The sequence below is a fragment of the Gastrolobium bilobum genome, unplaced genomic scaffold (assembly GCF_033153095.1).
Source record: "Gastrolobium bilobum isolate Gb01-03AN ecotype WA unplaced genomic scaffold, APGP_CSIRO_Gbil_v1 utg19100, whole genome shotgun sequence".
NCBI lineage: Eukaryota > Viridiplantae > Streptophyta > Magnoliopsida > Fabales > Fabaceae > Gastrolobium > Gastrolobium bilobum.
In genome coordinates, this window is record NW_026895335.1 from 1,869 (window position 1) to 73,957 (window position 72,089).

Sequence of the window (72,089 nt, forward strand, 5' to 3'; positions counted from 1 at the left end):
TACAATCATAAAAAATCCTTGCAAAGAGGGGTATTAATATTTATCCCTAAACTTCTTAACTTTTAGCACTTGTTCTTAAATTTATAAGCAGCCACTTGGTTTCTCAGTGCTTCTGCTTATTGTCTGTTCTAATGTGTACATATATATATATATATATATATATATATTATTCTGAGCTACTTTTATATATAAATTGCAGGTATTACTGCAGAACAGGTTCTACTGCACAAGAGCGTAAGTTTTCCAAGGCTGTTATTTGATCTCTCTTTTTTCGAGTTGAAGTTACTACCAGTAATCATATTCTTCTATGGCCATTCTCATTCTCTATGTTCATAAACCACTCCCTAATTAAATCCGTCTAGCGAGTGTGGGGTAAGAGCAATTCTTGTATGTAGCCTTACCCATGCAAATAATTGCAAAGTAAGTCTGGGAAATTTATATAATGTGACTACAGGGGCAAGTTATTAGGTGTGTCATCAAGTATTAAGTAATCTCATACGAAGGCTTTGGAGTTGGCAGACGTTAATATGTTACTCTCAAAAGAATCATTCTTTTGCTATTACTTGATGTATCTATTATTCATTTGATAGTCAATATGCTAATGCATATATAATACAACTATACATCAGTAGGAAATACGCTTTTACCATGGGTGTGAAGGCTGATTAACTGTAGTGCAAGATAACAATTCCAGTGACCCTTTCTCCTTTCTTGATTTTTTTCTTCTCCAGGGTGTTTCAGGTTGGCAACTTGTGAGCCTAAATCAGCAAATCAGAATATTACTGCATATGGTGTCCTGGTTTTTGTGAGTAATCTATAAACATTACAATTTATGAATTATTGCTCATTGCATAAGTTACATAACTATTTCATACATAGAGGAATATGTAGCAAGTTAGAACATGGAGGTGCACAATGGTCCAGTGGAACTGACTCTTCAATTTTCAATGCAGGCTGGCTTGTGTTTCATGCTTATTATCATATATAACTGTTCTGATCAAGTTCTTGCAACTCGAGAAAGAAGACAAGCAAAATCAAGAGAAAGGGCTGCACAAAGTGTAAGAGAAACACAAGCACGTGAAAAATGGAAATCTGCAAAAGATATTGCTAAGAAGCATGCAGTAGGATTGCAATCACAATTATCGCGTACTTTTTCGCGCAAAAAAACTTCAAATAAGTCAGATTTCAAAGGTGTCTTACCACCTATGGCACCAGGAGGTGCTGGTACATCAAAAGGAAAGAAAAAGGATAAAAGCAACCTCACAAAAATAATAAATGACATTGAGGAAGACCCTGACAGTCAAGAAGGGTTTAATCTACAGATAGGAGATAAAAATGTCAAAAAGCAAGCACCAAGGGGTAAGGCATTGCATACTCAGAGCCAAATTTTCAAGTATGCATATGGTCAGATTGAGAAAGAAAAGGCTTTACAGGAACAAAATAAAAACTTGACCTTCTCTGGAGTGATTTCAATGGCCAGTGATATTGAGATAAGGAAGAGACCTACCATTGAGGTTGCTTTCAAAGATTTAACCCTCACTTTGAAAGGGAAAAACAAACATCTATTAAGAAGTGTGACTGGTAAAATATATCCTGGCAGAGTTTCAGCAGTTATGGGCCCTTCTGGGGCTGGTAAGACAACATTTCTTTCTGCTTTAACTGGAAAAGCAACTGGATGTAACACAACTGGGCAAGTTTTTGTAAATGGCCAGGAATCATCTATTCGGTCATACAAGAAGATAATTGGTTTTGTGCCACAAGATGATATTGTGCATGGCAATTTGACTGTGGAGGAGAATCTGTGGTTCAGTGCCAGATGCAGGTATGCTCCATATTGAGAGCACTTTATTCTCTTGCATGACTCTCATGTTAACAAGTACAGTTTAAAATATTTCTATAAAAACTGGTAATTATTTAGCTACTCTTTTTCATATGCCAAGTAGATTAGAGGTTTAAGAGTATTGAATGCATTTTCTTGCATCTCCTCTCACTTTTTACTATATTTATATGCCATTGTAGACTCTCTGCTGATCTACCGAAAGAAGAGAAGGTGTTAGTGGTTGAAAGAGTCATTGAGTCCTTGGGTCTGCAGGCAATAAGGGATTCTCTGGTTGGGACAGTGGAGAAGCGAGGAATCTCTGGAGGTCAAAGGAAAAGAGTAAACGTAGGACTGGAAATGGTTATGGAACCTTCCCTTCTAATTTTGGATGAACCCACATCTGGTTTGGACAGCTCATCTTCTCAGTTACTGCTTAAAGCACTTAGACGTGAGGCTCTTGAAGGAGTAAACATATGTATGGTCCTTCACCAACCGAGGTAATTGTAAAATATGAAAACAGCTCCTGAAACCTACCACACAGTAGAGTCACTTACCATTATGAGTGTTTGGGATGTTAGAGATATATTATAAATCCATTCACGTGTCTTCATCTAACGGCTTAAGCTTTTGGAAGAGTTAGTTCTTGACATGGTACCAGAGCTCTATGATTAACTCATCTAGAGTTTGATCCTTACCACCCACATTTTTCTAATAAAAAAGTTGAAATTCAGCACAAGATAAATTAGCATTGTCTACACTTTAAGTCCAAAGGACTCTTTACGGCAGGGGTTGTGATAGAGATATAACACGAATCTATTCATGTGTCTTCACCTAACATTTTAAGCTTTTCCGAGAGGTTGTTCAAGACATGAAATCAAGTAGATTAACTGTTATTTTTCTCTTTGGTAACCCAAAATAATGATCTTTTTAATTCTATTTTTGTGTGATCTTCAGTTACACCTTGTTCAAGATGTTTGATGATTTTATACTGCTTGCAAAAGGAGGTCTTACAGTGTATCATGGACCCGTGAACAAAGTGGAAGAGTACTTTTCAAGCTTGGGGATTGTTGTCCCTGACCGTGTCAACCCTCCAGATTACTACATTGACATTTTAGAAGGAATATTAAAACCAAGTGCAAGCTCAGGAGTAAACTACAAACAACTACCAGTTAGATGGATGCTTCATAATGGTTACCCGGTGCCTATGGATATGCTACAGAGTGTTGAGGGATTAGCCGCCACAAGTGGTGAAGGTTCAGCACATGGAGCAGCCATGCCTGAACAGAATGCTGATGCACCTTCCTTTGCTGGAGAACTTTGGCAGGATGTAAAGTACACCGTTGAGTTGAAGAGGGACAACCTTCAACACAACTTCCTAAATTCAAATGATTTGTCCAATCGGTTGACACCAGGAGCGTTCCAACAATACAAATACTTTCTTGGAAGGTAAGTTACAAGAGGGAGGATATTTCTGTTAATGAAATGTCAAAACTTGATTTTGATTTTGCTCTTTGTTCCATGCAGAGTTGGAAAGCAGCGACTACGAGAAGCTAGAACACAATTTGTAGATTTTCTGATTTTGCTGATAGCTGGCCTCTGCTTAGGAACACTTGCCAAAGTGAGTGATGAATCGTTTGGAGCAACCGGCTATACATACACTGTAATAAAAGCAAAATGAAAAAGTGTGAGCTATGTGATGGAGACTGCGAGCCATGGGCGTGGGGTCTAATTCTCTACGAAGACTTTGAAAAACATGGTTAGGAGGCTTCTGAAACCAAGGAAAATTGGAAATAACATCCATAGATCTCACTTTCTAGAAGAGTTGACGACAGAAAATCAATCTCCCCAGTGACAAGTTTATAAGCATTTATAATTAAGTGGAACTATATATGTTTTCTATTGTGGTGATTATCTTTCTTTTTTAAAGTGTCATTTAATAATAAAATTGAAATGGAAAAATATAGATCCCACTTTCTAGATGAGTTGACGACAGAAAATCAATCTCCCCAGTGACAAGTTTATAAGCATTTACAATTAAGTAGAACTATATATGTTTTCTATTGCGGTGATTATCTTCTTTTTTCAAAAGTGTCACTAATAATAAACTTGAAGAAAAAAAAAAGTATTTTTTTAGTCACTTGACCTTAGCTTATTTCAAGTTACCCTTTTTAGCTTATTTCAAGTTACCCTTTTTAATTATGTACTGTACTGGGGTAGTACATAATTATAATGTTAAAAAAAAAATTTCTCTCTCCACGTCATTAGACAAGTTCTGAAAAGTGACGAATAGAGAGAGAAAAAAACTTTAACGTTATAACTATATGTTAGTTATGTACATAATTAAAAGAGGTATTGAGATAAACTTATCTATGGATAAATGTTAATCGCATATATAGGGTCAAGATCATTTTATACCAAATTTAAGTTACACTCTCAATTTTGACCATTGATCTCATTTATATCTAAGGGCTCTAATTTTTTATTAAGAAAAATATTTCTCAAATCACTTGAAATATATTTATCTCCGGTTATCCCAAAATTACATCGTTTTGTTTATTTATTTTCTTATATTAATTGATTTACCTTTGAATGGTTATGACTTATGATTCCTTTTTTTTCTCTCTTCCTTTATCACTATTGATCCATCTTTGTACGATTATGATTTTAAAGGGAGATAAAATTATCTCAAGCTACTATATATATATATATATATGGTAAAATCATTTCTGCAACTGTTTTACATACAGCAACGACATGTGTATACTTATGATTTCTCTCATTTAATGCTTTCATCCTTTGTATAGTTATGATTCTCCGCATTTAATGCTTTCTATTTGATTGCTGCACGTACAACAACTGCAGAAATGTAAACCCTATATATATATATATATATATATATATATATATATATATGAGCTTATTATTTCTCAAACTGTTTGAGATAACTTTATGTCCGGCTGTTAAATCATAGCCGTACACAGATGGATCAATGATGATAAAGGAAGAGAGAAAAAAAAGAATCATAACTATTCAAAGGTGAATCAATTAATATAAAGAAATAAATAAATAAAATGATATGATTTTGAGCTGGCCGGAGATAAATATATCTCAAACAGTTTGAGAAATATATGAGGTAGGATCATTTGACACCAATGTCAAATTTGAAATTTGACACCTTATCTGAAAGTCATTAGATCAAAAAAGATCAACGACTCTAATTCATATGCATGTGACATCATTGATCTTTTTTGATCTAATAACTTTCAGATGAAGTGTCAAATTTCAAATTTGACCTTAATATCAAAGGATCATACCCCTCTATCTATATATATAGGGTTATGTTTATCTCATTTTACATGAGATAAACAATTTTCTTACACACAAAAAAAGATATTGGGTCTCACCACTCTTTTTTATCTCTCCTCTTATTTGTGAGTCTCACTTATAATTTTATTTCTATCACATGAAATAACTTTTTTCCTATAACATAAAAAAATATTTCTCATATATATATATAGGGATATGATTCATTTACAAACTTTTTTTGCAAATTACACTAAGTGCGACCGGTCGTACACTGCATAATTAAAATATGACCGGTCGTATTTAGTGTAGTTTGTAATAGTTTATAAACAAAAAAGTTTGTAAATATAACATGTCCCGTATATATACATACATATATATATATATATATATATATACATATATATATATATATATGGGGTAAACATTTCTACAGCAACTTTAGATAAGCTTATCTACAGCTATCATTTTTAACTATATTTTTCCAGGAGAATATAGTTATAACGTTGAAGTTGCTCTTTTCTCTCTCTCTCTCCACGTCAGCAAAAAAGTTTTGAAAAGTAAATGAAGAGAGAGAAAAAAGAGCAACTTCAACGTTATAACTATGTTCTCCCGAAAAGATATAGTTAAAAATGACAGCTATAAATAAGCTTATCTTGAAAGCAAGCACCGCCAGTGTGTACCGAGGAGATAGCTGGTGGTGGCAGATTATTATGCACCGATAGCCAATAAGGGGTGACGTATGTGAAACCTCCTCTCTTTTTCTTTTTTTTTGAAGGCACGAAACCTCCATCTTATATAGAATTCCGTACCTTAGAGTGGGCCTAGGCGGATCCGTGTAGCCAGAGCCTTGAGGTCATTATGACGCGCGATCCATAACAAAAATATATATTGTACTCAAATCATTAAATTTTATATAATGTTAAAACTAATATAATATAAAATAATAATTGTTATTTAACGGCTTAAATTTTTTTGGATTAGTTTTATCAATATAATAACTAATACAATCAAATTTATTAAATAGAATATTAACATACATTTATAAATATTGTAACAATATTTTTTGGATTGACATCGTTTTATCTCAATATAAAATATGCTTTTAATCTTATTTATTGATTTCATTTATTTCTAATAATTCTAATTTATTAAATATTTAAATTATTAAATATAGGAGAATTTATAATAAAAAATAAGTAAAATATTTCTTATTCCTACATTCAATGTTATTAAAACCGATCCGGTTATTGACCCGGTCAATGTACTGGGTCAGTGAGTCACTGGTTCAATCAGTTGGTCATTGGTTCAACCGCATAACTCAGTAATTATATACAATTTTATAATTTATATTAAAAAATTATAAATATACTTAAATATCTAAAAAAATAATAAAAATTTCAAATATTTTAATATAAAAAATAATAAATCACATAATATTATCCAATAAATGATCAAATAAAAATATAATGATCGTGATACGGAGCTTTAAATTGAGAAAATGACATCTCTAACTATAAATCAAATCAAAATTTTCTGCATAATGCACAATTGAGATAATATTAGTGTTGTAGGTACATAACTTATATAAGTCAATAAGCAAAAAAAATTCAAATATGTCCATTATGACTTTTTTTCTTTGAAAAAAAAATTTGGAATTCTTTTTTTTTTGACCGGGCCGGGTCACCGATTTTCATGAAAACCTGCCAAGTCGGACCGGGTCGCACCGATTCTGATGCATGGTTGGTCCGTTGCTTCAACCGGACCGGTTATCTAACCGATTTATCAATTTCCAGGTCGATTCGGCCGGGTCGGTCCGGTTTTAATAACTATGCCTACATTATATAAAAATAACATGGCTAATGTTTTATATTGAGTATATATTAAATTCAAACTCTTAAAAGCTATGTTATACCAACACCAACATTGAATATGGAACACATCACGACACCCCGACGTGTTAATTTTAAAAAATATTAAATTTTGACACGTAATGACACGTTTTGATTATAAATAATATTTTAAATAGGAAAAGGGTCCATTTATAAACTTTTTTTTATATATTTTTACAAATTACATTATCTTCTCCCGAGAGAACATAGTGTAACTAGTGTTCTCCGGAGAAGATAATATAGTTTGTAAGAGTTTGTAAACAAAAAAGTTTGTAAATATAACATATCCCTTTTAAATATATATAATATAGTTTACATTTAATACATATAGCATCCATAATAAGTAATATAATCAATCAAATATTTAAATTTCATAACATAAATATAAAGCAAAAATAATTTTTCATATCTTGTTAATTTTTTATGTGAAATTTCGTAATAGAAAATATTTGATTTATAAATTAATTTTTCATATTTTCATTCACAATTTTTTTTTGTCTTCATATTTTATTAAAAAGATAAAATAAAATAAAATTTAGATATACATAAATATATATTAATAATGTGTCGAACATGTGTTGGAGTATTGACTATGTCTCCTATAATATTAACTGTGGGTCGGAAGCATATTGAAACGTGTAAGTTGATTTCCGATACGCATACGAGACTTAATTTTTTTTTGTGCTTCATAGCTTAAAAATATGCGATAAATTTTCGTGCTTATATAACCGAAATGATAAGTGTGGTATCCTATAATTAAAACGAAGACCGTGGGCAATTATGGAAGTGGGAAGCTTCTTATATTACTAGATTTCTGTAACCCCGGAAAATATTTCCAGTATCAGAGGAGTACTGACTACTGAGCATTTGATGTATCCTTTCTTAAATAAATAAATAAAATTATATTATCCCTAATCCTCTACCTTTATAATTATTTTCTCTCGTATACTTTTCTTTTTTCTTTTTACAAGTACCTACTTCTGTAGGCTGTAGCATAAAAACTATGTTCCTTTGAATGATACACGTGTGTGACGATACTGTAAAATGGCAACACTTGGAAAGAGCAGTGCACGTTGGTCTTGACATGTACGCATTTTAAATTTTTAATACACCCCAAGCGGGGCGGTTTGATCAAACAAACTATGCTCATATTATAATCTAATATTACGGAAAACGTTCCTTTAAATTGAATTTGCTTTTAAAATAAATAAATATTTATTATTTAATTTTTTAAATTATTAAAATTATAAACAAGTATATTTTTACTTATTTAGATTAAGAAAATCTCACTTTGAAAAAATTCCAACCAATAATAATGTTTAGAGAAAAAAATCACTTCTTTTCTTTGTAGGAAGAATATTTTTGTTAAATATAAGTTTTAATTTTTTTAAAAAGTAAACGACAGAGAAAAAAAATCAATGACTAACAATTTTTGAAATATGAAAATTATTACTAAAAAAAAGAAAAAGACGTTTGCGCGCACACACATATATATAAATTTTTATGAATTGAATTAAATTATATTTATAATTATATTATTTGTATATTGTGTTTTTTTAGATTAAATTTGATATCATAAGGGGATTTAAATTTTTTTCCTGATTGAGGTGCATTGTTTCTTTTTTAGGGAAAAAAAACTTAATTTTATTCTTTGATAAGTTTGAAAGTGTCAAGTTCACCGACCGCACGGTTCCCAGTCCTCACGGCAAGTTTGATTTGAAACGTCAAACGAATAAAACTTTAAGAAAACCAGAAGTGTAATTAAATTAAGGGTTACCTTGATATAAGCTTATGTCATTTTGTCTCTTGTAATTATATGTTGAAAAATATATAATTATAATATAAAAATTATTTTTTTCTCACCACATCAGCTGATAAGTTTTTGAAAAATTCATGAAGAGAGAAGAAAAAAGCAAGTTTAATATTATAACTAGGGATAAAATGTTCTTACATCAGTGTAAGAAAAATAAGTCTTACATCAAATCTTGATAATTGTTTTGCTTATATCTAACTATTCAAATATCTAATAAATCAGAATCATTAGATATAAATAGATCAACGATCAAGATTAAGAGTTTAACTTACACTGATATAAAATGATTATGAATCATAAGCCTTATAAGTTATAACTATATAATCTCCGAAGTACATAATTATAAAGGAATGAAATGACATAAGCTTATATCTTTTAAAATGATAAATAGTTTTCCCTAAAATTAAATCTACTAATGTTACTTTACATTCTTATATATATATATATATATATATATATATATATATATATATATATATATGGAGTTTACATTTCTACAGCTGCTGTATGTGCAGCAATCAAATATTTTCCATATATATATATTTGAAAGTATTAAATGCGGGAAATCATAACCATACAAAGGATGAAAACATTGAATGTGAGGAATCATAACCATACACATGTCGTTGTTGTTCGTAAAGCGGTTGCAGAAATAATTTACCTATATATATATATATATATATATATATTAAGAAATCATTATCTCATTTTACATAATATAATTATCTCATGCTTCTCTCACATAAAAAAATCGTGCCATCACTTTATTTTTTTTCCTTTTTTTTAATGGAAAGTGGTAAGAAATACTTATCTCCAAAAACGTGAAAGAAATAGAACCCATATTTTTAATATTTATAGTTAGTGAGAAACCCAATTAATTCGTTTGAATATATTTTTACAATTTAAATTTAAAAAATCTCACTTTAAGAAAAAAACATTTCTTAAACAAAATCTAAATACATAGGATTCGATATATTAACAAAGGGAAATCTAGGATACAAAAAAAAGGGGACTACTAATTTTTCTACTCTCACTCTATTACGATTTGATTAAAGGAAAAGTTGAATGGAGAGAGAGAAATAAAAAAATTTGAATCCAATGAGTGAAATGATAGTAAAAAAATTGGTAGTAAGAATAGTTTTATATTTTTTTTCTTTTTCTTCAGAAGTTGTGGACTGACTTAGAGAAAGAAAGAAAAATTCATATAATAACTATGTACTTCAAACAATACATAATTATAATATGTGGCAGAAGAAGATTTTTTTTTGGAGAAAAAAAGGGACCCATTAATAAAATTATGGGTTTTATTAATCTCATGTTAAAGGAGATAGTTATCTCATGTCATAGAAACAAACTAGTGGCTCCACCACCTGAAAAATTAAAAGAAAAGAAAATAAAAAGGTGGCACAATTACAAATAGTGTGTAGGAGAGAAAATTTATGTCATGTGACATAAGAATAGTTTTTCCCTAAAATTATAGACATTAAATAATTTAAATATTAAAAATTTACAATCTCTAATGATCACTGAATCCCAATTTCAAAGTCTACTAAAGTTGCTTACTTTGCTTTCAATTTGGTTTATCTTCTTTTTGTTCACATTGCTAATAAACCTCCTTTATCATCAAAACAAATTACAAAACATAAATATTAAGCAAATCATATTCCTCATGTTACTTGCAGATGATTAAAAGAAATTCAAAAGTCGGAGGCCTGCAGCCTTGTTGCAGAAAAATTATGAATCTTATTAGAATTTTTTTTTTTTAATAATTTAAAATTAGAGAATGAGTTTCTCAAACTCGTCCCCTCCTGCAAATATAAAAATCTGTCCCATAATTTTTTTTTTAATTGATGGTCCCATAATTTTTTGTTTCAGGTGAAGAATTATAAGTTTATCATGTATAGTAAGAAACTTATAACCCTTTAAATTTATTTGTTTTTGAGTTTGAAGGTTCGTATTCACTGACGCACCGTTCCCGGTCCTCACGGCAAGTTTTGGACTCTATTGAAGTTTGAATTAGAACATCAACCTAATAAAAGTATAAAAAATAACAAGTGTAATTATTTCTGCACCTCCTTAAGTTTACGTGTCGGCATTTATCTTTGCAAATGCTTGCAGTAACATCTTTTAAATGTCACAACTTTTTTCAAAATATATGGAATATATAAAAAAATTTATTTTTCTTAGCAATAGATTATGATGGTATATGAGTACAGAGAGCTGTATGTTGCTCCAAGATCTTTAGATATTTAGGAAAATAAACAAATATATAGAAAAAATCAGTCAAAACTTATTTCAGGAAAAATAATAAAACAAAACTCAACGAGTGAAAATAATTAATAGCATTGTGAAGCAAACTTTGGGCAATTTAATTTGTCGCCAAGTGGAATGAAAGGAAAGTTAATAGCATTATGGAGGGGTAAAGTTTGTGTAATTGATTTTTTTTTTCCTCCTTTCCTTTTGCTTTCTCTGAAAAAAATATTTTTTATATTTTTATATATTTATCATATATTATTATTTTGGAAAAATATACTCTTATGTTGTAAGAGAGTGTTTTTCTCTCCTACACATACATTGATTTTCGTGTTACTTTTTTTTATCTTTTTTTTTCTATAAGTGGATGGGTCTCACACATGATTATCTCTATAACATGAGATATCTTCTCTCCTATTACATGAGATTAATAAAGCTCTATTATTTTTTATTTTTTCTTACATTATTGTTTATCTTTATATGATTCATCGATTGCGATCCCAACTAATTTGGCATAAAAATTATGTTAATATTGATTATATGAAATATAAAATTCTATAACTCCTATTTTATTAACATAAAACAGGTTTACAATTTTGTTAATAAAATTAAAGTTACAAAATTTTAACACAAACATTTATTTTGATTTAACTTTATATATCCTTTTGTTCCAAAAAGTATTGGTTAGCTAGAATTTTGTATAAAATAACTTATTTAAATCAACAAACCAGTTTTAAATCTAACTCAATTCTATAGAAAGTCTTGTGTTTATATTAATTATTCTTTTGCATCATTTTGACTTTCTATATATTCATATTCCGTGTTTACACGTTCTTTTATGAACGTCCCTTTTATGAGAATATACATTCATATCGCATAGCTAAATCAAAAGTGCATCTTCATATAATCAATATCGGCAATTGGTAGATGCAGAATTTATTCCTTGTTGAATTAGTACTACCCTTTTCATTTGGCAAGTCCAATTTCGCATATTTAAGAATGTTTCCATCGCTAAATAAATAAAAACTAAAATTGGATGGACATAGACGTGGAATTTTCCGTAATTATTAAAAAATAAAAGGAGAATATATATATGTTCTCTTTATCCTCCAATATAGAAAAAGAAGTGGCAAACAACGCAGCAGAAAAGTGAAGCCCCAACAACAAACAAATATATTTTTAAAATTAATAGAGGCTATAGTATACGCAAAATGCAAGAATGCTGACCATGAAACAAGAATTTGATGCCATAATATTGTATATGCTCGAACGCTGCATTAGCGGCTTTCATTTGGTTGCGTGTTTATTGTTTATGGTGGGATTCAAGAAAAGAAGCATATGGTACGTACATAATGGAATGGCCGCGTAATTCAAAGTGAAAGTGGGGCTATATACCTCTAAGTTTAATATATTTCAAATTTCTGTAAGTTATCCACGATACTAGACAAAATGATTCTCGTTCATACCGAAAGCCACCAAAACAAGTATTTAATTTTAGGTTCTAAGTTCTCGAATGTCCATAATTTTATAACGATTTAATATTTAGGAAAAAGTTCAAAAAAAAAATTCACTTACCTTTTTTTTTTGGTTTTTTTTCATCTAAATCCATAGTGTAAAGAACCTTGGAATACACCACCCCAAAAGTAGCTGGCTCAAAAGGTGGGAGTGCCCAAGATCTTATAAAGGCCACATTAGTTGCACATACAACCAATGTGAGACTATATATCTCAACACGCCCTCTCACACAAGAGTCCATTGGGCTTGAAGAGTGGACAATGCAACAGGCCCAACCTACCTGTGCTAAGAAACACCACAAGAGAAAGTGGGGGGCGGCGAGGCTCTGATACCATGTAAAGAACCTTGGGATACACCACCCCAAAAGCTGGGAGTGCCCAAGGCCTTATAAAGGCCACATTAGTTGCACATACAACCAATGTGGGACTATATATCTCAACAGTTAGTAATTAAACTAATTTGTCTATTTTATTTCTAATTAACAACTTTTTATGTAGGTAAAATAGGGATAAAATGAGCAAATTAATTCAATTACTAACAATATTAAGGGGGAATTTAGATGAAAAAAACTATAAAGAAGGTAAGTGAAAAGAAAAAAATAATAGGGGGTAAGTGATAAAAGAGCAAATCACGTGAGATTTTTTGAATTTTTTCCTATTATATAATTTCAAAAAATTGAGTGCTTTAACATAATTACTGACAAGCTATTTGTTTTGCTCTCAATTTTGCTTTGCATCATGACGTTATTTTTTCGAAGACCACTATTTTTGAATCAGATTCTCTTGATGCTGTTGGTCCTTAACAATGAATTTGTATCGAGTTGCTATCGATCGAGATGTGTATCCACGTAATTAAAGAATCAGTTTGTTTTCTTGACTCTAGGAACGTTTGAGAATTCTTTAGGAGCATATGCAAAATAACTATGAACATTAATTAGAGAGTGGAAACCAGAATTCTTTACGGAAAGGGATACGTTAATTTTCTTGCAAAGCTTGATGTGAATCAACTGCATGTTTTTTTTTTTTTTGTCTCCCCCTTCTGACTTATAGCAACATCTCGTAGCTGTTAAGAATCATGAGATGGGGTTCTTTCTGTTCGTTAATTCATTGCCTTTTTTCTCTTTTTCTCTTTTGTTTTTCATTGCAAAACAAAATTAATACAAAAAAGCCTAAAATAAAATAACTGGGTCCGTTAGGCCAAAGCAACGGTGTAGAAATATTTCTCTTTTTTTTTATCTTATCATTGCAATTAAGTACAAGAGGGGAAAGCATTGATGCAAATAAAAAAGGTAAAGCGCTATAAAATAATACGTTACTTTTTTAATTGTGATACTATTATCCAAAAAAAAAAAAATATTGTTATGATCATGGTTGCGATGTATGAGACTTGGAGTACCATATTAGAAACATAAGGTTCTAGGATTTATATGAATTTTGGACTCTTTTAACTTATGAGCTGATTTTTGGGGTGAGCCTCTCACAAGATTCGTACTCAATTGAAGGAAATGTTGATGCAACTCTCAAATCAACTAGATCATATAGTACCAACCATCAAACCACAACCTCACGCTAATTTCATTATTGATAAGTCTCCAATAGTTTCTGACCCAAACATTTTTCTATTTCTCTCTCCACCAAACAAGCAAACCCCTCTCCAACTCATCTCTCTTCCATTCAAAAACCTAAATTATTGTTTTCCAACTCTTTATCATGCAATCTTATTAACCATTTTTACTTGAACCCACGTTGGGATACTCTACAGTCAATTCGCCTATTGGTGTTCGAAGAAAATCAAAGACAAAAGAGATTGAGTTTCCACTATATTGAGACTAATGCTCTAGGCCATGAATGTAAGAAGTTATTCTTAATCTATGTCATGATGGATGGAAGTGATGAAGATGCGAACATGAATTTGGAAGTAGATGCAATTACTTGATCTAACTCTTAAGGATAAGTAATTTTTAAGAGATGTTACGGATGAATTATTATTTTCTTTTATTATAATTTTGCTTAATCCAATATAGGGTAGTTACCTAGATAGTGGGATAGGGGTAGTTATTTTGATTATTAGTGGTATGTGGTTAGAGGAATTATGGATAGTTGTTGATATTTTTCATTCTTGGTCTATTTAAACTATTATTCTATGGAATGAAATCATCATAGAAGAGGAAATATTTTGTATACTTGTTTGTTTGTTTGAGGCAGAGTTCTCTAAATTAAACTCAACACATATTTTCTTCCAAAATAGATGTGCGTAACAAATACACTAGGAGATTGCCAGTGACATGTACTAACATGATAGTCCATGTTAATTTTTCATTTATATAATTATAAATGGGGGAAATTACATTTTCAATTATTTTTTTTATTTTTAAATTAAACTTAAATCAATAGTTATAAAATAACATCAAGTTAGAATAATTAATTTAATTTTTATTCCATGATAAAGAAAGTAATTGTAAGTCAAAATATATTATATGATCTTTCTTTAATTATAAATATTTGTTATTATGTTATAATAAATAAAATAACATATTTCATAAATAAAAAGAATCAAAAAAGAAAAAATAAAAAAGAAAGGAAAGGAAACAGTTTTCAATGAAATAAGAAACAACCTCCATCCATTAAGTAGAATAGATAATATTATGAGTACATATCATTTTTTATAGGAAAAAAAAAAATTAAAGGGTAGTCAACCTCTGATGTTGCAGACAAGAATCAAATTTTTTGGGATCCATTAAAAAATTAAGAGTAAATACTTTTTTCGATCCTCAGCAAATTTTATGATGTCCACTTTAGTTCCTAGCAAATAAAAAAGCTATTCGCGGTCCTTAAAAAATTTAAAATAGACTCGTTTTAGTCCTTTTTAGGAGCTAGTGTAGGTCTTTTTTGAATTTGTGAGGAACCACGATTTCAATTAAATTGGTCCATTTTAAAATTTTTATGGACCACGAATAGCCTTTTCATTTGCTAAGAATTAATGCGGGCATCGTGAAATTTGATGAGGACCAAAAATGATATTTACTCACAAATAAAATAAATAAATATAATTCTCATTTTCGATGTTTCTACAGGAATGAAAATTGGTTTTCCGTCAACATGAGACGTTGATTATCCAAATTTAAAATCGTAAACCAAGTTAAAATCGGATTGTCTTGGGCGAATGTGACACCACCAAATTCAACGTGTAGATAGGTTTGTAGATGGTTGGCTTTCAACCGCTTTCCTGATTTATCTTCAGTTATAATGTATACTTTGTCAACTATATCTCATAATATTAATGCGGGATGACTTATATTCTCTGCAAAAATGAGAAAAGTACGATTCATATTAAGATATTATCGTAAAAAGGACGTTTAGTTTTAGTCCTTTTCCACTCGTTTTTGTTAACTGCTAAATTAACTTCTTTACATAATTATATTTCTTGTAGGAAAATTCTTTTCATATAATGGGAACAATTTCATAGAAATTCATGATATATTATGCGAAATTAAGATACGATTCTGGAATTTCAATTTGGATTCACTTTAATGAATAGGAGGATCCTTGTCATTTTAATTATATCAACTAGGTTTTTGAGTTGTAAATTTTGTACATTGCATATTTCAAAAATATAGATATATTTCAAACAAACAAAAAATTTACATTGCACTAAGAATTTTAATGCAACTGTTTAGGCAATAAGTAAACTTAAACTCAACCGTTAATTCTCTTTAATGTCAATGTGAGTGCACAAGAAAACGAGAAGAACAATCTCAAAATATCTATTCTGGAGGTAATATTGGGCCTAGTCCTATTAATAAGGAGAGAAGTTTCCTTGGACATCTTTATCCTTAATAGGGGTGGTTACTTTTAATAATATGGCATATTTTTTTGTATTTGTGTCATGCTCGTGCCTATGTTAATCTAAAAAAAATGGTATCATGTTCATGTGTTAGCTAGGGATATTCGTGTTAACATGTAATTCATGTCGACCTATTTAAATTAAATAATTATATATTTATTTTCATTTATTATTTTTTTATTTATTAATTTTAGGTCATTTAAGTAATTTTTATTTGAAAAGTAAAATTAACATGATATTTGTGTCGTATCAACCCTTATAGTAAACACGTGTTTGTGTTTGAAGGTTTTGACATAAACAACTACATATATCATATTCGTGTTGAAGGTATTACATAAAAGTCTATGCAAAATTGCAAATGCACCATTCCCTCTTGACCATCATAGCATAGGGAGAAGTTGCCTTCAACCATCGCCAAATGTGCATAATGAAAACTCATAGGTAAAATATATGTTAACAACATCAAAGGATTAGTCCTATAATCAAATAATCTAAAAGATCTAATATACATTTAAGAAATAAAATTATTTTGAACTTGATTCTACATAAAAACCAATTAAAATAAATTACGTATATCCCCCCTCCCCCCAATATATATATATAACTTATATCAGTTTAAGAATTATAATTCTTACATTAAATTTTAACTGTTGAAGATGATCACCTATGTTAAAATTAGTTTGTTTTAAGCAACTACAAAAAAAATTATTACACATTGTTTTTAAATATTTAGGGGGAGTTACTATTAGTGTAGTTCTAAAACTTAAGGTAAGTAAATTGAGAAATTTTAAAAGTTTATTTTAAAAAGTTGACTTGGACAAAAACTTTAGAAGAGAGAATGTAATTTTTAAAAACATCATCCCAATCAGATTTAACGCATGACTAAAACTTCCTTAAATAATTAATAAGATTATAATACCATCATCTGTTTTTTTTTTTTTACCAATACCAAATGACTATCTAATCGCTTACTGGTTTTAAGAATTGAAATATTACTATATTTAAAAAATAAAATACACCCCAAAGTTCACCTTAAAAACTTTTACCTAATTATTTGTATACAAAAAATCTTCGCTTCAGAGGTGAAATAATGTTAAACAAATGTTTGTTCAATCAACTTGTTTATGAAGTATAGTCATTTTGCCTACTAAAAAAAAAGTATAGTCATCTATCGCGTATGAATAATTAGAGCCATTCAAGAAGGCCCATTAAAGGTCCCTTGCAAGCCCATCATTATGCACGAAGCTTGTTGCTATGGAGGCAAGAATTCTACCAAAATTCCCAAGATGGAATTCCCGCAATTTATAGATAATTTTAGTCGTTAAAAATAAATAAATAATATGAAATATAGTGATAACTTCCCATTTTAAATCTTCTCCAGGAACAGCCCAGCCAACGATCAATTATCAAATACACATTGCAATGCACCGTAGGGACCAAAATTCTTTCAGCAATTTCTTAAAAGCACAGCTAACTATGTAGCCACAATTGCTAATTTTTGCATAACGATTATAATATGAATAATATTTTTCCCATACCACCATTGACTTTAAAATAACAAGGACTATTACCAATTAATACTCCTCCCTTAATCAGTGCATATCTCCAGTGTTTCTATAATAGGTATAGAAAAAAGTGAGACTCGTACACAAGTTTTAAGTACAGGAATACTAAATATTTTGCTTCTATTGGGACCACTATTTATTGCTCCATTTTGAGCATTAAACTTAAATGGAGGAAAAATATCCAAAGACTATTTAATTCAAATCATAAAACAGACAGGGATTAGGATCCAAGATTATCACCTCCCGTTAATCCAAACAAATCTAAAACTATGTTTTCAAGATTTAACAGACATTGGAACACTCGCTCTTTCAATTTTCTACACAAAAATGTTCTTTGCCGTAACCCTACAACAAAGAAACCTAAAAATCAAACAGTAAGGCCTTGTGGGGCAGCAGCCGCAGGTGACTTGGGCTTAGGTTTTTCCACCACAATGGCCTGCGTGGTCAAGACCATTCCAGCAACTGATGCAGCATTCTGCAAAGCACACCTTGTTACCTTGGCAGGGTCGATGACTCCAGCCTCCACTAAATTCTCATACTTGTCTGTCATAGCATTGTAACCGACCTCCCATTTACCATTCCTTATTTTCTCCACAACAACTTCACCCTCTACACCAGCATTTTGAGCAATCAATGATGCAGGTGCTACAAGTGCCTGCATATAAATAAAGACAGAAAAATCAGGATCCATAATACCTTGCACCAAATTATGTACATGCAGACAAATATGCTTTTTCTTATTTTGAGTACCAATGTACTTTAACTTCTAGTAACGGGGGCTTGAATCATACTAAAATAGATATTAGGGGTTCTAAAAATTTACCTAGGCATATATTGTTATGCTAAATTGAGATTACACCCTGAAATTGCTGATGTTATTTATGTAGGATGTACATGTATGATGTATAGTTTAATTTGGACTGTCATTATAACTGTGTAATCTGTGCTGTGAAAATAATATAAATACCATACTCATTACAATATGGGCACATTTATCAGCATTCTCACCCTTTGCACAATGTCGGCTCCTAGCCTCTCATCTGCATCTTCAAGCTTGTCCTTGATTGCTGGGACATGAGCGGAGAGATGAACAAATGCAGTACCTCCACCAGGAACAATACCTTCCTCAATGGCAGCAAAAGTTGCATTCTTGGCATCCTCAATCCTGAGCTTACGGTCCTCAAGTTCAGTCTCTGTAGCAGCACCAACCTTAATAACTGCAACTCCACCAGACAATTTAGCAATCCTCTCAGCTAGTTTCTCCGAATCATAAACTGAGTCTGTCTCTGACAACTCTTTCTTCAACTGGGCAATCCTGGCTTGCAATTCATCCTTTGATGCAGCATCAGCAATAATAGTGGTAGAATCCTTGGAGATGGTCAGTTTCCGAGCCAAACCAAGCTGCTCAACTGAGGTGTTTTCAACAAGGAGTCCCAGATCACTCGCTTGGAACTCAGCACCTAGTAGTTTTAAAGGTACAAAGTTGTCAAACAAAGCACATTATGAAGGAACAAAATAATCTATAGGATGATATTTCCGTTACAAATACACATCCCCCACTTAGAAAGAGATACTTGGCCGTAATTATGACAGATGTGCTATTTTGTGCCTGTTTGGGAGCTCTTATTTTTAACTTCTCTTCTCTATATAAGCAGAAGTTTAACCAAACATAATTTTACAAAAGCTCTTACCATAAAAAGAGCTTTTTTTTAATAATGAAGAAAAAAGCAAAAAGCCCCAAGGAGAAACTTTTTTTAATATATATGTCAACATTTTGAAGTTCTCACATTTATTTTCCAATTATACCCTTATTCTAAACTTTTATTTATAAATTTTATCATTTACCCTAATAATTTACCCTAATAACTTCAAAATCCTAAGAACAATTTTATACAATTATCAAACAGCTTTTAGCTTTACTTTTTAAGCTCCTTTTTTTTTTTTTTAACTTCAACTTAAAAGTCACTTTTAGCTTAAAAAAAAGATGTGCCAGACAGGTTCTTCATCATAACGATTGTATAGAATTCAAGAGTAACTTAACAAATGACTTCACTTTGCCTCAAATAAACTAGACTAAATTTTGAACCTACTTTTAACATGACTAAGATTACACAAATTATTTTCATTTAAACTTCACCACAAATATAACATGCAACCAGTATGCAACTAAGAGCATGAACAGATGAAAATCTCACAATACCTGTCAATATAGCAATGTCTTGAAGGAGGGCCTTTCGCCGCTCACCAAATCCAGGAGCTTTGATGGCAGCAACATTAAGGATACCACGCAGCTTATTCACAACAAGGGTAGCCAAAGCCTCACCAGTGATATCCTCAGCAATGATAAGCAAGGGGGCTCTCAATTGAGTGGTTTTCTCCAACAGAGGAATTATATCTTTTATAGCTGAAATCTTCTGATCAGTAACCAAGACTCTTGCATTCTCAAATTCAACAATCGACTTCTCCGGGTTCGTAACAAATTGAGGGGAGATGTACCCTCTGTCAATCTACAGGTTACAAGAAGAAATATCAACACAGCAAGGCTATATTATTATAATAAAAAACTGCATAACTCTTTTTTCTCTACATTATCACAATTCTGAAGAGAAAAATAAAAAAAGAAATTAGCAGACCCAACAGAGAAGTCATACCTCCATTCCTTCTTCAACTTCAACTGTTGTCTCAAACGAGGACGAAGACTCAATGGATAAAACACCATCAGGTCCAACCTTGTCAATTGCTTCAGCAATCATTTTTCCAATAAACTCATCATTTCCAGCAGAAATAGTAGCAACAGCTGTTACAGTACACCAAAAAAACTAACTAAAAATCACACCTCAGTAAAGAAAAACAAACGATCTTAGAGAAATGGCAGACAAACACCACCTTTGATATCCTCTCCACCCTTAACAGGCCTAGCCCTCTTCTCAAGCTCCTGTACCAAACCCTGAACAGCTTTATCAATCCCTCTTTTGATTGACACAGGATTAGCACCAGAAGTCACACTAAGAAGTCCAAGCTTAATTATTTCTCGAGCAAGAACAGAAGCAGTTGTTGTTCCATCACCAGCAGAGTCATTGGTTTTACTTGCAACCTTTTTCATTCAATACATCATCAGCATACAAAAAAAACAAAAACTCCACACAACACACACACACATATTCATCACCAACACTGAAATAACCACAAGTACCTCCCTAATAAGAGCTGCCCCAGCATTTTCCATTGCATCAGGAAGTTCAATAGCACGAGCAATCGTAACCCCATCATTAACTACTCTAGGATTTCCAAACTCATCCAACACAACATTCCTCCCTTCAAACATTATTCATGTCTTAGTATCATACATTATACAACATGGATTAAATCGAAATTGCAGAAACAAACAAATAATCGAAAAAAACCCAATTAAAAAAAAAAAAGCTTACCCCTTGGGCCCAGAGTGAGCCCAACAGCATCAGCGAGCTTATCAATGCCAGCTTGAATGGCGGCGCGTGAACTCTGGTCAAAGGCAATCTCTTTAGCAGCGGCTTTCACCGTGAACCGGTTGTTCCGGTAATTAACTCTCCCACTGTGTTGGTGGTTCACCTTTCTGTTCAGACTCTGAAGCCAAAAACACAGAAATGAAATAACCAAAACTATTGAATCTCACTATTTGCTGTGAAAAATTAACATTTGCATTTGTTGAATAATGGATACCTGGTGCTTTGAAGAACGAAGAATGGAAGCTGAAGAGAGAGCGTTTGCTGAAGCCATTTTAGCTTATTGGTGTGTGGATAAGGAGTGTTAACACTGAAACAGTAATAATGGTTAGGGTTTGGGTTTTTATTGAAGCCAATGGGTTTCTAGAATATTCTATCTCTTCCAGAACCGTTGAGGGGCTTCTTGTCTTCTTGTTGGTTCGAACCGATTTCGGGTTTTTGTCACTGACAACTAATTAATATGGAAATCGATCCTCTTGATGTAAGAACAAAAACATGATATGGTTATATGAAAAGATCACAATCATACAAAGTTAAATCAATGGTTATGATTTTGTAACTATTTATTTTAGTATTTTTTTTTTCTCTTCTTTTATTACCATTGATCTATCTTTGTATGGTTATGATTTTTCACTTTACCATATCATGTAATTTTTTACATGAGACGATCTGGATCCAATTAATATTGAGATAATATAGGGGATGTTTGAATCTATAAATGGTTTCTTAATTTTTAGAATGAAAAAATAAAAGAAACTTATTTGATAAAGTTTGTTTTGTATAAAAAAATTAAAAATTGTAATTTTTTATTTTTAAAATCAAATTTAGAGAATATTTCGTTTTATTTTCGTTTTATATTTTAATTTTTAACTTTCAAAATAAAAAATACAGAAAATATCTATTTCAATAATTATTCTGTAAAATAATTTTAAAAATAAAAAAATCAGAACACGATCAAACATACCACATAATCTCTTGCGGAGAAGTAATTTTTCTCTTATGCCACCTTCTCTTTTTTAACTCTGATAGATCTCATGATTTTTGTGTCTCTACGAGAGTAAAAAAGACTCTTATGTTAGATGAGAGGCATAAAATCCATTAATATTTCAAGACTTCTTTGTAATTGTATTAATACAAGTATTTTGTCGTTGAAATGTGTTTATCATTAAATTATATTTTTATATAATTTTATTGAGAAGAAGGATCAACTTATTATTTTTATTATTAACATTCTATTTCGTTTGAGTTTAATTTATTAATCGCGTGAATCATTAAATATATGTGAGATTCTAACTTTAACCGTTTTATCATATATTGTCTAAATCTTTTTCCTTTATTTTTATTGTTTTGATAAAAGAATTAAAATCCTCAGAATTTTTTTTCAAAATTAAATGCATTGGTGGGTTCCAGAATAATAAATTTAATCCGTGGGGAATCTACTAAAAAAGTACCCATTAGGAGTCGAGTTAATATGAGTATTTTACTCTAATTTTATTTTCTTTTGGTCAACATTCTTGTCAAACAATATTGTCACACAAACTATTATATATATATATATATATATATATATATATAATGGAAATAAAAAAATCTAAATACATGTCCCAAAAATAATAATAATCTAAATACAAATGGGGTAATTTGTCCGAGAAACCTCTTAGTACATGTATAGGAAAGTGTTTTTATTTTGGAAAATAATTATTTTTTTAAAGGTTCTTTTTAGAGATAATTTTTTTACCTCAATATGTTTAATTAATTTAATTGTATTAAAAATTCTTTATTAAAATTTTTTGACAAATAAATATTTTAAAAAATAAAAAAATAATCAACAGACACATGTTATGTATTTGAATTAGTTTATTTATATTTAGAATGATTTATCAATAAAATATTAGTGTTTTTTTAAGATGATTTCCCCTGCAACATAATAAAAAAAAACCAAACATTTCCCAAATTATATTTAAGAAGTATCAAATTTCTTAATCAATAATTAATAAAAATGAGATTAAATTACTTTTACATCTCCCAAAGTTTGTTGTAATTATATACAGTAGCCCCTTATTACTTTGCTTGTTACAACTAATGGTGTGTTAAAAAAAAATTAACATTTCATTTGCAAATTTTGCATCCCCTTATTACTTGGAACAACAAATTTACTTCCTTTTTTGACAAAATTTGCAAAGGATCAAGTTAAATCACAAACCACTAATAATATTATATATTGTTCTCAATCAACATATTAGAACACATGTCAAATCATATTTGATCATATCTCACTCCACGACTATGGAGCGAAGCCATCATCATTTTAACTTAAAACCATACGCATATTTTTATAGTATAAATACATAATCTACAACAACAACCAAACACCACCCAAGTTTATGTTGTCATGATATCAATTCTTATAAATACTTGAAAGCGGGTAGGTACATATACATGTATTATTTTATATTATATTACTTTTTAACACATCCTCTCACCTTAGGAACCCTATAAAATTGAAGCGTGGACAATTTACCCACCCACCATACCAATAATTGAACTCTAGACTCTTGAAACGTGGAAGCTCTAATGCCATATCATGAAACTAACTCTCACAGAGTTTAGCTTATTAAGTGAAGACATATATATTATGTTATATTATACTATTTCTTAAAATTATATTTGTTTGACATAATATTTTTACTGATTTTTTTTTTTTTTGGTATGCTATATTTTTACTGATTTTAATTACAATGAAGCCTTTTCTTCCTTAATTAAGCAATATTTCAAACATCTCTTCAAGCTACTGGTCATTTTGACCATTTTATTAAGTCTCCTTTCTAGCAAATATTATTATCTCTAATGTCTTCAGCATTCCTGAGTTATTTTTCCAACCATGTTTTGTGAACAATTTTGTAAGTTAAACATGAGGCAAAATTTAACATCCCCTATAACTGGCTAACATAGAGGATATCACATTGCTTCTTAAATCTTATTTTAAATTAACAACATATATAAAAGAAATACATGTAAATCTAATTATGCATTACAGAATAAATCAAGTTCACTATAGTACATCTGGAATAGACTAGATTACATCATCATCTAAACTGAAAGAAAATATTTTTATACAGATACACCAAATCACTCTAATTTACGTTTTTACTAAAGTGATACGTGTTAAAACGCAAGTGAAAACTCTCATCGGCAAAAATTAGTAAAAACTTAGTGTAAAAATGTAAAAACGATATAAACGTAAGTTTTTACGTTTTTACTTAAATCAAAAATTTGAATCGGGTCAATTTTTAACCCTTGACCTAGTTTTTATTTTATTTTAAAAAAAAAAAATAAAAAAAAAAATCTTTTTTCATTTCCCCCAACTCAAATGCACAGTATCTTTTTCTAGCTATCTAGAAAAAAACCCTCGTGGTAGGCTACTGTATTTTCATTTAGGAGTTGTTAAACTTTATTGTTTTGATGCTTTGAAACTTGGTTATAGGAGTTGCTAAACTCTTTTTGTGTTTTTGGACTTATGTCTTATATAGTTATGTGACTTATATCTTTTAAATATGAAGTTGTTGATTGAATTTTGAGTAATGACTTATGTGATTTTTTTTACATGCATATATATACAATTTTGTTTCTTGACCTTAAGTAGTAGAAACTTTACGTTTCATGTCATTTCTACGATTTATGTTTCTACCATTCCTTTCTGTTTCTACATAGAAACTCGATTTGACAACATTGTATACTGGCATGCTTGCTTTCTGGAAAAGTTAACATAAAAACAAACACATGTTAGATAAATCTCAGTAATATTGGTATTTTCAAACTATAACCAGTACAATCGCTTTAACAGAAAATATCATTCTCTCAAAGTATGTTCATAATATGAAAATAAGAACTGAAGTATTAACATAGAATATAACATCAGGAATAATAAACATAGAAGATAATATGCAACTTTTAACTAAACTAATATGGCCTAGACTTTTGTGGGTTTCTGCATACAAGTATAGAAAAGAACGTGTAGTCTTTAACTAAATGATTAAAATCCAAACCTTCGTGGGAGGCCAAACCTTTGTGGGTTATGTATATGAAAAGTTCTGTTTGTCAGAGTTCAAGCCATGTAAGGTGTCACTTACCTTCTTATTGTCTGATCCTAAACCTTTGTGGGTTAATTCACATTAGAATCATTCACGTTCTACTAGCATTCATTTACCAAAGAACCCATCATTCTACTGCAATTATGAATTAAAATTTAATTTAAGATAAAACTGAAGTTAAAAATATAAACAAATAAAAGAAAAACCTAAAGAAAAGATTTTGACAGAGTAACAACAAAATCAACTTTTAAAAGAATTACAGAAAAGAAAAATAATGAGAGAATGTGTTATCTCTCAATATTACCTTCTTTTATCTCCCATTTTCTTCTTTTTCCTTTCATTTCTTTTATTCTTTTCTTCTTCCCTCGCTTTCATGCACTTTCTCTTTCTCTTTTCTTTTCTTTCCTCAGTTTCTTCTCTTTTTTCTGTTTCCTTTTCTTTCTCCGGTATGTGTGTGTATATATATGTGTGTGTGTGTGTGTGTGTGGTAACCCAGAGGTTCTGAAGAATACTCTGTTCAATGGCTCACTTCGATGCATATGAATAACATAACATTACATCTGAAAATGGGATAAAGCAAGAGATTTAGTGAAATAGGGGAACATAGGGATACAAAATACGACGAAGCTAGAACGGTCAATGCCAAAACCACGCAACATCCAGCCTATTGGCTCGGCATATAAGCCTACGGGTTTCAAACCGAGGCTTGTTCCCAGAACATCAACCAAGGCACCCTCCATCCATATCCACCTGAGACTTTCTAGTGTGCTCCTATCCGGATCACACACCACGACCCCAGGTCAACTGGAACTCCCTCACGGAGACCTATCCAGTGGAAGTCCGTAACGCCCGAAGGCAAACAGTCTACTGGCCAGAGATACGGTACATCCTCTGTACCACCACACATACAATATGCATGAACATGTTATCCTATATTATTTACATACACTTCCTACCATTACCCTCAACGGGCATGGTGGAACACACAAGGGGATCAAACCATAGTACCAAGAGGTTACCTGTATAATCCTCTCCCACAGCTCCAATGCAGTATATTTCCCGAGCTAGGTACACAACAGAAATGTCTACACAGAGGACATTCCCAATTAATTACCATTCACACAACACATGCAAGTTTTCAAGTACATATGCATGGTTCCAAAAGACTTACCTCAATCCCTTTTGGTCCGAGACCAAGGGCAACCCACCGAGCTCACGGTTCAGGGTTCAAATCCAAAAATCTATCAAAATACGGATCATATACGGATCATCAACACACGATAAATCTATCAAAATCCAAAAATGTCAAAATTCACCCCCACCAAGGATGTGGTTCGGCCATTGATCATATGTGCACTGATGTATGCTTGGGGACATCCCTCGGGACTGATGGTGTACACCTCTGATACGTTTTGGTTCCGCTTGGGGTCCTCCATTGGGAACACGTACATTGATTTTCGCTTGGGGTCATTCCTTGGAAATGACTGTGTACGTCTCTGATAAGATATGTTTTGTTCTGATGTGATTATTGTGTTGATTTTCGTAAATGAATTTATGTGCGTTGATTTCTGCTAGGGGTCCTTCCTTGGGAAATACTACGTGCATCTCTGATAAGATATGTATATATGCTCAGTTTAGTTACGATATTTGTTACGTGCGTTGATTTCCGCTTGGGGTCCTCCCTTGGGAAATACTGCGTGCATCTTTGATAAGAAATGTGTATATGCTTGTTCAGCTATGATATTTGCTTATATGATGTTTTGTATATAATGTATCTGACTGTCATGCAGAAAGTGAGCCTAGGGTATGGAGAGTTTTCCATAAACTCGGAGCTTACTAGAGATTCGTCTCTAACCCCGTTTTGGGATATGATTTCAAGGACACAGTTAATTGAAGAGCCCTCGTGGGACAAGGACACTACCCGTGGCTAGAGGTACTAGATGAGGATATGGAATTCTGGGTGGCCGAACACTACTACTTATTATAGATGTTATTTTTGGAGAATATGTACTATTGTATAGTGTTCTATTCATTTTGGGATCATGATGTTTGATCCATTATACAATATATGGTTCGTATATGTTTTGTACATGTGTGATGCATGTACATTTGTGTATTCAGATATGTGCATGTGCTGAAATATGTATGTTGTTAGACATAGTGGCACGGAGCCAGTTATGCATGCACCCGTGGATGGGTATATAGTCCTTTATAGATATCTGGTATTTCTGAAATTATATATGGTATAAACTGTTTATCAGGAACCTTTGAGAGTGGGATTGGCAAATCCCCAGTTGTCCAATTTACAAAGGTTACTCTGCCCGATTTTCGTCTTCGTCAAATACGAATTAAATTAGGAGAAGTATGCAATATGAGATATCATGTGAATTAAGATTAATGAAAAAGGAAAAAAACTTAACTCGTATTTTCGTAAGTTAAGTCTTCCGCTGTTTTTGTTTGTATCATATGTATATTAATTGAACCGGCTCGAGACTGGGGATGTTGCATTTATGGTATCAGAGCAGTTGCTCTAGGGAGTTTCCATGATATATAGCATAGGATGTTTAAAGTTGGAAGTTCTTGAGTGTTTTCTTAGAGTGTTGTATAATGCATGTGTGATCACTAAGTGTGAGCGTAGCTAACTCATTCCTTAGTGTAATATATGAAGAGATATGGTTCCTCCAAGAAGGACTCGTAGGACATTTAATAATGATGATCCATCACCAGATCTTGTTGTAGCAATTTTTGCTGCACTATAATAGACTTGGACTGCAACTAGGCAGAAAGAGCTTGAATTAATAATGAAACATTCAATTTGACTGTGATAAGGATGAGATTCCCTATGCGTATTATTACGGCTGTTGGGAATGTTAGTGAGGAATCATTCATATGGAAGGATGTGAAGTTTAAATATGATGACATGGAGTATTTTGCTGACTTTATTGTCTTACATTTTGTCTCTATGAATGTAATTTTGGGAATGGATTGGTTATCAAAGTACTGTGTAAGGATTGATTGTTGCAGCAAGACTATTTCTATTTCCTCTAACGATGAAGGGAGAGAGTCTCCGGATATATCTATCCTTCGGGTTGCAAATGCCTTGAAGGAAGGAGATTCAGAGTTTATTCTGTAGGTAGGTCTGGTTGGCGTCAATAAGGAGCTAATTTCTAATACCCCTATTGTCTTTGATTTTATGGATGTCTTTCTGGATGAAATTTCGAATTTTTCACCGGAGAGGGAAATTGAATTTTCAATTGACTAGTTTACTGGAGTGAGGCCTATGTATCTAGCTCCATACCGAATGTCACCTCTGGAATTATTTGAATTAAAGAAGCAGAGTGAAGACTTGTCCAGTAAGAATTTTATTAGACCGAGTGTGTCTCCGTGGAGAGTCCTGGTGATCTTTGTTAAGAAGAAGGACTAGTCTATGAGATTGTGTACAGATTATCGGCAGTTGAACAAGGTTACTGTCAAGAATAAGTATCGTTTGCCGCGTATAGATGATTTGTTGGATTAGTTGCGCGGTGCGACTATATTTTCTAAGATTGATCTTCGGTCCGGGTATCATCAGATCCGGATAAAGCCGGATGATGTTCCAAAGACAGATTTCAGGTTCTGATGTGGATACTATGAGTATCTGGTTATTCCTTTTGGGCTTACAAATGCAAAGGTCGTTTTCATGAGTTATATGAATCAGATCTTTAAAGCCTATCTGAATCAGTTTGTAGTTGTCTTTATTGATGACATACTAATATATCCAAAGAGTAAAGAAGAGCATTCTGAGCATTTGAGAGTTGTTCTGCAGATTCTGAGAGAGTATCAGTTGTATGTTAAGCCATCCAAGTGTGATTTATGGCATTTTGAGATACAATTTCTGGGCCATGTCATTTCATCTGAAGGAGTGACAGTGGAACGAGTAAGATTGAAGCAGTGTTAGATTGGGAACGTCCTAAAAATATTACAGAGATCATGAGTTTTCTTGGTTTGGCTGGATATAATAGGCGTTATATTGAGGGATTTTCACTGATGGTACTACCTTTAACACGGTTAACCGTAAAGGGAACCCATTTATGTTGACCCAAGAATATGAAGTGAGTTTTCAGGAATTAAAAAAAGAAGTTAAGTAACACTCCGGTACTAATTTTGCATGATACTGCAGGTAAATTTGAAATATACTGTGATGTTTCTAAGTTTGATTAGGCTGTGTATTGATGCAGCAACGTCAGATGGTTGATTATGTTTCTCGGCAGTTAAAACTGCATGAAGAGAATTATCCAACACATGATCTTGAGTGGGCGGCCGTAGTGTTCGCATTGAAAATCTGGCGACACTTTCTATACGGTGCCGATTTTGTTGTCTACAGTGACCACAAAGGTTTAAAGTATCTGTTTGATCAGAAAGAGTTGAATATGAGGCAAAGCCGATGGGTAAGTACATTATCCATCCTATTGCTACCAAGATGTATTAGGCCATGAAACCAAATTTCTGGTGGTCTGGTATGAAGAAAGATATTGCTCAGTTTATGAATAAGTGTTTGATATGTTGTATATGTGCATTCATTCACATTCATATAAATATTATATGATTTTTTTTATGTTATGATGATGCAATGATGATGTATGTTATGAGAATCCTGGCCAGTGACCTTGGTATGTTGACTGCCTGTGGCTTTGACCCTGGGAGTTATTTTCAAACTACAGTTTGTGTTGATTGCCTATGGCTTGACCCTGGGAGTCACACTAGACATGTGAGACATGTCAGTTAGCTATTCTTGGGGAGAGCCCCTGAATAGTTAACCATAGTATTAGTTATGATGTTATGTTTTGCATTTGGTATGTATCAAGGAGATTGCTTGTGTAATTCATAGAGTGCAGTTTCTCTGGTCAGTAGAATTTGTAAATTGTATTATCAGTGCAAGGACTGATGTACAATAAATTATGAATTATATTATCAGTAGAAAGACTGATACATTGATGTTTCAATGGAATTATATTTTCAATAAGAAGATGGATGTAATAAGTAAGTCTATTATATGCTAAACAAGTCATGTTTAGACCAAAAATGATAAGTTTAGAAGTTTTATGATTTTGTGTGCAAACAGTGCATAATTAGTAATTCACGGTGCATTTCATTAAAAACGGTGCAGAAATCCAACTGTGAATTGTTAATATTGTTCCTTAGGGAATAAAAGTAAACTTAAATGAGCTCAGAAAAATAAAATGACGAATATAAGTTTGAGAATGAGAAGCCCTATGGATTACTGCAGCCCTTGAATATTCTGGAATGCAAGTGGGTTAGTATTTCTATGGATTTTGTAGTAGCATTGCCGAGAACTCAGGCTGGTTTTGATTTTATATGAGTTGTGGTAGGCAGATTGATTAAATTTGCATATTTCATTCCAGTTAAGATAAGTTTCTCTATTGATCAGTTGGATCGATTATATGTGAAAGAGATTGTGAAACTTCATGGTGTTCCAAAAAGCATCATTAGTGATCGGGACCCTAAGTTCACTTCTCGACTTTTGGGAGTATTATAGCAGGCGTTTGGTAGCAGCTGAGACTGAGTACGGCTTATCATCCCCAGATTGATGGTCAGACAGAGAGGATCATTCAGACTTCGGAGGACAAGTTGAGGGCTTGTGCCTTAGAGCAGGTGATTGTTTGGGATAAGTTCTACCTCTTTGTGGAATTTTCCTATAATAATAGTTATCATGCCAATTTGGACACGACTCCCTATGAGGCTTTGTATGGCCGTAGGTGCAGAGCGCCTACTTGTTGGTCAAAAATTGGTGAAAGACAGTTATTTGGGCCTGATATGGTCCAAGAGACTACTGATCAGATTACTATGATTAAGAATCGATTAAAGTAAGCGCAGAGCTGCCAAAAGAGTTATTATGATGTGAAACATAAATCCCTTGAATTTTGTGAAGGGGATCATGTGTTTATTAGTTTGTCTCCGACTACAGGTTTGGGCGTGCTCTAGGTGTGAGGAAGTTGAGTCCTAAGTTCATAAGGCCCTACCAGATAATAAAGAGGGTCGGACTTGTGGCGTATCAGCTTGCCTTACCTCCACATTTGTCTAATTTGCATAATGTTTTTTGCATCAGTCAACTTTGTAGAGATGTATCTGATGTGTCCCACATTGTCCAACAGGAAGATAATGAGGTAAAGTAAGATTTGAAGTTTGTTGTGGGACCACTGAAAGTTCTGGTTCGCGATGAGAAAGTATTGAGGAACATGGTTATTCTTATGGTTAAGATACAATGGAAAAGTTTGACTTCTGAGGATGCTACTTGAGAGCGAGAGAATGATATTCTCCAGCGTTATCCTGAGTTTGACGTCAGTTATGAGTTATGTTATATGTGTGATTTTGGGGGACAAAATCCTAAAAAGGTGGGGTGAATATAATGACCCTCACATTTAATTATGGATTTAATATTGAAGAATAATTATAAAGATAAAGAAATAAAGTCACCTTTGGTGAAAAAAGAGTTAAAATGACAGTTAAGGGGTAAAAATGCAGGTAAATAAAGTTACCCGAAAAGTGAAAGTAAAGTTAGTAATATGACTAGAAAAATATTCTAGTCCAGTGGGTAACGTTTGGTAATGAATGGAGGTGTATAGATAGATAAGTTTATACCCGCTGGTATAGGGAACTCACTTAAGTAACTTAAGTGAGTTACTATTCCTCATTTTCTTCAATTCCGCAGACAAACGACAGCGAGGGAGAGAAGAGAAAGGTTTTGATTCAAAATCTTCCAAGGATCATAACTTGAGCTAGAGACCTCCAAATCACTTTGTTCCAAAGCCAAACTTGTGAGAAATTTAGATAGGAATCCATTGGTATCAGTATTTCTGGATGGGTTTCACTGTAGAGAGAGATATTCTTCCTATTAAATTCGGATTTCTTTGAAAGGGGAGAATTTGAAGGAGCTTGAAGTAAGCTTTTCCCTTTGTTCTAAGTAAGTTTATGTTGAGAAATCTTAATTTTCTTTGAGTTTTGAGGAAGATTTAATTTAGTTTTCCATTTTGAAAGTTTGGTTTGATTGAGCATGTTATAGCTTAATTGAGGCTTGGCTCATGTTGAAAAAAGTGTTCAGATGAAGATTTTAACGGTGAAAATGTATTTGGAAAATTTAAGATACCGTATTTTTGAGCAGTGACGTATATGAATAGTACCGTATACTTGAATAGTGACATATACATGAATAGTACTATAGAGATGAATAGTACCGTATGTATGAATAGATAAGAAATATTTGATAAGTAAAAGATAAAATCAATAAATGGTGTGTCTAGTTAACTACTTGGCTTTGAACCATTTTATTGATATTTGTATGGATTCCCTATTCTAGGTGCGCCTAAGAGTCTTGTTGAGGATCCTACATCAGAGGAGGCTTGGTAACTCGGTTGTTGGGTAGGCCATCTATACAGCTTTGAGAAGTAAGCTCTATGTTTATGAGATTCGCTCCTACTTTGTGTTCCGCCAAAGTGTATGAACTGTGGTCAGGTTGTATAATATGTATGAGATATATGATATAGATGCATTCATATAGAACTATATAATGATGTGATATGATATGTTTTGATGTGTTTACTTTGATATGTTTTGATGTGTTTACTTTGATATGTTTTGATGTGATTTTTGTAATGATCTCTGGCCATTGATTCTATATGCACTGATGTCCGCTTGGGGTCCTCTCTTGGGACTGATTGTGTATATATTTGTTATATGTTGAGTTCCGCTTAGGGTCCTCCCGTGGGAACATGTGCACTGATTTCCACTTGGGGTCCTTCCTTGGGATTGACTGTGTATACCTCTGTTATGTGATGATCTCTTGCCATTGATCCTATTTGCACTGATGTCTGCTTGGGGTCATCCCTCGGGACTGATGGTGTACACCTCTAATATGTTCTGGTTCTGCTTGGGGTCTTCCATTAGGAACACGTACGTTGATTTCCGCTTGGGGTCATTCCTTGGGAATGACTGCGTACGTCTCTGATAAGATATGTTTTGTTCTGATGTGATTATTATGTTGATTTTCGTAAATGAATTAATGTGCGTTGATTTTCGCTTGGGGTCATTCCTTGGGAAATACTGCGTGCATCTCTGATAAGATATGTATATATGCTCAGTTTAGTTATGATATTTGTTACGTGCGTTGATTTCCGCTTGGGGTCCTCCCTTGGGAAATACTGCGTGCATCTTTGATAAGAAATGTGTATATGCTTGTTCAGCTATGATATTTGCTTATATGATGTTTTGTATATTATGCATCTGACTGTCATGCAGAAAGTGAGCATAGGGTATGGAGAGTTTTCCATAAACCTGGAGCTTACAAGAGATTCGTCTCTAACCCCATTTTGGGATATGATTTCAAGGACACAGTTAATTGAAGAGCCCTCATGGGACAAGGACACTACCCGTGGCTAGAGGTACTAGATGAGGATATGGAGTTCTGGGTGGCCGGACGCTACTATTTATTATAGATGTTATTTTTGGAGAATATGTACTGTTGTATAATGTTCTATTCATTTTGGGATCATGATGTTTGATCCATTATACAATATATGGTATGTATATGTTTTGTACGTGTGTTCATATTTGATGCATGTACATTTGTGTATTTAGATATGTGCATGTGCTGAAATATGTATGTTGTTAGACATAGTGGCTCGAAGCCAGTTATGCATGCACCCATGGATGGGTATGTAGTCTTTTATAGATATTTGCTATTTCTGAAATTATATATGGTATAAACTGTTTATCAAGAACCTTTGAGAGTGAGATTGGCAAATCCCCAGTTGTCCAATTTACAGAGGTTACTCTACCCGATTTTCGTCTTCGTCAAATACGAATTAAATTAGGAGAAGCATGCAATGTGAGATATCATGTGAATTAAGACTAATGAAAAAGGAAAAAAAGTTAGCTCGTATTTTCGTAAGTTAAGTCTTTCGTTGTTTCTGTTTGTATCATATGTATGTTAATTGAACCGGCTCGAGACTGGGAATGTTACACAATTACTATCATTTTGATTCCAGTGGCTTCTTTAAGTAATGACTTGACTTGGGAAACTCCTAGTATAGAAGCTCAACCTAAAACAGATGCTAGGGATGTAATTACAGAACAAGAAGTTCCTGCTGTGCATGAAGCTCCTCCAATAGTTAAACCAACTCCTGAAGTACCTCTGAGGAGGTCACAAAGGGAGAGAAGGCCTACTATTTCTAATGATTTTCTTATTTATCTTGGTGAAGAAGATTATGAGGTAGAGGAGATAGTTGATCCTGTGACTTTTAAAGAAGCTCTTGACAGTGATCAGGCAGATGAATTCTATGTCAGATAATTAGGTATGGGAGCTTGTTGTTTTAGTTGAAGAGCACATGCCTATTGGTTGTAAATGGGTGTTCAAGACCAAGAAAGATAATAAAAGAAAAATAGAAAGATTTAAGGCAAGATTGGTTGTAAAAGGATATACTCAGAGAGAGGGTATTGGCTTTACAGAGACTTTTTCTCCAGTGTCTTCTAGAGACTCATTCAGGATAATTATGGCATTGGTGGCTCATTTTGATTTAGAGCTTCACCATATGGATGTAAAAACATCAAATCTTAATGGAATTCTAGATGAAGAAGTGTACATGCAACAACCTGAAGGGTTTAAAGAAGCTGGAAAGGAGCATATGATGTGTAAACTTCAAAGATCCATCTATGGTCTCAAACAAGCATCACTCCAGTGGTACCTGAAATTTGACACAGTTGTGAGATCATATGGTTTCATAGAAAACAAATTTGATCATTGCATCTACATGAAAGTAAGTGGGAGTAGATATATCTTCTTAGTACTTTATGTAAATGATATTTTGCTTGCCAGTAATGATGTTTATTTAATGTATGAGACGAAAGCTTTCTTGTCAAAGTATTTTGATACGAAGGATCTTGGAGAGGCTTCTTTTGTTCTCGGCATTGAAATTCATAGAGACAGATCCCAAAAGGTTCTGGGATTATCACAAAGAAGCTATATTGATTGTGTGCTTAAAAGGTTCAATATGCAGTTGTGTAAGGCTGGTGATGCTCTAGTTGTAAAAGAAGATAAATTAAATAAAGAACAATGTCCTAAAAATGACATTGAGAAAGAGGCAATGAAAAATATCCCTTACGACAGTGCAGTTGGGAGTCTTATGTATGCACAGGTATGTACTAGACCTGATATTGTGTTTGCTGTTAAAAACCTTGGGAGATATTTGTCAAATCCAGGTCACGATCACTGGTTGCAGCCAAGAAAGTATTAAGATATCTACAACGCACGAAAGATTTCAAGCTTGTGTACGAAAGGGTAGAAGATCTCAAAGTTATTGGATATTCAGATGCTGATTTTGCTGGTTGCTCAGATGACATGAAGTCAACATCTAGATATATTTTTATACTGGTTAGTGGTGTTGTTTCATGGAAAAGTGCAAAACAAACCTTGTTCCACAATGTATGCTGAATTTGTGGCTTTTTATGGTGCATCCACTCAGGCAGTTTGGCTTAAAAATTTGATTTTTGATATGCGAATTGTAAACTCTATTGCCAGACCTATGGTGATTTATTGTGATAACACCGCGGCTGTGTTTTTCTCCAAGAATGACAAATCAATAATGCTTCGAAACACATGGAGATCAAATACTACACAGTGAAGGACTTGGTTAAAAAAAGGGACGTTGTGATTGACAATATTAGAACTGAATCTATGTTGGCAGATCCCCTGACTAAATGATTACGCCCGTACTATTTAAAGAACATATGAAGAACATAGGTGTCGTGGATTCCTTTGATTCCCTTGATTAGTGGGAGCCATTTCTTGTTTTGTTTTGTTTTTCATTTTGATTATTCTGCATGCAGACTAATGTTGATGATATTTATTGAAAGTTTATGTTGATGATCATCATTATTATTGTTTTCTCTTGTTGACTGAGAATCAATTTGATCTTTAAACATATTGTATGGTTTAAAGATGAAGTAGTTATTTTTGAGATCTCGTGTGATATTATGATATATTGGTTTATCTAACCTGAGCAATTTCATGTCGTTTGAAAATTGCGTTAATCCAATTTCATGTTGTTAAGAAATTGGATTGAAAAGGCAATTTCATGTTGTTTAGAAATTGCGGTAATGCAATTTCATGTTGTTTAGAAATTGCGGTAATGCAATTTCATGTTGTTTAGAAATTGCGGTAATGCAATTTCATATTGTTGAGAAATTGCATTATGGAGTGTAATTTCATGTTGATTGGAAATTGCACTAATGTAATTTCATGTTGTTGAGAAATTACATTGAGGACCGATAAGAATGTGTTACATTGTTGATCACATTTTGGCACTAATTCTTACTACACTGATAGGCCTTGGTTCATGAAGATGTAATACTCATTGTATGTGAGTATGGAAGGTCATATGCTATGATATTTTCGGTATATTGATCGCCATGTTCCTATGATGGGGTTATATTGGATTGGATTGAGATGCTGGAATTAGAATATTGTTTTTAAAATCGTGGCCACGTAAAATATTTTTTCCTTGTTATTAACCCGATAGAGTCATTTTTAAATAAAACTATTTTAAGATAAAATCAATTAATTAATATAGCCCAAGTGGGAGAATGTTAAAAATTTTATATATGGGCAATATTAATTAATGTTTTTTGTATTTTCTAAAATAATCGGGTTAATGGATATTCCAATTTATTCTATTGTGATAAGCCCATTGTGATCATGTTGAGTTGGGCTTTTGGCTTCTTTTGGTATTGGGCCTAGTTGGGCAGCACAGTGTAGACATTAGTGTCTGATTGGACTTCTGTGATGGTGGACCCATCAGACACACTGTTGATTAGGGTTTTGCTAGGTCCCCTCTCTAGCCTATTTATATTGGGGTTAAGCCTCATGAGCCGTCATGCTCCCATCGTTGAAGGCTGCCATTTTGGAATAGGTCATAGAGAGGAAGACTCTAGCCGTGAGATCAAGGTTCTTCGCTCAGTAGATAAGTGGCCCAATCAGGCATACAAATTCCTCTTGGAATAAAATGATATATGGTGTTTTATTTATCATACATGTATCGATCTTTATGTTGATTTATTGATGATAAAAAAATTCTTACTTTAACCAGATCAGAACAAAAGGAATGTATGGAACTTGATCAAAGATCTTTAAATAAAAACTTACGTCAAAGAAGCTTGCCTTCTAATGTGATGGATAAATATTACAAATGATATTTAACCAATACATGGCTCAAGTCTTGAGGCAAATAAGTTAGAGAAATAGAGGCTCTAAAAGCGTATTGTATTTTTTATGAGTTTTCTGTCTTGTTGCATCATGCTCATCGTGGCAGCTTAATAAGTAACAAATCTTTGCTATTTGTTAAAAATATTTTTGATTTAATATTTATATTTTAATGTTAGTATACCATCATTGTATTTGAACCAATGCAGCAAGATCTCGTTCATGGCTCAACTACCTCTAAGTTTTAGGCTTAAAGACAGTTATTTCCCATCATTCGCAAGGAATTAGGGGTGTGCATGAGTCGAATTGAACTAATTTTTTTGAAAAATCTAACCGAATTTGTTTAAACGATTCGATTCGAAACCGATTTGGTTTAGTTCAAAATTGATTCAGTTCAAAACTAGTTCAGTTCGGTTTGGTTCGAATATCGTTCGGTTCGGTTTGGAACTGGTTAGGGTGGACCCTCTTTATTAAAGAAAAAAATTAGAAAAATAAAGTAATAAAAAGCGATTTGTTCAGTTTGAAAGTGATTCGGTTCGATTCAAAAATAATTCGATTCGGTTCTTGAATTGGTTTTAAAAACTAATTCGGTTCATGAACTGGTTTTTAAAAACCGATTATTTTAAGTGCAGTTCGGTTTGGTTCGTGGTTCGGTTCAATTTTTTGGTTATTTTACACATCCCTACAAGGAATTATAGTGAAATTATTTTTCTTTTTACTAATTGCAGTGTATGGAATTTGCTTGCCTTTGTGTTTTTTTTAACTTAAGGATATTTGTTAATTTTAATAAACTTGATGGAAAATTTGTTAAATATTAAAAAAATTATATATTTGTTTATAAAAAACAAAATATTACACTGATATTACAAAAGAAATCCATGTATGAATAGATTAAGAGCTAATTTCAGATGGTAGTGATACCATCTCAAATTTGATAATACAAGAAAAAGAAAAAAAAATTGAATGACATATTATCATGACTTATGTTTCCTTTTGAAATTACCTAAAATGTATAACGCGCTAAAATATTTTTGATTTAATATTTATATTTTAATATTAGTCATATCATTATTGTATTTGAGCCAATGCAGCAAGATCTCCTTTTGAACCCGAATCACCATGTCTTTTACTTTTTCTCTCTCATATTTATTTATCTTTTTTTTTGAATGGATAAGGAAATAAATTATTACGCCTTGACACAAGTTTCCATGTGAAAATGGGAAAGCAAGGATGGATTTAAAAAAACGTGTGTCTCTGTGAGTCTTTATAAGCCTTGACTGTGAATGAGTTGTCAATTTGTTTGTTACATGCCATATATAGAGTAGACAACTAAGATCTTCATAACTGAGAGCATTTAAAAGTTATAGAATTCAATCCTATGCACAAAAGACAACTAAGCAGGATGTTTGAAAACGTTGAAATCTTGAACTTAGGTACTATAACACTGATTGTGACTTTCTTGTCAACATCTTTTTGCATCTACATTTTCAATAACCAAGTAAGAGATCACTTACCTTCCAAAAATATACCAGAACTCTTTCGGATAACACCAAACATTGGATTGAAGCCATGGTGGACTAAGTGTCAAATCGATGGCACAAGATGCTTGTTTTGCTCATGCCTTATCTCTTTATCTTGGGCGTTATAGAAGAGAAATTAATGATTTTTCTATATTCGTTCACTAGACCAGAAATTTAAGCTTAGATCATTCACAACCCATATTCTAACTTTAAAATTTTGAAAGAAAAAATGCAAATAATTCTCTTCCCGCTACGCTATATATTTATGAACCCTCTAAAATGAGAGTTTATACTAAACCTTATTTTCCTAGTGATAGTGTTAAGTGATCAAAATAGAGAAAAGCATCACAAAATATAACGAGTTCAGAGAAATTACTAGTTTAAATAAGGCCTTTCCATGTTTTTCTTCTTCTCCATCTACTTTTTTAGCCAACCAACCCAAACCTATGAAATCTGAGACCTCTTTCCCTCTTAAAGCCATTAACAAAAAACTACCTCCTTTTAAAGCTAAAAAGGATCGCCACGCCAAGGTGAATGGGCGAGAATGTCGCGTTCTCTTGCCATCATTGTGTGCTGCTCGCATCTTCCAACTCACCCATGAGCTAGGCTATAAGACTCATGGCGAGACCATTGGGTGGCTTTTACGCCAAGCTGAGCCTTCCATTATTGCCACCATTGGCACCACAATGTCATCTCCTGTGGACACACCAAATTCCATCGTTGTTGCACCTGCATCAGCTTCAGTCTTGCCATCACCAGCTAAGGACAAAACTACAGGTCAAGATGCAAATTCAGCTGCCATGTTTGAAGGCATAAAGTTTGAGCAAGCATCTCCACCCTTTGAGTTTGATTTGTTTGCAAACTTTGATGTAGAATTTTTTAATAGTGAGATAGCAATGCTCTAATAAGTGAGGACGAAGTTGACCTAAGGTGAAAGATGTCGTGGCAAAAAGGAAATAATAAAGAGATTTAAGATTTTTATATATATTATTTTTTTCATCCACAATTGTTCACAGATGTGTATCTCCTTTGTTAATCTAATTTTCAAATTGTGATTATGGTGAATGCAATATTCAAAGATAAATGAAAAATAGCTCGAAGTATATTATTGGGTGCTGATGCTCTTAAGGACGTTCCCTTTACTTAACAGGAAATAGGCTTATTTTACAAAGAAATAAAATGGAGAAGTATAGATAGTGCTTGTGAGGAGTCTCGAATGGTGGAAAGAAAATGGAGGAAGGGTTCTTGTCACTTAACTATTGTTGAAACTATAAGATTGAAAAACAGAAACTTAGACTACACTAGGTGATCTCTTCTTAAAGAATTCGATGCTTTCTTCGTGTTGGGACATCCTATTTATAGGAAAGAAGAGTGGATGATAATCTTGTGATTGTGCTTTAGTTGTTCCATGCTAGGAAGCACAAACACTTCAAAAACTCTGACGTGTCGTGTCCGACACTTTCCGACACTCTCCGACACTCCAACACGCATTATATAAATTCAAAAAAAGTTCAAAGGTTGGGTTGCGTTGAGTTTTTAGTTCCAACTATTAGATTCGTTGGATTACAATTACCATTTAATATAAATATTTAGGATATCTTATGTTTCTTTGCAAAATTGATGAATATTTTAAGTTTTATTTTATTTTTTTGTTAAATTATTGAATATTAAATATAATATACACTACATAAATTAAAAATATTATTTGATATCAAAACGTGTCCTAACGTGTCGAAATCTAATATTTTTTAGAATTTACGTGTCGGAGTGTCGTGTCGTATCGTGTCACGTGTCCCGTGTCGGTATCGGTGCTACATAGGTTCCTTGATTGCATAAAGAGGTGGTGCAATAGTGCTTTGATATGTGAAGCAAGTTGTTAGATGGGACAACTTAAGGTTGAAATTTGCCTTTTTCTTCTGAAACCCACATGCTTGCTTTTTCTCTAATCCAATGGCCGCTCTTTATTCTCTGCTGTACATGTTTCTTCCTGCTTGATTGTTGTACTTCTTTCTACTTTTTGGAAGCTTCTTTTCAATGTTTCCTGCAAAGTGGTCAGAGAGGATGTTAGTGGAACAGGTGTGCAACTAATTCAAACCATTCCCCTTTTCTGGCATTATCAACTGATTACATCATCATCTGTTCCCTTCTAGTGCTTTTGTTCTCAACATCTAGGAACATGTTTTTAAGGCAAAAAATGGTTACCAGTTACCGGAACGGATAGAGTTTTACCATCAAAATGGGCTTAAATAGGTACGAATTTTCGTCCCATCATATATCATATAGACAACACATGATATTTAATATAACAATTTTAAACTAAAAATTAACAAAACAACTTAACTATAACTCTTACGAAACAAAATTGTAAGTCACAAGTCATAAACGAATTAAATAAAATCATTGCATGAAGTTTGTATTTCAAAAAAATGAAGTTAGAGCAATGATATAACAAAATTTTGTGCATGCCAGGAATAAATTTATGCTTGAAACCTTTGTTTGAAAATAATGAAAAAGAGCATTGATAAAGCAAAATAAGATGCATTGAATGTTTGAATATCTTGTTTCAGAAAAAATAAAAATGAAAAATGAAATAATCAAATGGGATGCATTCACTAGTGTCCCTTTAATTCCTTTTCATTTAATAATTTAAATTTATTCAACTTTTCAATTTGTTTTATGAGAATTGATGAAAGTAAAGAAATAATAATAATAACAACAACAACAATAATAATAATAAATCATTGAATCATACAATTTGTATGGATAATATACAATTGCATCAATTCAAAACCATTTCTAATTCATCATATAATAAGAATCCATGACTTATCACTGGACTGATATAATATAAATCACCGGTCCAAGGAATTAACATAACTTGTATCATTCAGCCTATTAAATTTGGGGAAAAAGGTGTAGATACAAGGTATATTTTTATGATAACAAAATGGCAACAACAATAAGAGAACAACCTTGATCAAGAGCAAAAAGTATCATGCCTATGTAAAGATTAAAGATATATAATAAAGTCATACAAGAATTATAATGAGTCATCAAAGTGGAAAAAACAAGGATAAGCCTTGAAGTTCAAAGGCAAAGAACCATGGACAACATCTAAAGAAGCTCAATATCATAGCCATTGTAAAAAAGGATCAAAACCAACAAAGGGCCAAGTATTGCCAATCTAATAAGTAAAGTGCAAAAGTCAAGAAAAGCGTCAAGGTCTATGCACTAAGATAAAAATTGAAGTCCAAAATCTTATTTATAATTATATCTCTAAGACTTAGACTCACATGTAAGAGTATATGGTAGATTGCATTGCATGAGCTCAAAGATTTTCTCAAAGTAAACATGTTTTTCAAATTGCATAATTCACAACCTTTTATATACTTAAAAGAAATTTGAAAAATCCATGGAAAAAATCCTTGACATATTTTACAACTTCAAAACATATTTATCAAGTCTAGATCTTTCATAAAAAATGGTTGAAAGCAAGCTAAAAAACATTTAAACTTAAAATTTGCTGCATAATTTGATTGCTGTCTTTCAGAGAAATTTTTTTATTAAAGATGATGGATTTGGATCTTATATTCTCATAGAAGTTGTAGATCTCTCTTTTATCTTTCCAGAGAGACCAAGATTACATCAATTCAATAAAAATAGCTCACTTTATGCCCAAAATACGAAACAATGTTCTTGTTGTCAAGTTGTAGATGAAAGTAATCAATTACTCCACGAAAGTAATCGATTACTCACTAGCCATTAAGTGTTATAACAACTAGTTTTCAATGGAAACATTATATATACATCCCAAACGACTCTTAAACATTTTGGGCATCATTTTTACACATCTTAAGCATATTTTGAGAGTATTTTGATCATCATTTACATATATTTCAATATCATTCAAAGATCATACATTCTTGAGCTCATATCTTGAAAATCTGTATGCCCAAAGTGCTTCAATTTATATTATTCACACTTTAAGAGTGTATATTCATTTCCAAATATTTCCATTTGTATTCTTGAGTTGAGAGGGTTGTGAGACCCATTGTATTTGAGAGGTAGCCAAGTACTTATAAACTTAAAGGTTGTAAGGTTACCAAGTACCAGGAAGCTTGGAAGTTGTAGCGGTTTGTCAAGCACCCGCAAAGCTTGACAAATAATGAAAGAATTGATCGATCGACTTCATTCTGGACATATATCACAAGTGGTGGTGACCGATCCAAGATATATTGTGTTTGTAATTCTCTAAACTCTGAATTCTTTATTTCTAGAACTTTAATTGCTTCTTTGATGTCTTGAATGTGCTAGTATAGGTTCTATAATTGTGATATATTATATATTATGGATTATTTAAATGTATTGATTAGCTTTTCTTTTCATATATCAAAGTTTGCTTGAAATGATTATTTATAAACTAGAAGGGAGCTTTTACGAAAATTTAGTAATACTCAATTCTTTCCTCTCCTGAGTATGGAATTCACATTCCTAACAAAAGGTTCATCAATAACATATTTTGTTTCTAGAAATTATTGAGTTCTTTCTCTAAATCTGTTAGAAGAGCTTACGCAAAAAGCTTTGAGAGAAAGAAACAGAGGACAAACAAATGAAACGTAAAAGAAAGTAATTCTGGATATTATTTTCAATGATACCTTTCTGATACCCGCCTTCCTATTTAATATGTATAAGGGTTTTATGTTTGTTATGTTATATGATGTAACATAACAAACCTACACACACAATTGAGAAGAGAGAGGAGAGAGAAAAACGGAGAGAGAAAAATCAAGGGATGGGACCCACATAAAATTGTGTGTGTAGGAAAGTTATGTCACATCATGTAACATAACAAACATAAAACCCTATGTATAAACCCTATATACTGTGGGAAATTATACTTTTATGTTACATAAGATTCATCTCTCATGTTATACTCACATAAAAAGACGTGCCTCACTTTTTTTTATTTTTTATTTTTTTTTTAAAATTGGTGGTCCCCACTTAATTTATCTCACAATATAAGATAAATTCTCTCCTACAACATGAGAGAAGTAAAACCGATATATTATTGTAACAACTTTCATTTATGGTTACAAGTGAATGACTTTTCCTAACTTCTTTATGACTGTATCATCACCCACCCTTACAAAAGGGACCTTGTCTCAAGGTCCAAGTGAGGGGAAAAATTTATTCATCAATTCCCACATGGTGGAGGCAACTTGTCAAGCGACTCTTTACCCTCATGAACAACTCAAAATCTTCACAGATGTCTGGAAAATCCTTCTTGGAATACCTATCAGCAATTGTTCTAGAAATAGGGGCTTGGACAATATGTTTGGTTAAGGAACCATATTTTTCGGTGACCTTGTAGGTGTATAGTTTGGCCAAGATAATAGCATTCTTGAGAAATGAATTCTCAGCAACGCTCCCCTTTAAACCAAACACATGGCTGCTTAGAGAACGAAAACCATACATGGTGTTCAAAATGAAAGCATCAATGTTAGAAGAGCTTACGTGAAAAGCTCTAAGAGAAAGAAACAGAGGACGGACAAATGACAACACACAAAAAAAGTAATTCTTGATATTATTTTCAATGAATGTTCTATTATAACAACTTTTATTTACGGTTACAATTGAATGATTTTTCCTAACTTCTTTGTGACTGAATCAAAATCTCTATCATTACTAACATAAATATCACAAAGGTAGAAAGACATTATTTCTCGTAGTTAGTACTAAACTTTTGAACTATAGTCTTTCTTAAAAAATAGTTTTATACAATGATGCTGATGTATAACAATATATGAATAACATTGTTTATTACTGTAAAGAATTTTGGGATACACCACCCCAAAAGTTAGCTCAAAGGATGAGAGTGCTCAAGACCTTATAAACTCCACATTAGTTGCACATACAACCAATGTGAGACTATATATCTCAACACGCCTCCTCACACGAAAGCCCATTGGGCTTGAAGAGTGGACAATGCAACAAGCTCATCCTACCTGTGCTAAGAAACGCCACAAGAGAAAGTGGGGGGCGGCGAGGCTCTGATACCATGTAAAGAACCAATTCAATCCAAAAGCTTAAGCTAGTGGGTGAGGGCTTTTTAATGGTTTTATATATCTGATACCAATGTCAGGCGGGTCCAGAGGGAAGCCTATGGCGGGGAACCACCAACAATGAGCTAAGGCTACACCAACCGTAGCAAGTGGATCCGACACCATGTCTTAACCCAAAACCTTAAGGGCCGGCTCTGATACCATGTAAAGAACCTTGGGATACACCACCCCAAAAGCTAGTTCAAAGTGTGGGAGTACCCAAAGCCTTATAAACTCCACATTAGTTGCTCATACAATAAATGTGGGACTATATATATATATATATCTCAACACGCCCCCTCACACGAGAGCCCATTGAGCTTAAAGAGTGAAAGATGCAACAGCCCAGCCTATCTGTGCTAAGAAAGTCCACAAGAGAAAGTGGGGGGCGGCGAGGCTCTGATACAATGTAAAGAACTTTGGAATACATCACCCCAAAAGCTAGCTCAAAGGGTGGGAGTGTCCAAGACCTTATAAACTCCATATTAGTTGCACATACAACCAATGTGGGACTATATATCTTAACAATTACAAAAACTATTACGAAGATATAATAATTAATCACGACTAAAGAGAAAAAACAAATAGAACACTAAGAAAACACAACAATTTTTTTCCTCTATCTTTTTTCATGATAGATAAACACAACAATTTATATAACAATATATAAATTTTAGCGCATACAAATTGTACTTGTATGGGTGCCACAACATTAAAATAAGTTGGAGTACGATGTTTTTTTCAGCATATGTGTCATTTTGAGAGACAAACTTGAAAGTGTGACACTTGTCGTAATTGCAACATCATCGTACGTAGTTACATATGTTTTTGTTTTTATTTTTTGTAGATATAATTCATTCAGTAAAAAATTCATGGACTACGTAAAATTTGTTTCATTTGATTATAAGCAAATGCTGCTCCCACATACATCGCCAACTCTTCCTCCTTGCCGCCATTTCTTCATAGGAAAATGCGCTTTCTCTCTCTCTCTCTCTGGTTCCCAATTCTCCATTACCATTTCTCTCTTTCTTGCCGTTCTGCTTCTCTACTCCTCAACCAATATTCATCATGAATCTACCCTTTTGTACCTATGAATTTCTTTTTTCGTTCTGTTATCAATAAATCTTCCAAATTGTATATAAATAATAATAAAAAAAAGAAACAAATCTACGATGAGCAAAATAGAGGGACCAAAGGAGATAATAAGGAAGGTTGATTTGGTTATAATTGTAGTATTGATCAGCTTCATTGTGGGGCCAGGACTAGTTTCATGTCAGAACAAAGGTTCTGGTGGTGCTGGGGTTGAGATATTCGCCCAGCAAATTTACCGTAGCATGTCCAATTATACAACTGTTTTCAAAGCTGCAATAAAAAAAGAGTTGGGTTATTGCATACTTGATGTGTGAGTACCAATCCTGTTTACAAATAACTTTCATGTTTTGTAGTGTTAATTCATATAAATGACATACTTTGTTTTTCCTTGATCAGGGACTCTGATTGGGATGGGGCGTTCAATTTCACCAAAGATCTGAGCTTTTTGACCATTTGTGCCCAGCAAATGAAAGGTACTTGATATGTGTATATTGGGTAATGATAAATGTACAAAAATTTAATAGACACATAAGTCTAGCACTTGTATAAATATTAATATGATCATATCATATCATCATAAATGTACATGAGGAAAAATAAATGTAATCATGCAAAATGTGTAAGGACTTGTGTTTTGATAGTTTTTGGGACATTTTGTGTTGTTTTTTGGTGACATTTTCAGGAGATATTACACAACGCGTGTGCACAGCAGGAGAAATAGAAGCCTATGCCAGAAGTTTTGCTACCAGCACCAAATCCAACTTTTTGAAGCCCAACATAAACTGTAATTTGAGCTCATGGGTTAATGGATGTGAACCTGGATGGGGATGTAAAGCTAATCAGAAAGTAGACCTTAACAGTAACAAAAAGGAGATACCTGTTAGATCTGTTGAATGTCAACCTTGTTGTGAAGGTTTCTTTTGCCCTCATGGTATCACCTGCATGATTCGTGAGTATTTATGCTTATACAACATCCAACACAAACACTATATTGTTGTTTTCATTTTTCATATGTCTTTTCCTATGTAGTTATGTTCTCTATGTGTTTGAATGCTCTAATGTCATTCATTTGTTGCCATCTTTTTTTGTATGCCATTGAAGCTTGTCCATTGGGGTCTTACTGTCCACGTGCGGAGCTCAATAAAACTAGTGGAATATGTGAACCGTAAGTCCTTCCCTTTTGGTTTTACTTGTTCTGCATTCTTATTTTTGGCATACTTTAATATTTATCAGCAGAATCAATATGCAGATATCGTTATCAGCTACCTCCTGGAAAGGCTAACCATACTTGTGGGGGAGCAGATATTTGGGCAGACATTATGAGTAGTGGTGAGGTATTCTGTTCAGCAGGATCATACTGTCCATCTACAATCATAAAAAATCCTTGCAAAGAGGGGTATTAATATTTATCCCTAAACTTCTTAACTTTTAGCACTTGTTCTTAAATTTATAAGCAGCCACTTGGTTTCTCAGTGCTTCTGCTTATTGTCTGTTCTAATGTGTACATATATATATATATATATATATATATTATTCTGAGCTACTTTTATATATAAATTGCAGGTATTACTGCAGAACAGGTTCTACTGCACAAGAGCGTAAGTTTTCCAAGGCTGTTATTTGATCTCTCTTTTTTCGAGTTGAAGTTACTACCAGTAATCATATTCTTCTATGGCCATTCTCATTCTCTATGTTCATAAACCACTCCCTAATTAAACCCGTCTAGCGAGTGTGGGGTAAGAGCAATTCTTGTATGTAGCCTTACCCATGCAAATAATTGCAAAGTAAGTCTGGGAAATTTATATAATGTGACTACAGGGGCAAGTTATTAGGTGTGTCATCAAGTATTAAGTAATCTCATACGAAGGCTTTGGAGTTGGCAGACGTTAATATGTTACTCTCAAAAGAATCATTCTTTTGCTATTACTTGATGTATCTATTATTCATTTGATAGTCAATATGCTAATGCATATATAATACAACTATACATCAGTAGGAAATACGCTTTTACCATGGGTGTGAAGGCTGATTAACTGTAGTGCAAGATAACAATTCCAGTGACCCTTTCTCCTTTCTTGATTTTTTTCTTCTCCAGGGTGTTTCAGGTTGGCAACTTGTGAGCCTAAATCAGCAAATCAGAATATTACTGCATATGGTGTCCTGGTTTTTGTGAGTAATCTATAAACATTACAATTTATGAATTATTGCTCATTGCATAAGTTACATAACTATTTCATACATAGAGGAATATGTAGCAAGTTAGAACATGGAGGTGCACAATGGTCCAGTGGAACTGACTCTTCAATTTTCAATGCAGGCTGGCTTGTGTTTCATGCTTATTATCATATATAACTGTTCTGATCAAGTTCTTGCAACTCGAGAAAGAAGACAAGCAAAATCAAGAGAAAGGGCTGCACAAAGTGTAAGAGAAACACAAGCACGTGAAAAATGGAAATCTGCAAAAGATATTGCTAAGAAGCATGCAGTAGGATTGCAATCACAATTATCGCGTACTTTTTCGCGCAAAAAAACTTCAAATAAGTCAGATTTCAAAGGTGTCTTACCACCTATGGCACCAGGAGGTGCTGGTACATCAAAAGGAAAGAAAAAGGATAAAAGCAACCTCACAAAAATAATAAATGACATTGAGGAAGACCCTGACAGTCAAGAAGGGTTTAATCTACAGATAGGAGATAAAAATGTCAAAAAGCAAGCACCAAGGGGTAAGGCATTGCATACTCAGAGCCAAATTTTCAAGTATGCATATGGTCAGATTGAGAAAGAAAAGGCTTTACAGGAACAAAATAAAAACTTGACCTTCTCTGGAGTGATTTCAATGGCCAGTGATATTGAGATAAGGAAGAGACCTACCATTGAGGTTGCTTTCAAAGATTTAACCCTCACTTTGAAAGGGAAAAACAAACATCTATTAAGAAGTGTGACTGGTAAAATATATCCTGGCAGAGTTTCAGCAGTTATGGGCCCTTCTGGGGCTGGTAAGACAACATTTCTTTCTGCTTTAACTGGAAAAGCAACTGGATGTAACACAACTGGGCAAGTTTTTGTAAATGGCCAGGAATCATCTATTCGGTCATACAAGAAGATAATTGGTTTTGTGCCACAAGATGATATTGTGCATGGCAATTTGACTGTGGAGGAGAATCTGTGGTTCAGTGCCAGATGCAGGTATGCTCCATATTGAGAGCACTTTATTCTCTTGCATGACTCTCATGTTAACAAGTACAGTTTAAAATATTTCTATAAAAACTGGTAATTATTTAGCTACTCTTTTTCATATGCCAAGTAGATTAGAGGTTTAAGAGTATTGAATGCATTTTCTTGCATCTCCTCTCACTTTTTACTATATTTATATGCCATTGTAGACTCTCTGCTGATCTACCGAAAGAAGAGAAGGTGTTAGTGGTTGAAAGAGTCATTGAGTCCTTGGGTCTGCAGGCAATAAGGGATTCTCTGGTTGGGACAGTGGAGAAGCGAGGAATCTCTGGAGGTCAAAGGAAAAGAGTAAACGTAGGACTGGAAATGGTTATGGAACCTTCCCTTCTAATTTTGGATGAACCCACATCTGGTTTGGACAGCTCATCTTCTCAGTTACTGCTTAAAGCACTTAGACGTGAGGCTCTTGAAGGAGTAAACATATGTATGGTCCTTCACCAACCGAGGTAATTGTAAAATATGAAAACAGCTCCTGAAACCTACCACACAGTAGAGTCACTTACCATTATGAGTGTTTGGGATGTTAGAGATATATTATAAATCCATTCACGTGTCTTCATCTAACGGCTTAAGCTTTTGGAAGAGTTAGTTCTTGACATGGTACCAGAGCTCTATGATTAACTCATCTAGAGTTTGATCCTTACCACCCACATTTTTCTAATAAAAAAGTTGAAATTCAGCACAAGATAAATTAGCATTGTCTACACTTTAAGTCCAAAGGACTCTTTACGGCAGGGGTTGTGATAGAGATATAACACGAATCTATTCATGTGTCTTCACCTAACATTTTAAGCTTTTCCGAGAGGTTGTTCAAGACATGAAATCAAGTAGATTAACTGTTATTTTTCTCTTTGGTAACCCAAAATAATGATCTTTTTAATTCTATTTTTGTGTGATCTTCAGTTACACCTTGTTCAAGATGTTTGATGATTTTATACTGCTTGCAAAAGGAGGTCTTACAGTGTATCATGGACCCGTGAACAAAGTGGAAGAGTACTTTTCAAGCTTGGGGATTGTTGTCCCTGACCGTGTCAACCCTCCAGATTACTACATTGACATTTTAGAAGGAATATTAAAACCAAGTGCAAGCTCAGGAGTAAACTACAAACAACTACCAGTTAGATGGATGCTTCATAATGGTTACCCGGTGCCTATGGATATGCTACAGAGTGTTGAGGGATTAGCCGCCACAAGTGGTGAAGGTTCAGCACATGGAGCAGCCATGCCTGAACAGAATGCTGATGCACCTTCCTTTGCTGGAGAACTTTGGCAGGATGTAAAGTACACCGTTGAGTTGAAGAGGGACAACCTTCAACACAACTTCCTAAATTCAAATGATTTGTCCAATCGGTTGACACCAGGAGCGTTCCAACAATACAAATACTTTCTTGGAAGGTAAGTTACAAGAGGGAGGATATTTCTGTTAATGAAATGTCAAAACTTGATTTTGATTTTGCTCTTTGTTCCATGCAGAGTTGGAAAGCAGCGACTACGAGAAGCTAGAACACAATTTGTAGATTTTCTGATTTTGCTGATAGCTGGCCTCTGCTTAGGAACACTTGCCAAAGTGAGTGATGAATCGTTTGGAGCAACCGGCTATACATACACTGTAATAGCAGTATGTAAGTTTCATCTAAATTTGTTACTAGTTATTAGGGGAATGATCCGTTTACAAACTTCTTTTACAAATTACACTAAATATAACCGGTCATACACTCTTGATTGAAGTATGACCGGTCAGACATAGTGTAGTTTGTAAGAGTTTGTAAACAAAAAATTTGTAAATATAACCTTCCTCTAGTTATTATTATTACCAACTTACCTACTTCTTTGTCATCTGATATTGTCTTGCTTTCAGCACTCCTTTCCAAGATTGCGGCTCTGAGATCATTCGCATTGGATAAGTTGCACTACTGGAGGGAAAGTGCTTCTGGCATGAGTAGCCTGGCTTACTTTCTTTCAAAGGATACGGTTGACCATTTCAGTACAATTGTCAAACCTTTGGTTTATCTCTCTATGTTCTATTTCTTCAACAATCCAAGATCATCTGTCATAGATAACTACATTGTTTTGCTATGTTTGGTGTATTGTGTCACTGGCATAGCTTATGTGTTGGCAATCTTCTTTCAACCAGGTCCAGCCCAACTGGTGAGTATTTAATCTTTTCAACCAGGAAATAGATCTTCCCATGTAACATGAGGTCATATAAAGGGATTTTAATTGTTCATGTACAAATCAATAGTGATAAAAGAATGCATTAAGATAAAGGATAACCATTGATTTGTATTTGAACGGCTAAGATCCTTGCACATGACCTCATATCACATGAGAAGGATCAATTCCCTTTCATCAGCAGGTGATGTGCTTATATCTTATTCTTAGTTACATGTCATTTGTTGTGTGCCATGCAGTGGTCAGTGTTACTTCCAGTAGTTTTGACTCTCGTAGCAACCTATGATAATGAAGAAGATAGCAAATATATTCGTTTTCTATCTGACCTGTGCTACACCAAGTGGGCTCTTGAAGCATTTGTAATATCTAATGCACAAAGGTTTGATTTTCTTCTGATATGTTGATGCTGATTTATCTCTACGTTTACTAAATGCTGATTGCTAGATAATTTTCTTCCATACAGATATGCAGGAGTTTGGTTAATAAGTCGATGTGGTGCACTCCATTCCTATGGCTATGATCTCAAACATTGGTATCAATGTTTAGGCCTTCTTATTGTAACAGGAATAATTAGTCGCATGCTTGCATTTTTTTGTATGATAACCTTCCAGAAGAAGTAGTTTCAGCAATTCAATCCCTCTGATTTCTTTTTGGACAAAGTAAAGACAGCATGTCCAAGACTCTGGCTGGTGCTACAACTTGTGACCTGTGCCCAACAACTCGTAAAGCAATGTGACATGGGTTGTATCCTGGCATGAACACAAGATTATCAGAGCATGTTTGACAACAAATTGTTAGGTGTGGATAACGTAGCATTAGACTTCCCTTAAAAGATACCCCTTTCTCCCTGATTGCTGTTTTTAACGCAATTTCTAGTTTCCAATATGTTTCAACAACAAGCTCTGCATAAGACTAAGCTTCAACAGTTTTAAGTTTTAACATTATCATTCATGCCTCCATCAATTGGTCTGGTGGTAACAGTAGCCAAATTGTATGATATGATACAATCAACTAATATGTAGATTAATAAATTATTCTAATCTTTCAATAAATGCTTGCGTGAATTGATTGTTGTAACAGATCATTTGTGCTGTGTCAAAAACTATCAGTGTGGAATTGTGAACACATTACACCAGTGTATTTCATTAAAAAAAAAAACAATAATAGACTAACGTCTAAAATTTAAAAGAATGTATCAGTGCCTCTATAACGTGAACCATATTCTTGAAACTCATAAATTCTCTAATGTAATTTTTATCTCCAAAGAATATCCCCCATGAATTTGAGAGCCGGGACACCCCTTATCTCCATATCCACTAAGGGTACCTCGCATAATCTCAAACCAGCAAGTTCTGGATCATTGTGGATACTTTCAATTGCACGCATTTGATCCTGCATTAACAGAAACAATAATCAAGCGGATAAGTTTTATATTCAATGCCTTAATTAGTTTCTTGTGCTAACAATTATCAATACATTTCCTTGAGAAGAATAATTATTTTAAACAGCCTTTTCCGTGTGAATGTTAAATAAAAGGTACAACATTTTGAGCTGTGGCTAGAACTTGCTCACTATACCGCCACCCCTATAAATCTATCATCATCATCATCAGAACAGTTTGCTTGTACAGCTACTGTAGCAAGCACTTACGTCCAAAATCCAAATTGCTAAGACATATTCCCAGCATAAATTTAATTTGATTCCATCTTTTTGATGCATCATGTCCTGTGTTTATCTAAAATATGCAATCCTATTATTTACTGCTTATTAAACCTACACAAATTTCAATGTTCTCATAGAAAAAAGATGTATAAAATCTCACCAAGCAAGTTTGACCAATAATAAATGTGAAAACCCCATGACGACGAATTAATACACATAGATAGAAACATGGAAGGATAATTTCAGATTACCTTCCTTTTCATCGAACAAAACTTGCAGTCTGATGTGGAAGGCAAGACCTGATTAACGACAAGTCTTTTGACAGTAATTCTTTCTTTCTTCAAGGATGCATGTAACCTTGAGGATTCATTGATTGCCATAACCTTGGATAGTTTATAATCAATCGATCACAATGTGGTTGCAGCGCAAATTGTATATAGATAAAAGTAAAACAAAGGTTAGAAAGGAAAAAAGAAAATGTTATGCAGACAAAAAGTATAATGCAATCATATTGAGGATAAGTAAGAAAGTCATTCGAATGACTCTGCTTGAGGAATTAATTATGGTTGAATCCACATGCATCCCATAAAATGCTGCTATGTTCTAAAGCATGCTTGATTACCAGAATTAGCATAGTTCTAGCTCATGATGTTCAGCTAGAACGACATCAACACAAGGCCTTTTTGCAAAACATTTATGTATGAATATGCATGTAGGCCAAAGCAAATGGTTTTGTTGAATGCAGAACCTACAAAAATAAAAAGTAATCACTGACATTTTGCGTGATCAACATTTTTCAAAGCATATGATTAGTTTAGTTGTCTATGATATAACATGGACTGCTCATTAAGATTTCTCTAGTTCACAAAGACTCCTCTATCTTCTTTGAAAATAAATTCATTGCTAAGTTTGAGTTGTTCAACTCCTTAAGATATTATTTAAAATTAACTAAAAAGGCTTCCATTTGTAAAAAGTTGCAAAAATATGACAATTCAAAACTACTTATTATGGGATCAAAGTTTATTATACATAAAATAAAGCAGTAAATTACACTTTTGAGTTTGTGACCTTACAATGAAGAACCAACTCCATAAACTTGGCACAAATGAATGCCAATTGCTAAACATTTTGTTTTCAACTTTGGAATTTCAGTTTCCAGTCTGTCTTGCAAAATGAATGCCAATTGCTAAACATTTTGTTTTCAACTTTGGAATTTCAGTTTCCAGTCTGTCTTGCAAAATGAATGCCAATTGCTAAACATTTTGTTTTCAACTTTGGAATTTCAGTTTCCAGTCTGTCTTGCAAAACAGAAGCTTAACATACCGTAGGGATCGTCACTATTATGAATTCGGTAGTGTCTGAATCATGGAAAAGGTCCCGTACTTTTGCTACCCTCTCCTTAATTTTTTCAAGGTTGTCTGACTGCAGGCTCAAACATTAGAATTTCAAAAGGGGGAAAAATCATATAATAACAATATAATAGCTTACAGCATCACTTTGAGGTTCTTCTTTTCCAATTAAAGACTTGAAGGCTGAACCCAATTTTGCCTTCAACTGGATAATGTAATTGATTTTGTTAGTAAAATTCTAGTATAGATGACACTATACATTTTTTTTTTGGTAAACTGACACTATACATTTAGATAAAGTTTAATATGCACATGGATTATACCTTTATTATTTTGCTTAGAGATCCATCCAAGAACTCAGGCAGTGACAGTAACCGAAGTGTATGACCCTATAAATGAAATTAAGAGATGTAAAAAATCATTTTTTCTAAATAAATCTAAATACATCATAAATGAACCAATAATTTTTACGTACTGTTGGTGCTGTATCAAAAACTATCCGATTGAACATGTTATATTCTTGTGACTCAAGAAATTGCATCACCTGGATCAAAGCAGCATAATTAGGAAACAGAAGCAGAGCACATCTTCATGTATGTTTAATATCCGCATCATTTGGATGTTAAAAAAAAAAATAAAGAAAAGAAAAGAAAAGCATGCCTTGGAAATTGCAATGATTTCATCTGTTCCGGGTGGAGGAGTATGAAACAGCTCTTCCAGCTTGAGTTCCCCTAACTATGGCAATTTCATTAAACAAGAGAAAAGAAATGTTATAATAGCATTTAACGTAGACTCACATCCTGACATAGACAAGAACAAACATCGAATCAAATGGATTAAAAAATATTAAGAGTTTGCTTACTTGTATCACCACACAGACAATGCAGTTCTTAATACCAAACTTCCAAAGAGAATGTCTAAAACTTCAATTTTTCTTCAATGTTCTAGCAATTTCTAATTTGTGTCTTTAGCAATTGTCAATAGTAGCTGACTACAGTTTTCCTTTGATCCTAATGGGGACTACATTTAGCTAAGTATGTACTACTTTCATTAAGTGATTATTTGCAGGTTAATCATATAATAAAGCAAATCATGAGCCCCAAACAAAGATTAGAACTGAATATTATAAAAAGATCATTGGTATTATATATAACCAAGTCATAAACAATTACATCAAGCAACATTCATAACTAAATGCACAAACCACCTGGCCAGCAATCATTCCAAGTCCCATGCTTTCCATTAAAGTCTTAACGCCCCCACCGCCAAGTTTCTGACTTTTCGTATGTAACTCTTCCATAGATTTCTCAGGGTTTATCTGTCAACAATGAAAAGGTTCAACATAGAGTGACATGGCAGTTTTGCAACAGACCAACCAAGCAATATTGAATTTGGAATGTTCTGTTCTGTTTAATCAAAATGATTACCTCAAGAGCAAACAATGGAGAATTCACTCCTTCAATCTGAACAAGCCTGCCCCCTGTCAAATCCTAATGGAACTGTAGCATTACCTCTCTGAAGTTTTATCCAGATTGCAGAACTACTAAAGAGGAAGTTCTTAAAAACATATAAAAGCTTCATATCATAAAAAATTTCATGGCACATTAGGTACCTGGGAAAAAGAGTCACTTAAGGAGTGAGCAGGATCAGTTGAAACCACCATAGTGGGGTGGCCATGATTTGCAAATTTAACTGCAAGGGAAGCAGCACAGCTTGTTTTACCAACACCTCCCTTACCACCAACCATGTAAAACTTCCTCTGGTTCCCTTCAACCATCTCATCAAATCCACAAACAGCTTCTACAGCATTTCCCAGCAATCTCACTGCATGAAGAAATTCAACTGACTTTCATTTTTGCTCCTTCTGAATCTTAATTCACTGTAGTATCTAAATGAAAGATGCATGCATCAACACACACACCCCTGCAAAATAAGACTAGCTCTACCTCTAGTTCTAGTTCTAGTTCTAGCAAAGGCTATCATTTTAGCCCTTTTTTTCCTTTTTTTTTTAAGTTTAGCATTATTTGTCTTCAAAGTTATGAACTTTTTCAAAACCCCACGAAGAAAGAGAGAGGAACCGGTGTGTTAAGACCCAAATTCATGAAGTACGATCTGTTGTGATGGTGAGAGAGAATGAAAGTACCTTGAGACAAAGTTGTGAAAATGAAAGGTTTTCCATGCACAGAAGACGACAAGATAGTGTCAAAGCTTCTGTTGATGCTGCGAAGAAATGAATGCTTTGGGGTCTTCAAAATGTGCCCAAGCAGCGCCGCCACCATTGCTCAAGCTTTTGCAGCAGCAGAGAAGCTGTGAAATACCGCTCTTTATTTTGTTGAAAAAATGTCTCTTGTTTTTTCAATGGATTTAATGTTGGCTTTAATGTCTACATAGTAGATAGGTTATCTAAGACGAATTATTTCGGTTGAAAAATTAAAAAATTATAATAAAAAAGATTATTATAATCTTAAAATAAATTATAATTATAAAAATATTTTGATTTATGCCTTAAAATAATATTGTTTTGAACTCAATATAGATAAATTATCTACATTGACGGTAGAAAAATAAACTCTTTAATGTTTCTCATTATCTCCCGTACATATATTAAAGTGCATGATATACATAAGATGAGTCATATAAAGAGAAGAGAAAAAAAAAAACATACAGACTTCGTATATCTTTATTAAGTCAGAGGGTTAGGGTATAGGTTTCTTGAACGTGGGCAAACTTAGCAAATATTGAGGACGTTTGGTAAAGGAAAAATATTTTTTTACTAGAGAAATATTTTTTTACTAGAGAAATATAATTATTGGGGAAATAATTAGAAAATAAGTTTGGTAAGAAAGTGAAAAAAAAAATTGTTTAGTAAGCCAAAAAATTATCGTAAAAATTGGTTTAAATTTTATAAGTCTATGTTTGATTGAAAGTAAAATATTAATAGGAAAATAGAGTTAAATTACCAAAATAACCCTTGAGTCTTATATATATATATATATATATATATATATATATATATATATATATATATATATATATATATATAATTTTAATCACCAAAAGCAACCCAATTCATTTCTCATTCTTCAACAGAATTGAAAACGACAAGGTAAAACAAAATCAGAGAAAACAATGAAAATAGATAATATTTTCGCCAATTAGAGGGTAATTGAAAACTAGTGAAATTGATAGTCTTTTGCTATATGAGAGTAACTGGGGGTATACCAAATAAACAAAAACAGTTTTTTTTTTTTCAATGTTAAAGAGTAATTGGGTATTAAAAAAGAAGAACAAAATTAATCAAAATGATGAAGAAGAAAATAAAACAGAGACTCCACTTTCAATAATATATACAAGGGTCATTATTGTCTCCAGTATATCGCTCATTTTCCCCTTCTCCATCTAAATCCCAAATACTACCCTCCATGTGGGTTTTTAAAACAGTGTTTTTGATCAATTTTTATAAAAGAATCATAATGGATGGGGAAACCAATTTGCTGGTAAAATTTGTTAAAATCATTTACCAAACATGGTCAAATAGAAATACCGATAAAAGTTGCCCAGGTATCTAAGAGGAAAACCCCTACCAAACACCCATGGTTGTGCTTAAAATGATTAAAAAAGAATGAAATATATAACAACAAAAAAAAGGAATGAAATAGAAAAGAACAAAATAAAACACATAAATTTTTTAGAATTAATATATAAAATATCACATTTTTATATGGTAAAATAATTTCTGCATTTACAACATAAATCATTTTCTCTACCACTTGTAGGAAAAGAGGGAGAGAAAAAGGATAAGCGTGATGGACAATGTAAAAAATAATTTGGCAGAAATTATTTCCCCTTATATTCACTTTTTCATAAATAACTTTACAATCCTTAAAACAAATACATTTCAAAGTATAGTTAGAAAAGAGTCTTTAAAATAAAAGTAGGTTGTCAAAATCTTATATTACACTGACATTTCGAAAAACTTAAAATGTCATATTTGACACTCTTCGATAGCTGATCGTTTTGTCAAACTCTGATATATATGATATTTGAAATTTTATTATATATCATAAAAAAATTAATTAATATTTTACCAAACTGATATAATAAATATTTTAAAAATATATATCAAATAAATCTCACTTGAGTGTATAAGAGATTTTTAATTTAAAAATATAATAGTAAATATTTACATCTTATGTTTTTTTGTAAAATTGATGAGTATTATAAGATTAGTTTTATTTTTTTGTTAAATTATTGAATATTAAATATATATACATTATATAAATTAAAATATTATTTAATATCAAAATGTGTTGTAACATATCAAAATCTAATATTTTTTAAAATTTACGTATCAAAATATCATATCGTGTCAGATATCAATAACGGTAGAATATAGTGAGAAACTACAAAAATGGCTTATACAAAATAAAAGGAGCCAAAAAAGAAAGCGGAAACTCACATTTTTTTTTATTTAATAACTGGCAAAAAAAAAAAAGTCCATGTGGATAATTGGGATTTTAAATGATTTTTCGGCCCAAAGTATAGACTGGCTGCAGTACAAGAAATTATTGGAGTTCGGATAAGCCCCAAAAGAGTTTTGACCGGAAAAACAAAAATTCCGGAGAATCAACTTTGGAGTGGGAAAAAAAACAAAGATTTAATAAAATTTTGATCTTTTATATGAAATTTATCATTGTGTGTAATTTTTTTTTTTTGGTAAATATCATTGTGTGTAATTTAATATCATCACATTATGTCGATCCTATTTATTTATGAATAAATCAACAATATGGTAATTTTGTCATTTCAACATATGGTAATTTTATCATTCCATATTTCAATATTTTTTTTTTCTGTTATCTTTCATCATCCTTTTTTCATTAGTGATTAGGATCTTGTAAGATAATTTGATCATATAAAATAATATATGACAAAATTTATTATTAAAATTATCACTTATATTAAAAAGGATAAATTATTCTACCTATTTTTTTTTTTTTTTTACCTTTCCTACCATCCTCCAACAATATTGCATCAGAAATAAGTAAATATAAATAGAAAAAAGTGTAGGAAGAATGAATAACAACAAAATAATTCTAAAAGATAAGTTAAGTATTTGAAGTTATCATTAACCACACGATCCATACACATGTAAACTATTATTGCACAGTGCACGTTCAGAGTTGATTTTGTGATTATTTTATTAGTTTGGTTTGTTGAGTGATGAATTTCTGTTTTTCGAAATTTGTGTAAGTCTTGCTGAAAGAAAAAAAAAGTCATATACACAGCAGAAACTCAACTACATCAATTTAAAAAAAATGTCAGTACTTTTTTTAAAAAAAATTATTGAATAAGTTAAATTTATTTTTAATGAATAAAAAATTCATTTGACAATAAAAAATGTATTAAAAAATTAAAAATATTACTAGTCGAAGGACACCTTCCAACATACGAATGATTGAAGGTTTTAGGTGCACCTTACCTCACCTAAGTCTAACTTTACAATATTGTACATGTGGCTTCCTCAGTCCCTTCACTCCTCATTACAGCGTCTTGACTAAGATAGTAAGATTATCATTTAAAAAAATTAAAATATTATAATAATAAAAACCAGTCTTCATAAGGCAGCAAAACGAGCATCTTTTCGAAAAATATATTAACATTAACGCATGCATAGTATAATATAAAACCTGATAGTATAAGATTTGAGAAGACCTTATTAAATTTTAATACTATCTAGCGTTTGGTATGATATTGTATAAGATAATATTCTCTAATATTTTAAAAATTAATATATTTTAAAAATTATTTTAATATATTAATATTACTGAAATGATATATTAGTTATTAAAAATTGTACTTATAAGTAATATTAATAAATCAATCTCTTATCATCTCACCCCCTTAGGCTTGATTAAGTTATATATCATTTTGATGTATTAAGATATTCTGTTATATAAGCTTATACTATATGATGGTCACACCAAACAACTGAAAATATCATAACATATAATATAAGCTTGAACTATTAATTCTTATACGTCACACAAAACATATCTAGGATAGGAATGCTTTTTCACCGCAGCCGTATGTGCGGCTGCCATTCAAAAAATGATACTTGTACTTATTTTTTTGGTTTTAATTGGTACGTCGTCATGAGTTAGTGGTGCAACGAGAATACTTCAAAAAATTCGTTAAGATAGCCATTATAAAAAAATAACAACTTAGTTTCTTGCTTCACTTCATTGAAATTGAAAAAAAAAAAAAAAAACTACACATACATAAGGGTGTTCATCAACCGATCCAAATCGATTTAAACCACGGTGACCAAACCGAAAAGTCGATAACCGAATAAACCGAAAATTTTAATTGAATTGGATCGGTTTTTGGATGGGTTGATGAAAACCGATCCAATATATTAATTCCCCTCTACTTATTTGGGTCTTTCCCTAATCATAGCCTAAAAATTTCTAAACCCAAGACCCGTTAACTCATCAATTAAACCCAAGAAAAAATCTAATCACATCTCATCAACAAAATTTTATCTTTGTAAGCTTCATATCTCATTGCAAAAAAAAATATATATATATATTATAGTTTACTAATGCTTTTATATTTCAAAAAAAAAAATTTACAAATTCAATATATGCAAAATATGTTATTTGCATAATAATCATGAAATAAATTTTAAGATTTTCAAAAAACTGAAAACTGATCCAATCCAAACCAAAAAAATTGGATTGGATCGGATCGGATTTGAAAAAAAATCAAAACCGAATGGATTATATGATCAAACCTAAGAAATTGGATCGGATGATTTTTGCTTCCAAAACCGATCCAATCCAGACCGCGAACACCCTTACAAATACACATTCATCACTTACCAATAGTGATTAATTTCAGTTTTACTTTTTTCACAATAATCAAACGATAGAAAGAAGATGAAATATATATTGTTAAAAAAGATTATGGAAAAAATATTTGTTCTTTTAAATGATATAGTCTTGTGTTATTTTGAATACTAATCGTTGATTTCCATCAATTAACGATTATAATTTATTGTGTAAAATTTATTAATTAATTAATAATTCACAATAAATATAACCGATTGATGGAAATCAAATGTTAGGATCTAAAATAACATAAAATTATATCCTTTAAAAAGATAAATATTTTTCTCAAAGATTATAGATGTATTTATTTCTTCTTACTTGATTATTATACTTAGAAACTTTTATTATTTTACTTTATAAAAAATGTAAATAAGGGTTATATATATAAAATACAAAATAAGTTTCATTAACTAATAATTAATTTTGTACAAAATGATAAATTGACTATATATGATCGCCTTAGCCACCTTTCTAATAACACAATGAAACTATATATGTAAAGCTAGCATGGTCCATATGGGAGTAAACAATGTGACATGAGAGCATACAAGAAAAAATTTTATCAGTGACAAATTTTTATGAAATTTCGTCACTAATTCTTACGTCACAAGTAAATTTCGTCACAAATTCCTGTGTCGCAAATGTATTTGTGACGAAATTTGATTATTTGTGTCGAAAGTTATCATTTGTGACAATATTTGTGACGAAAAAATTTCGTCACAAATAAACTTTTTTCTTGACGGGCACCAGGCCTTATGTGTGGAGATTTGTTTAGTTCTTTTCCTAAAAAGAAGCCATGTTTCTATCGGTGGATGGTAGATGAATGAGATTTTTATACATCAAGGAAGGCAAAAAGAATCTAAATCGTGTTCTTTCTCACAAAATTATCTTTTCTTTGATTTTTCTTCTTTATGCGTTGATATATGCAACAATCCTGACAATAGTGACATGGAAGATTAATATATATCATCATTGAACCATATCATAATTATTCACTTGTTATTTGTTTTTATTATTGTTGGGTCTCACACCTTCTCTAATTTTGATGATAACAAAATAAGTGAAGTTAAATTATCTAACAATATGTTTAGTCTTTGAATTGTTGTTGCAAGATTTAATCATGAAGAATTATGAAGAAGTCAATGCAACATAATTACCATGAAATCACGAAAATCGAAATTGCAAGGTATAATCTTAGATTTCATGTAGATGAATCCTAATCATGTTTTGTTTATATTATCTTAATATTTTGGAAACTGAGTAAGATAGAAAAATTTTATTTTTAATCTAAATAGATTTTTAAGACTTGATTTTTGATTTGAAAAAGAAAAAGATAATTTGAGATTAAATTCCTTTTTCAAAGATTTAATTCTATTTTATTAATTTTTGGAGATTTTGATTCTATTTTTAAAAAGAAATTTTAGAAATTTTTCTTAAAAATCATAATAATCTTGATAAACAACAGATTTAGCGCAAAAATTTAGAGATCTTTCTTTAGTAATTGATTTTGAAAAAAAGTCTATAAAAATAATAATTTTTAGTCTTTTTCAAAGTGTGACTGAGCATTAAAGAGAAAGAGCACATTGCATGTACTATGAGTATTTCTTCTTAAACAAATTTAAAATAATTTGGCAACCAAGACATGGGCGAATTCATTGAGTGCGTCGATCAGGTTTGATTCGTATCTATTTGCTTATTGATTAGAAGCATGTAAAGTAGCTCTTAAATTATTCTTTTGTTCTTGTTTTAGCTATTTTCGGAGTAGGTGATATGTGAGAAATTATTTAGTGATAATTGGAGTTTTATTCTTTTGGCTAGGGGTGTTCGCGGTCTGGATTGGATTGGTTTTGGAAGCAAAAATCATCTGATCCAATCTCTTCGGTTTGATCATGTAATCATCCATTCAGTTTGGATTTTTTTTCAAATTCGATCCGATCCGATCCAATTTTTTTCGGTTTGAATTTGATCGGTTTTCGGTTTTTTGAAAATCCTAAAATTTGTTTCATGATTATTGTACAAATAACATCTTTTGTATATATTGGCTTTGTAATTTCTTTTTTTGAAATACAAAAGCATTAGGAAACGACAATATAGTTTTTTTTTTTTTTTTGACAATGAGATATGAAGCTTTTCATATATGAAATTTTGTTAATGAGATGTGACTAAGTTTTTTCTTGGATTTAGTTGATTGGTTAGGGTTTAGAATTTTTTGTTGGAATTAATGAATGAATTAATGTACAATGATCCATTGGTTATGAATAAGAAGTGGGTTAATAAAGAAAAGAGAAAAGGGAAGATGAAGAGGTGTGTGGGTTTCAACAGGTCACACATTGGACAATTAGTAAGAAGTGAGAGAGTATATAAGCTCCCACTTCCCTCTCTTAGATTGGCCCTTGGGTCACTACATGTTTTATGTAGGGGGAGGAGCTAGGTGAGCATTGGTTCACCACACACGCGCGCGCCGCCGCCGCCGTCCGGCCGGTTCGGTTCATAGTGTGTAATAAAAAATAATTTTTTATTAAATAATTTTTTAATATTTTGTCCAAATATTTACCGTTGCTTCCCTCCAACCCAAACGTTTCTACCCGCCGGATTTTTTGAGCAGTATTGAACCAAACCGGTTCTTTCCCTTCGTGAACCAGTCACCGGTGTGTCTGCTCGCTGAACCGGTCACCGGTTGTACCTGCTCATCGGAACAGTCACCGGTCGCATCCGTTCGCCGCCGTCAGACACGACGGTTCGCCGCCGGCGACTGTTCATCGTGACCGGTCAGTGTCTATAAATAGACACTGACACCTTCAGAAATTTATCCAGTTTTTTCTGCACTTAAACTCTGCCGGAATTTTTCTCCTTCCGGTTTTGCATACTGTTGTTCATCCTCCGGTGTGATTTCTTCTGGCAATTGTTGTGTTCGTTTGGGCTGTTGATTGGTAGTGCCACCATTCTTCAGACGTAATTCGTTCTATCCTGGGAGACAAGTGTCCATCAACCTTAGGCATCAGTGAGGGGGCAAATTGTCTTAAGGAGACACGTTCTGTGGACTCGGATTTAATTCCTCTACTTCTGGCATATCATTCTATCTGATTTCATCATTCTGCTTGCATCATCATCTGATTTCAAGTAAGTCAGTTATTTAATTTTAATATTTATAATTGCACAGTGATAATTCTGATCATCTACCTCCTCTGGTTCTATACATGGGTTCAATCTTTTAGTGATATAATATCATCTATATCACCCACTGTCTTCAATAACATTTTTTAGGTTATGATTGGGAAAAGACCCAATTAGGTAGAGGGAAATTAATATATTGGATCAGTTTGGATTGGATCGGTTTTCATCAACCAATCCGAAATCCGATCCAATCCAATTAAAATTTACGGTTTTTTTCGGTTTTTGATTTTTTGATTTTCGATTTATTCGGTTATCAATTTTTCGGTTCAGTTATTGCGGTTTGAATTGGTTGATGAACACTCCTACTTTTGGCTTAGAGTTAAGTTGAAAGTGTATTTAGCAATTGTTAGGAGTTTGACAATTGGGTGCAATTTACGACGGTAAATTAAGGTACCTAAATCTAGATGTAGGTTTGGAAAAATTGTTATATAATGGTATATTTTATTGTACTTAGAATTGAGCGTGACTCGTTACAATGTATTGTTCTCCCAAATTGGATAGAACTAGAAGTGTTCAAACTGGAGTTGTGGGTTTTTTCCACGTAAATTCTTGTGTTATTTCTCTGTTATTTTTTTTTATTGGTCAAAATTATTAGTGAAAAATTATCATTGATTTAAATTTATTAAATTTAGATAACTCAATTCATCCGGGTAACAATTACAAAGCGGCCTTTTCATCAACTCAATTAAAATAAAAATAAAAATAAAGGTTACTTTTATATATTGTTTTATTCTATGATGTTAATTATTCTTTTGACTTTCAAATATCCTCAGAACTTGGGCTGAGAATCCGTTTTACATAGTTAAGGGTGTGATAATTATCTAACTTTATTCTCGAAAATTCTTTCTCGGCTTTGAACCAATTTTTCTTTTTCTTTTTTCTTTTTGACAATTCATATATCATGTAGCTCATATTGTTATTTAAACCAACCGTTTTGCTACCTTTACTTCAAGTCATATGTAATTAGAAAGAAAGAAACTTAGAATGTCAATGAACCAATAGAAAAGTGATAACCGCTATCTAAACATTCGAAAAAACCAGGATTGCAAGCTACGCCAAGAGACACAAAACCCACCACACCACCCTCTCCTTTCTTTTTTCTTTCTTTTTTCTCTTTGCATGATGTCCCACTCCCACCAGCACTCACAACCACAACAGGGACGGTTAATATTATCCCAGTGCTTGAACAAACATCATGAACAACACCCTGAAAGCTCTCTCTCATCTTCTCAAACACTTCACAAAATTCCATCCTCATGTCTTATTCAATCTCAAACCTCAACTCCAACAACATCATCAACCCTTAGTAGCCGCTCTTTCTTTGGCCTCAAGCTTGTGTCATCATCCTCTCACCAACAACAACACTTGTTCCATGAACCTCATAGCCCCCCAATCCACTGTTGTTTTAATGTTTCCTCCAAGCGTTGGGGTGGTAATTTCAAACTTGGGTGCAGTGAGGTTTCTTCCATGGACAGTCAAGTAGAATTCTCTTCACTTCACTCTAACTCTGAGATCATTGTAAGTCTCATGATCCATCTTAATTATTTTATATTCTTCTAATAATTTTTATCAATATATATAGTTGTGTTTTAATTATCACTAAAACTATTGTTTTACTCTCTACAAATATTATCTATTATATTATATATATAAGACAATCCAACCAGTATGCATGGCATATATTAAGTGTTTTAAATGAAGACAAATAGGGATGGTTTGTCTTTATTTGTTTTTTTTCTTTTTCAGTGTATTTTTATTTTGGTTGGTGATTGGAGGGGAACACTTTTGATTATTACATGCTTCATATTTATTATCAAATAAAGCAAATAATCTTTTTGTACTCAGTACCCCCATTAAGATAACAAAAAAAAAAAAATGTATGCCCTTCTTTATAAGAATTAATCTTCAGTGTATTTTTCTTTGTTTGCAGAGAAAAAAGAAAATTACTGGGCGGCAAAAGAAAGAGGAACTTGAAAGAGAGGTAGTTGGATATATATACGTACTGCTTATTTTGATGGCAATTAAATTCTTATTAATTAATATATAGAATGTTAACTTAGAAGAATGAATGAGCTTCCATGAACGAATTAAGGACACACACACAATTCATATTTTGAATTTGCATGTTTGTTTCAACTATATGAGTGATTATTCAATTTAAAGATCTTGATGTGAAAAATAATTGAACTTTTTTCATGAAACAAAACCAGCGGTGCATTTCAGGATGTCACTACTAATTAAGATTTGCACAAATTAATTAAGAATTAGCTAACTCTTGATCTACCAATTGGGATTAATGAACTTTGTGCCATTTAATGTCACCCTTAACAAAGAATTATGAGGTACATTATTCTTTTTCAAAAGATCATTGTAGAGCATGGCTCTTTATAGTTTATAGGCTACCATACTTTTCATTCTAAAGAAGATGATCTTCCCCAACCATAACCAATATCTTTTATAGTAGTCAATTAAGAAGGGAGTAAAAAGTATCACTCTCCTTTTGAAAAAGCTATGACTGTGTTCATGATCATGTCAAAGTATAGCGATACTTAATTAGTATAAAACTTTGGAACTCTAAGTTTGCTATATTTGCCAATGGAGAGGACAGGCAGTGAATGAGAACCATACCCCTCAAAGGCACAGCCTTAAAAAATTATGCATATTCATATTGGGAAAATAGTTTGTGTTTTTAAAGGATACAAGTTGTGTCATTTTAGCTGCTTATAATTATGTATTTTGGAGAATAGATAGTTATAATATTAAAGTTGTATTTTTTTTCTCTTTCCAGAACCTGTCGACTGATGTGGAAAGTGAAAAAAAGTACAACTTTAATATTATAACTATCTACACTATGGATTACATAGTTATAAACAGCTCACATAATTTGTATCTTTTAAAAGTACAAAATGTTTTTCCATTCATATTATAGAAGAGATGTTCAACCGATTTAACGATCTTTATATTCTTCTCACGGATATACATATAACATCTCCACTCAATGAGAAAATTATATGACTTTTTAAAGTTAAAACAGGTCTCTATGCTTCAAAAGTTACTAGAGCAAGAACAAAAGGTTCATGAGATATTGGTGATGGTGCATAATAGACCAACTGATTCAGCGATATCTGTTCCCAATTTTCTTCCTCCCAAGGTAATATGACTAATATAATCCTCACCTCACAATTTGATATTATTTTATTGCTTTCTTTCTCTAGCTAGTTTTTCAGAGTGTTTGTCACTATTTATTCAAAATTTCATATAGGGATATGGGGTCAATTTATAGAGCAGTAACACATAGCATGTACACACATATGCATGTAGGAGGCTTTAAGAACCACCCAAACAGTTGACTTTAGAAATATCCTTAAATATGTTACCTCAAGTAGGTCCTTCAAAGTCTGTAGATTCATAAATTGAGTTCTTAAAATGTTTTAATTTATCTCAATTCAACCCTGTCTGTCACATTTTGGGGTTTATAGAAGCTACATACGTAAGAGAAGTATATGGAATATGCACATAAGGTACTCTAGAATAGTTAAATTGCAATTTTATAAGGTGGCTGTAATTTTTCAAACTTAACATAGCAAGGATGCCTGAAAAAACTTACTAACATTAATTATGCAATTTGTGCAGATGAAAGAACTCTTGGCAGAGCTAGTCACGGTTGAGGATGAGGTAGCAAGACTTGAATGTCAAATAAGCCAACTCCAATCTGGTTTGAAGCATGAAAAAGAAGTCACCAAGGAATTAAAGTCAAAAACATTGGAACAAGAGAATCTGAGCAATTCTAACAATTGTTTATTAACTGCACCAATTCCAAATCCTAGTCCTATTCACAGAAGTGTTCATGAAAGGGTGGCATTTGAACCCAAGTCATTGCATTTCATAAGCAAAGCTATAAAGGGAGATTATAATCTCAATGACTTCAGTCTTAATGAGAAAACAGGATTTTTGAAAAATTCTGTTGAACAGAAAGAAAATAATCTCCAAGAAGATGTGAAATTTCAAGAAAGACTTCCAAGAAAAAATGGGATAATGAAGCCTCCCTCACCTATGAGAGACCCCCGCCATCCATCACCTAAGGTATGTAGGATCATTTTCCCTATACATATATGTAGCTGTTGATATATATAAAATCATTAATGTAGCCTCAGCTTAAGCTTTTGGGTTGAATTGGTTCTTTACATGGTATCAGAACCTCAGTGTACCGGGTTCGATTCTCACCGTCCCCCACTTTCTTTCTAGTGGAATTTCTTTCTTCGCACAGGTAGATGGGCCTGTGCATCGTCCACCCTTCAAGTCCAGTGGGCTCTCGTGTAAGGGGGGTGTTGAGATATATAAAATCATTAATGTAGCCTCACCCAATAACTTAAGCTTTTGGGTTGAATTGGTTCTTTACGGTAGCCATGTAGGTTTATTTTAAAAGGAAAGTTATATTTACAAATTTTTTGTTTACAAACTACACTATGTACTAGGGTAGTACATTCCGGCACACAGTATACTATCCCTAGTACATAGTGTAGTTTGTAAAAATTTGTAACTATAACCCTCTCCTTATTTTAATCAATCAAAATAAAGATTAGTTTTGGCCACATGGCCATAGTAACACCAAAGAAAATAAAATAAAATCCCACTTGATGCTCCATGCAAAGATCAACCTATATGGCTTTCAAAATAAAATTCATATCAAAACAAAAACCAGCCCAAGTTTTCTTTAGAAGCTATAAATAGCAATCAAATCTTATTGGAATCTATTATTTCGTAATGAACTAATATAAAAAGCTTAAACAATGATCTGTGTGAATTTGCTAATTTGCAATCACTATTATTTTTAGCTGAGGGAACGTAATTCAGAGATGTACTTAGATCCCCCAACTAGATCACTATTGGACCCACTTCTGTCAGAAGAGAATGACCTGAAGTGGCAACCCAACAAGCTATCTGAGAGCATCATGAAGTGTTTGAATTTCATATATGTAAGACTACTAAGAACATCAAGAGCAATGGAATTGGAGAAATTAGGGACCATTTCAAGGTCTGTGCATTCTTCTTTAAGCTCAAGAAGCTTCAGGGTCGATACTGGGTCAAACCCAAAATCAAGCCTCATGTTGCACAAGGAATCAAGGCAGCAAGACCCATATGGTGTCTTTAACACAGAAGAGTCCATTCCAAGGGACATTGGTCCTTACAAGAACCTTGTTATATTCACCTCCAGCTCTATGGACCCGAAGTTCATCTCAAGTCCTTCCTCTATTCCATTACTAAGAAAGTTAAGGTATGACATGAATGATGTGAACTACATTTATTAGACTAACCAACTTTAATTGAGAGCTTTGTAAATTCTATTAGAACAATGAAGTTGTACAATGACAACTGGACAAAATTCAGAATAACTTTTTCATACGTTTCTTGTGGAATACAGGATCTTGATGAGCAATCTTCAGACGGTTGATTTGAGAAGCCTTACAATCCAACAGAAATTAGCATTCTGGATCAACGTGTACAATGCTTGTATCATGCATGTATAGTAGAACATTCCCCTTTTAATTTCTGTGTGATCTTTGCATTAAAAATCAGATAAGCTGTTTTAGAATTTGATTTATGACCAATCTGATGAATGAGAATTCTGAGACATGGATCGGGACTATAATTAATTTATTGTTTGTTGTTCAGGGATTTATCCAATATGGAGTGCCATCCACCCCAGAAAAGCTACTTGCATTGTTGAACAAGGTACATTAAAATCTTGATGTAGATGTTATTGTCCTGGTCTGATGCAAAGTGCTATAATTATAAATAATTAAAAAAAAAAGGGGTTATCAGATTCTAGAAATTTAATGATGAATTGCATTGCCTTCTGTGTAGGCAACCCTCAACATTGGAGGCAACATAATAAATGCACAAGCAATAGAGCATTTTATTTTAAGGAAACGAGATACTTCTAATACGAAAGAGGTAAACATGATCAACCAGTTTCCTCTTCTTCTTTGTTATTATTATTATGATATCTCCAAAACCATGTCTTATGGTTTAGGTACAGAGGAAGGGCGAGTGGGAGGAAAAAGAATCAGTTGTTCGTGAACTTTATGGACTTGAGTTTATAGATCCTAATTTCATATTCTCTCTGTGTTGTGGAACTCGTTCTTCTCCAGCTGTAAGTCCTTCTGCTAATTAACATATTACATATCTATATAATTCATTTTTCCCTTGGCTATAAGCAAAAAGAGTATTTCTATATAAGAAAACTTGTTTACCACCAATTTAAGCAAATGATTAAGCTATATATATGTGTGCATTTTTTTATGCAGGTGAGGATATATACAGGTGATGGTGTTACAGCTGAATTGGAGAAATCAAAACTAGACTATTTGCAGGCTTCAATTCTGGCTACTAGCACCAAAAGGGTAGCATTACCAGAGCTCCTACTCAAAAACATGCTTGATTTTGCTGTGGACACAGACTCACTGGTGGAGTGGGTATGCAACCAGTTACCTACATCTGGGACTCTAAGGAAATCAATGGTGGATTGCTTTAGAGGCCATAGTAATGTCAAGGCTTCTACCATTGTTGAAAAGATACCCTATGACTATGAATTCCAGTATTTGTTGACAATATAAAGATATATATACTTCTCTTCCTTGTTTTTGATACCTTATAGAGCATTGAGTATACAAAATTATTTGGTACTAGACAAATGTGGGAATATTGAAAGTGGTTTATCATTGGTATTGGTTGTACATATTAGCGGGTATTAACAGACTTATTAAGTATGGGTTTGTATTGAGTTATTGAGCAAAAAAAAATTAAAATATTACTATTTTAATAAATAATTATGAATACATATCTGTTTCGAAATTATCTACCGATTTATTGCACTCATTCACGTCCAAATTCGGTGTGACTATTCACGCCCAAATTCGGCGTGACTCCAAGGCATTCACACCTAATTTAGGCGTAAATCATCTGGTGTTGACACGTGGCAAAAAAAGTCAGCTTACGAACTGTAAAACTTTGAAAAGCCATAACTTTTGACTCGGGTATTCGAATGAGGTAATTCTTTTTTTGA

The 72,089-nt window shown here is 32.6% G+C and overlaps 6 protein-coding genes across 6 annotated transcripts in view; 4 read left to right on the top strand and 2 right to left on the bottom strand.

The window, feature by feature from the left end:
• LOC133306206 (ABC transporter G family member 28-like) overlaps positions 1–14,530 on the top strand; it is a 15,816-nt gene extending 1,286 nt beyond the window's left edge. The window contains exons 5-12 of the mRNA XM_061506500.1: positions 1–30; positions 200–234; positions 732–805; positions 954–1,822; positions 2,020–2,316; positions 2,774–3,265; positions 3,344–3,479; positions 14,357–14,530. The exon at positions 1–30 is cut by the window's left edge and continues 117 nt beyond it. Of these exons, the coding sequence (XP_061362484.1) occupies positions 1–30; positions 200–234; positions 732–805; positions 954–1,822; positions 2,020–2,316; positions 2,774–3,265; positions 3,344–3,479; positions 14,357–14,530 (2,107 nt within the window). The remainder of the gene's footprint in view (positions 31–199; positions 235–731; positions 806–953; positions 1,823–2,019; positions 2,317–2,773; positions 3,266–3,343; positions 3,480–14,356) is intronic.
• Positions 14,531–18,170: 3,640 nt separating this feature from the next.
• On the bottom strand, positions 18,171–21,847 carry LOC133306200 (ruBisCO large subunit-binding protein subunit alpha). The gene is made up of 8 exons (XM_061506488.1): positions 21,703–21,847; positions 21,432–21,606; positions 21,197–21,318; positions 20,890–21,097; positions 20,655–20,800; positions 20,204–20,510; positions 19,012–19,463; positions 18,171–18,658 (listed from the first exon to the last, which is right to left on the bottom strand). Exons 1-8 carry the CDS (start codon positions 21,757–21,759, stop codon positions 18,371–18,373), a joined length of 1,755 nt encoding a protein of 584 aa, XP_061362472.1. The 5' UTR covers positions 21,760–21,847; the 3' UTR covers positions 18,171–18,370.
• A 17,945-nt stretch (positions 21,848–39,792) lies between these two features.
• On the top strand, positions 39,793–40,251 carry LOC133306213 (transcription factor TCP21-like). Its single transcript, XM_061506511.1, has one exon. The coding sequence runs from the start codon at positions 39,793–39,795 to the stop codon at positions 40,249–40,251; it is 459 nt and encodes a 152-aa protein (XP_061362495.1).
• Positions 40,252–46,619: 6,368 nt separating this feature from the next.
• LOC133306225 (ABC transporter G family member 28) lies at positions 46,620–52,565 on the top strand. Its single transcript, XM_061506520.1, has 14 exons — positions 46,620–46,849; positions 46,936–47,012; positions 47,222–47,488; positions 47,641–47,704; positions 47,789–47,935; positions 48,103–48,137; positions 48,635–48,708; positions 48,857–49,725; positions 49,923–50,219; positions 50,677–51,168; positions 51,247–51,395; positions 51,632–51,921; positions 52,185–52,324; positions 52,409–52,565. The coding sequence occupies exons 1-14, from the start codon at positions 46,620–46,622 to the stop codon at positions 52,563–52,565; spliced, it is 3,288 nt and encodes a 1,095-aa protein (XP_061362504.1).
• Positions 52,566–53,083: 518 nt separating this feature from the next.
• On the bottom strand, positions 53,084–57,235 carry LOC133306235 (ATPase GET3B-like). Its single transcript, XM_061506524.1, has 11 exons — positions 57,100–57,235; positions 56,569–56,780; positions 56,384–56,446; positions 56,164–56,274; positions 55,617–55,691; positions 55,432–55,500; positions 55,280–55,345; positions 55,096–55,161; positions 54,931–55,029; positions 53,859–53,990; positions 53,084–53,337 (listed from the first exon to the last, which is right to left on the bottom strand). The coding sequence occupies exons 1-11, from the start codon at positions 57,233–57,235 to the stop codon at positions 53,200–53,202; spliced, it is 1,167 nt and encodes a 388-aa protein (XP_061362508.1). The 3' UTR covers positions 53,084–53,199.
• Positions 57,236–66,145: 8,910 nt separating this feature from the next.
• Positions 66,146–71,640, top strand: LOC133306242 (uncharacterized). The gene is made up of 10 exons (XM_061506533.1): positions 66,146–66,541; positions 66,954–67,004; positions 68,058–68,174; positions 68,657–69,106; positions 69,859–70,298; positions 70,446–70,545; positions 70,697–70,756; positions 70,889–70,978; positions 71,070–71,177; positions 71,332–71,640. Exons 1-10 carry the CDS (start codon positions 66,146–66,148, stop codon positions 71,638–71,640), a joined length of 2,121 nt encoding a protein of 706 aa, XP_061362517.1.
• Positions 71,641–72,089: the final 449 nt, after the last annotated feature.

Coding starts and splice junctions, on each gene's coding strand:
- LOC133306225 (XM_061506520.1), top strand. CDS start 46,620: ATGAGCAAAATAGAGGGACCAAAGGAGATAATAAGGAAGGTTGATTTG. Junction 47,705..47,788: donor ACTAGTGGAATATGTGAACC/GTAAGTCCTTCC, acceptor ATCAATATGCAG/ATATCGTTATCAGCTACCTC. Junction 49,726..49,922: donor TGGTTCAGTGCCAGATGCAG/GTATGCTCCATA, acceptor ATGCCATTGTAG/ACTCTCTGCTGATCTACCGA.
- LOC133306235 (XM_061506524.1), bottom strand. CDS start 57,235: ATGGTGGCGGCGCTGCTTGGGCACATTTTGAAGACCCCAAAGCATTCA. Junction 56,781..57,099: donor TTTCACAACTTTGTCTCAAG/GTACTTTCATTC, acceptor TTCTTCATGCAG/TGAGATTGCTGGGAAATGCT. Junction 56,447..56,568: donor TAAGTGACTCTTTTTCCCAG/GTACCTAATGTG, acceptor CAGTTCCATTAG/GATTTGACAGGGGGCAGGCT.
- LOC133306200 (XM_061506488.1), bottom strand. CDS start 21,759: ATGGCTTCAGCAAACGCTCTCTCTTCAGCTTCCATTCTTCGTTCTTCA. Junction 21,607..21,702: donor TTCGTTCTTCAAAGCACCAG/GTATCCATTATT, acceptor TTTTGGCTTCAG/AGTCTGAACAGAAAGGTGAA. Junction 20,801..20,889: donor GGGTGGAGAGGATATCAAAG/GTGGTGTTTGTC, acceptor GTACTGTAACAG/CTGTTGCTACTATTTCTGCT.
- LOC133306242 (XM_061506533.1), top strand. CDS start 66,146: ATGTCCCACTCCCACCAGCACTCACAACCACAACAGGGACGGTTAATA. Junction 70,546..70,696: donor ACAATGCTTGTATCATGCAT/GTATAGTAGAAC, acceptor TTTGTTGTTCAG/GGATTTATCCAATATGGAGT. Junction 70,979..71,069: donor ATACTTCTAATACGAAAGAG/GTAAACATGATC, acceptor GTACAGAGGAAG/GGCGAGTGGGAGGAAAAAGA.
- LOC133306213 (XM_061506511.1), top strand. CDS start 39,793: ATGAAATCTGAGACCTCTTTCCCTCTTAAAGCCATTAACAAAAAACTA.